The following is a 69903-nucleotide window of genomic DNA, read 5'->3' as shown; positions in this document are numbered from 1 at the left end:
ATTTTCAATCTTGACTTATTAAAACATTCTACAAATATATATAAAAATAGTTTTAAAAAATCATTAAAAAAAAATCACAACTCTGGCACCCCTAACACACAAATCTTATTTCATAAGCGTGCTGGCAAAATTTTATACCTTGGAAGTCAAACGACGGCGCTAGCCTGGGGTCTGGCGGCCTGCCCCTTTCGTTTCATAACCCCGCCGCTAATAACTTCATGTCGTTAGGACTCCATCTTTTATATAGCAAGCTCAGATGGTTCTAAAAACTTTAATTTTAATTAGTTGTAGAAATTACTCATGTTGCTTAAAGCTTTTTAAACACTAAAATTAAATAAATAGTATTGAAACTATTTCATTTCTATTAAAATATTTATTTTTTCAAATAACATATAAAAAAAATTAAATAAATAATTTGTGATATGCTCAATTGCTCATTGCCTCCACCAGACAAAACACCGAGCAAAAAGAGTGCAAAGCAAGCTGATCCGGTGGAGCCCACGTCCATTTTTCTAAACAACAACCCAGAGTCGTTATAAGCGAGCCTTTTCATTTTGCAGCAAGCCGGTGACAGACAGGCACTTAAATACCCCCACGTGTTAACATTTGATGCTCCAAATTTCTAAAAAGCACAGAAAATTTCATGGCTGGCGGGTAAGTTTATCTCCAGGAACATTCCATCGTACTCTTCTTCCCTTCCCGCAAAAAACGCTCTTAGCTGCCAAGGCTGGGATGCCCCTTCCGTTTTAAAGAGAATAAAAGAAACAACACATACACACCACACTCACGTCTTTCTATTCCCAGTTAGCTCCCCCCCTCTCTTTCAAAACGACTTGGCTTTTTATTTAAAACGCCATTGTCGATACCTCTGATCCTCTCTTAAACTTCTTCTCTCTTTCTTTTGTTTTCAGAGTGAAATCCTCCCTGTCAATAAAAAATGTTTTACTCACACCAGCTTCTAGCTCGCAAAGCACCTCTTGGCCAGATATGGTGATCTCCTCTTCACCTTTTTTTTGGAATTCTATAAGCTGCTTGCTTCGCTTTTTAGTTATTAAGATTTTAATTCTGTTTTGTTCTATGCATTTGTCTCTATTTATTTTTTGAAGTGATTAGTTATATTATGATACTCAGGAACGCAATGTTTCTGCTGATTATCTTTTCTTTTTTTTTTACATAATTACCCTGTTTTTTTCTGGAAAAACAAGGAATGTATTCATTGTGAATATAGATTACTTATATTGAAAGGATTTTCGGTTCATTTTTTGAACTGAGCGACTGGACGCGGTTTATTTTAAGCAAATATGGAGTGTAGTATTTGCATGATATTCTCTGTCTCTGTTAACTAAAGTGGATTTATACGATAATCTGCGTTTCCTCTGTTTGACGAAGGATGGCTGCAACCATGCATGCGAAGATCAACCGAAAGAAGCTCAATAAGCTCAACATCATCCGTATCTGGTTATTTTTCTTTTAAACCATCTCTATTTTCTTTTCCTGTTTCCAAATCAGCTCAAACCGATTTAGCGGACTTCATTTTTCTTCTCATTTTTGCCTGTTTCTACAGTGAAGAGATTTTGAATCCCTCAGTGCCTATGGCTCTTAGACTCTCTGGAATTCTCATGGGTACTCGTCTTGTCTCTCATTTAAGAGTGTTTTCTTTTTCTTTCAAGTTAGGAGTTCTAACTTCTATCTGTTTTTAATCAAAGTTTAAGTTCGTAACAGAGACATTTCTCTTCCTCTCTTGTTTTCTTTTTCCCTCTCAGGTGGAGTTGTTATTGTCTTTGAACGAAAAGTGAAGCTCCTCTATGGTGAATCTCCTTTCATTCTTTTATTGACCAGTACTTGAATTTCGATTTCATAATCTTATTGATAACGCTTCTTTATACTCTGGTTTTCTTCACAGATGATGTAACCCGCCTGCTGGTACATACATTGAAAACATATAATTCAACAAAAAAAATCTAAATTCCGTATTGTTTTTCCCTTTCAATTTCCGAGCCATGATCAACTATTATTTCATGACGCGTCGCTCGTTTCTTGATTTGATTTTCGTCAGGTTGAAATAAACGAAGCATGGAAAGTGAAGGTAGCCCCAGACCCCACTGTCCTTCCTAAGGGAAAATCACAGGCCAGGTCCGTCACTGTAAATTCTTATCCGAGCTCTAAATCAGCGTTTTTTAGCACATGTTTGGGTGGAGTGGCGTATTTTAGCATGGATAAAACCTGGCACCTTTTTTAAAAAAACTTCATGCGCGTTCAAATTTACGGGGACGACCTCCGCACATTGTAGCACCGGTGACAGTTCACACCTCACAGTGATAACGATACTTCATGAATTTTGAGAGTGAGTTTTGGGTGCTAAAGCAAGGGTAGTAAAAGTCGAAGTACATGGATTTTGTTTTGTTTACTTTGTGATGCTGTGTGTCTATGATTGAAGGAAAGAGGCAGTGACTTTACCAGAGAACCAAGAAACAGATGTGGGAGAAATTGAGCAATCCCTTAATTACTCCAATGCTGCAACCACCACCATGGGTTTTCAACAAACAGCTTACTTCACCATGGTAAATTGTTCATTTTATTCTTCTAATTCTTCTTCTTCTTTTTTATAGGATGGTACATTGTTTTACTTTAGTCACTCTTAAAACGACATAAAACAACTCCATTATTATTCATTAACGCTACATCAATGAGTTATATGAAGTTATGTCTTGGGGCATTTTTTGTGGTCAACTACTCTGTGTTTACCTGGTGGCAAATTAGCGCACAGAAACGTTGTGGACTGTCTATCTGGTAGGTTTTATTGTGCATGAGCAAATGGTGACCTTATTTTGTTTGATGGGAAGGTGTTTGATAAACGAGCCCAATTAAGCATTAAGTCGCAGAAGGTCTTTCAACCCACACAAATTCGAATTAGTTGCCTTATCTTTTATGTGGTAAATTTATGTTTAGTCCATTGTCTAAGCTGTTGGGTTGCAGTAATGGATTTTGCTTCAGATGCCTTGTGCATGTTACAAAATACATTACTGTGGATGTATAGCAATTAGTATTGATTATACTAATATTATGTCATTGTGGTAGATTTCATAATACAGCTTTTATGGTGCTGCACTAGCTTGCATGTCAAATGTATAAATTTCTAATCTTACATTCGGTGAAATTGAAGTCAAATTTACAATTATGCATGATCTAACCTAAGTCATTGCACGTGATTTAACAAGGAATCAAAGCATATCAATGGTAATAGAACTACATGCACTCACTGGGGAAAAAAAAGTTTGTTACAATGAATACCTGCTAAAACAGGGTATGCAGCTGATCACTTTTTGACCTCTGTATGTTGTTCAGCGGCTTGACAATGTGGATGAACCGTTTGTTAACAGTGATACCAGGGAGGGAGATGCATCCCATCACTTACATCAAGGTTTCCATTTATTACTTGCCGGATTCTCCTCCATCCAAGCTTTAGTTATGAGTTTTCTGGCATGCTGATATTGTTCCCTTAAGTTAACTCAAGATGCCTTTTCAGCTGATGCCGACAACATCACGCTATTTGAACGTTTTGATTCATACCAGGCTGATGGTGATGCGTACAATCGCTTTGAAAGGTGAATTCAATCATGATGCAATATCGGTTCTGGTTTGCATAATTATTTTATGCTTTTCATATAGGGCTTTGCCGCTGCCTGTGCATAATGTGGTTCATTCTAGTAAAATTGTATGCATGGAAGTTAAAATTCTCTCCTTGTGGTTGACAAGGGATTTCCCTTACTTTAATCTTATTGGGTTTTCATTATATTCTCATATGCTGATCTTGGACGATGGTGTGGCAGATTTGATATTGAAGGGGATGAGGAGACACAGGTGAACTTCGCTTCAGCAGACCATATGGATATCCCAACTACTCTCATACCCTCCCCACATGAACAAGACGAAGCTCAAAGAGGTCAGCAATATAAAATGCATGTTAGACAACTGCTGCTTGTTTTTTGATTAATTACTTTTATTGAATGATTTTGAAGTTGATATAGTGTATACTTCCACCTTGATTGACATTTGTCCTTTGACATCTATATATTCCAATAGAAGGTTATGCGACCAGCACTTTGAATTGATATATACATCCCACCAAATCGAGCTATTTTCCTCTTTCTCCTTTTGCCAACCCTTCTCCTTCTATGACTGAACCTGGTTATTATTAAGCTGCACATCATTTTATGTTTGTGTTGCTTACTTTTTCAAGCTCAAGTCCTTTGAGTTGATTTGTCAATATGCTTGGTGAGGATAGTATCAACCGTCTCAATCTCCTTGCCCATTGACATCAGTATGCAAATCGTAGGAAAACACAAAAATGATAGAAGCAAGAGGATGCTCTTGAATGACACCTTATTAGAAGTATTATGTCTTGCTAAGTTGCAGACTGAATTGGAAATGAAACAGCACCTCATTTTATTTTATGTTCTATTGTTTTTGACTTAATAAATTTCTTTATGAAGCTTGTAACTGGCTTGATGTCATCGTTTCATTAACCCACAAACATCATGTCTAAACAAAGATATCTACATGTACTTCAGAGAGAGGAAGATCTATCAAAAGGATGGCTCTCTAATTTCCTTGCCTCCCTTTTTCTTTCTACCTCTTTAATCCAGAAGCCTATATATATATGACTTAGTTATTTTCTGGGTAGAAGCCAATCATTAAACAATTGAATTATTTCAGATATGGAAGTTGACATGCTGGATGGTCAATCATCAAATACCCAATTAAAGTTATGGTTTATTAAGATGCTATACTGTTGTTGTCTTCTTTCTAAGTTTCGTCTTTGATTTGAGAGAATGCCTTGGTCCTTGTCACGGGTGTGCCAGTATATGTAACATTTGTAAATTATTTTTGATTTACATGCATGGCTCCTTCCAATGAGATCCTACCTAATCTAAGTCAACTGGTTGCATGACTAGCCCCATTAACTTCATTTATTTGTAAATTTTTAGCTATTTAATGCTTAAAAGTTTACGGAGACTACTTATACTGATAAAGAGCATTCAGCAAAGAAACTATCAACCTGGGTACACATGCTAATGTTAAGGTCTTCCTGCAGCTGAAGAAAACCGAGACCATCATCCAGAATTCCAAGTCAATCAACAATCTAATGAATGCAAGGGAGCCAGACAGGTAATTAATTGTAACATCTCCTGAGCTGATAATATCATTTTATAATAAAAGAACAATACAAGTACAACAAACATTCAGAGTATGGATGCAACAGGATCAGCAGAAGCAAAGGCCAATTAAAAGGAAAACAAGAAGACAAGCAACAACTACCGTTGATTATGAACAAACCATTATTCCAGGTCATGTATACCAGTCATGGATTCAAAATGCTTCTGACATTGTCTCAAGGAGAGGAAGAAAAAGGAAGGTCAGGTCTCGATTTCCAATATGATTCGCATTTCGGTGAAGGTTCACCAACTAAGCTTGTGCGAGGAAAACTTTGTGACTTGCCATCATACGAATTACGTAGTTTAAGAATTGCTAATTGCAATGGGTGCGTGAGTGCTCTATGATACCTGTAATCGTTAAATTTTAAAAAACCTTGAAATTGTTATCCTTTTGAAATGGAGAGCAAAAGGGAAGGAAAAAAAATTATCTTGATGTTCTATCGATAAGTTCCCTGTTCTGCTTGTTTTTTCAGGCACACATGGGTATTATGTCCACTACAAAAATATCTAACCTCATGGAGCTCCCACCTACTGTTCTTATTGATGATAAAGGAAATAGAGAATTCTATTATCCAGCTCCCCTTCTGGAACTTTGGACCAAAAGTACCCGACCTCCTCATGACTCCCCTTCTGGTGAGATTTAAACATTGTAACTTTTAAGATTGTTCTCCTAAGAAGATTTTCCTAACAATGATTAGAGATTCGTTTTGTACTTGTGTAAGAAGAAAGGACTTCTGCACCACTGCCACCAGAACCATCAAAATCGTCACCACCAGGCAGAGTAAATTATCAAGATCCAGTTGGATATGTAAGCCCAGCAGCAGTGGCTTGGTTCTTTTTTTTTTTTTCTTTTTCAGTAGAAACACTGTAGCTTTTCTATGTTGATTGTTTGGAGTGTAGACCATTGATGATGTTCATAGTGGAGTTGGCTCTCAGTCACTGGGCACTTCGATAGAGAAGATGAGAACAAACGTTGTGAATGATGAGGTATCCATGGATATCCTCATGGAAGAACTAAAAGCCAACCTGAGGAACAATGGTGTGAGGATGACTGAAGCCACTATGGCAACACCTAGGAATTCTGGTATGCTGCGTCTATCTCCTCTGCTTCACATGTTTCACTTGTCTAGATAACGACTACGGTAATTAGAGGATTATGATTACACTTCTCATAGTTCTTTTCTTGATCTGAATTACAGGAGATGGAGTGGGGTCCATTCCAAGCTCTGGATCAGGACATGGCATTCCACCACATTATTTGGAAGTCAATTTAGGACGGTTAGTGGAACCCATATAAATTTAGCTGAAGTGATGAATGACTGTGTAGGAACGTTTCATTGGGATCACTGTGGAGTTAGCTTTTAAGAGTTAAGACTCATTATGCTCTTCAGATAAAAGAGAAATGATGCATTTGGTATTTGATGTACTAACTATCGACAGATCAAGTAAGAAAGGACGTCATTCCTCGTCCAGACACAGTGGCAGTAGTCTTGAGACAGTAGTTGAAGAGGATCCTTGGCGGTTTGCTGATCCAAATTTTGAGCTATCAAGGCTGTCTGAGAATGGCCCAACACCTGATCAAGGTAAATGGCATGGCGATTCATGTTTTTGGCTGCAGTGCTTTGGCTATTTGGCTATTTGGTTTTACCTTTTCCAATCAAAGAACCTAAATCCTAATCCCCCCTGTTAAATTTTCCACAGAACTGTTGGTTGAAACTGGACCTACACAAACCCAACATCTGATTGTTGGTCAGCCTGTTGACAAGATAGCTGATTCTATCCGAATGTATTGCTCTTATCTGGCCTTTTGTTGAATTTATTTAGTTCTTGCGTTTGTCATGTGATCATTAAACTCATTAACCATACTTAAATGTGCACAGGCAAATGAAAACGCATTTTGAAACGCCAGGAGCCCCTCAAGTAGAATCCCTGAACAACCTGGCTGCCGGGATGAACACAAAAGCAGCAGCTATGCTGTTCTATCAAACTTGTGGTATCTTCTTTCTGGTGTCATCAGCAGCAATTACTCTTTAATTTTTAAAATCAATTGCTAGCTTGACATGATTCCAACTAACTGAAACCGTGATTTTTTTTTTCTTGACCTGATTTGATTGAAACTTGGATAAATTGTATGCAGTTCTCGCGTCACGTGATTTCCTAAGAGTTGAACAAAAGGTGCCTTATGGGGATATTCTCATCTCTAAAGGAGCCAAGATGCATTAATAGGTCATCATCTTGTATGTGTACCTTTTTTTTTCCTCTTCCGACATTTTTAGGATTATGGTTTCACAAATAACTCACAATGTTTGTTTTATGCAGCTTACTGTTTTATCGGAGAGCAGGAGTTCACATTCCTGTGAGATTCGCCAACTGGTAAGATAGTATAAATAGCGAAGGAATCTCCTCTCTTCTCAGGACAGTTTTTATAGTATTAAACTGTTCTGGACTCTAATGTAATCAGGATTTTACTCTTCTTCCTTGCATTATAAACATGTTGTATGCATGTTTTTCCCAATATTTTATAACTACTGAGTTTAGATCGGCGATTGGGGTTCCCTGTGCTCTTTTCCTCACAATGGATCAAAAACTATATTTCTCCCATGCACACGGAGATTTAAGACATTTTTAGAAAGACTGCAGGGAACCAAAATTACTTGTGGAAAAGCGAACAAGGTTCTCTTCCCAATAATCTGTCTTTGGCCTGCTAACGTTAAATTAAGAACGTTGTTATGAATTCAGTAAGAACGCTACTGTGTTCCTGAAATTAAGGACTGCTTAGTGTTGTATTAATTTCTTTCAAAACTCCGTTTGAAATACAAACACAGACGGCCACTTAGCAGCTAATTAGAAATGTCAAATGTGGTTCAATGAGTGCACTCTAAATGTTACCACGAGCTTTTCTCATTATTTATGTTTTCTGGAAGCATGGCCGAATCCCGTAGGCAAAAGCAATAAATGCTTGATTAATCTTATATTAAAAATATTGTTGAAAAGTAAAATGAGAAATACGGATATGAATTTTTTTTTTATATTAAAAATATTGTTGAAAAGTAAAATGACAAATACGGATATGAATTTTTTTTTTTTTTGTCTATTGGTGTGTGGATATAAAAAAATATTAACAAAAATTTTAAAAAAATAAAAAGAACCTTCTTTTTTTTTCGCCCGTCCTATTAAAAACAAAAGATGGATATATATAGTTTCTCGAGTAAAAAAATAGGTATGCATATATTTATATATATGTATAGCTACATATGAATAATTGTTTGGTGAAATAAATGAACTTGCTATATAAGACGCAATTAATTAAAAAACCAAGAGGGTTTTGTACTATAGGGTAAAAATTAATAGCCAATTGGGATAGAATATTCTGTTTCTGTTTCTTTAACAAACAATCCCTTGTTATTAGAGGTTGAAGATAGGAAGCAGAGACTTAATTTTACCAAAAACTTGTAATTTGCCTGTACCATGACTTTCAACAAGATCTAACAGAAATTAATTTCATTTTTTATATTTTCTTTTATTCGTGAATAGGGTTTCTCGTGATTTTTATTTTCTTGAAGCAGGGCTGGTGTGAAATGTATGATTTTAGGACTTGTCTACGTTGTCATGAAATTAATTAAAGGCAGGAAAACATATGCTGCACATCAGCCATGGCAACGTCGACGTATCCTAAAATTAATTTCATGACAACGGAGGCATATCCTAAAATTAAACATTGCCCATCAGCCATGATTCAACGTAGGGATGTTTCGCTGGTGTAGCTTCGGTTGCCCATTTATGGATGATTCATGAGCGGATGACATGGGCAAACAGAGGAAAAAAACTCCCCCTGCTTCATATTTTATCCATTTAGATTGAATTATATATATATATATTAATAATCATATTAAAACTGCTATACTTTCATTGATTTAGAAAAACGAAAATCATATCAACTATAATATGCATGACCTAAATTAAATCCATGAAGTGTGGAGTGACATACAGAATCCTAGAGTACTTAAGCTTTCCATCTTAATTCTTAAAAAAAAATTGTAAGAAATGACATTCGAGAATTATGTATGATTTATGCGGGTGAAATTTATTAACAAACACAAAAAGACATGGTTTTTTCACTAGTAGACACCATCGTAGAAACTTTTATAGTTTATTATGGATTGTTGCAATAATTTTTTATTATTTTAATTATCAAACTCTTTTTCTACAATTTCATTCCTGTGTGATCATATTAATGATTAATTTTTTTTATTTGTTAGGGAAAGATAAGATTTAAATAAAAGGGATTAAAGTAAAAAATAAAATGAAAAAAATAGATAGTAATTTGAAAATTAGCTTGAAAAGTTTACTCTGATCCTTCTATATTTTTTAATTGATAACTTTTTGTTCTTTGAGTTTTTGAAAACTTAATTTTGATTCAAAATTTTAATTCTTAATTTAAAAAATAAAATTATTGTATTTCAATTAAATAAAGAAAACATTATTGATTGAAATAGATTTTGACTACAAAAAATTCAATTGCTGTGTATCAAATTTCATTCAATAAAAGAAGTTGAACTAGAGTGTTTTTTAGCTTTTCTAATGTTTGAGAGGATAGATCTCAGCTTAAGAATTTTTTTATTTTAGATTGATTTTGAATTGTGAGATCATTTTGAATGATTTTTCAACATTATAAATCAGTTTATAAAGATATTTAAAGTATTTTTAACAAAACATTTTTGATAAAAATAAAAATTGTGTTGAGAAATATTTTTTTTGACAAAAAAAATAAATATCAATGCTCCAACTTTCCAACAAATCTCTGGTCGCTGATTTCTAAAGGCATTTTCAGCCGCTTGAATTACAAAATTGATCCTTTATCATTTAAAGGTTTTTTTTTTTTATTTGACCATAGAAAGATTTGTTTTTCCTTGTCGCATAAGCTTATCTTCTTTTTTTTAAGAATATTTTTTGACACAAAAGTCATGCAGACCTTGTTATTTAATTAAATGAGATAATTTTATAAATAAAAAAGTTATCAAATTAAGTAGGGTGTATGATTAGATGAGTTAAATTAGGTGAGTTTTTTTAGTTATTTTTTAATTAAATATATATTTTATTTCAAATTATATTTTTTAATATTGACTTGAATGGAAATTATGTATCATAATTTATTTTAATTTATTTTTTATTTAAATTTTAATAATTGAATTTACGAGCTTAGCTAAAAAATTAAATTAATGTGTATCGCTTCAATATGTTATTCTTGAATATTTTAAAAAAAATATTATTTAATAAATAATTATCTTGATTTTTTTTTAAATATCTTCTAATATGAGTTGGATTTTTGAATTTATAATATGAAAATTATTCTTTTAAAAAATATATTAATAATGTATAGAAATTACTTTTTAAATTTTTTAAAAATAAAAAAATATTATTAATATATATTTTAACATAAAAAAATTATTTTAAAAACACTGACAGTCACAATCATATTGCAAAACATACTTTTATAAAATTGAAATGAATTGAACTAAAACAAACCAGATAAACCTTATTTATTTTGAACTTATTTATTTAATAGAGCAAGAATCAAAAGTATAAATACAAACTTATGCTAAACCTAAATCATTATTTCTTTTCAGCCGCCCCTTGCTCGCCGTCTCTCTCTCTCTGATACTAGAAGGCAGGAAGCATTTGCAAAGGCACAAGGTGAACAGGATACTGATTCTAAGACAATGACTGCATATTCAAAGCAAAAGATGGATCGTGGGATAAACATGACAAGCGTGGATGCAATTTTTTTGCCACTGCATCCACTGCCGCCACCTCCCCCAAGCCTTCCTATTGGCAATGTCATTGCAAATCCAATTGGGCATGACACTCATGAAAAGAGTTACTCAACCTCTTAATCCTAAGATCCCCAACACTCATGCTGAAAGTTGAACTGCGTTGCCTGCTTTTTCTATATTGATTCATGAATTCCATGGTCTTTTTAGCCTTATGGTCTCGAGGAGTGTACGGGAAACTGGTGAAGTTTTTGGCACCATCTGTGCAGACAATGGATTTCCTGGTTTTCAAGAAGAAAGACCGACCCGACCCGGTTCGATTTGAACCGGTTTTCGGCTCTGTTAGGGTCAAAATTTCTGAAAATTAAAAACTCCGGTTCGGTTAGCTTAAACCGGGCCGTGAGCACCGCCACGTATTGGTGGGGTTTCAGTGGTGAGACGGGCAAATATGGGAACAACGGGCAGAAAAACACAGACAGTAACATTGAAATTGGTTGCGGTCATGACAACTCAGACTCTGTAAATGATTATTTTTTTTAAATAAGAGCACCATAGCAATCAAGTGGATAGCGAATAGACGTCAACAATTATTATTTAAACACTAAAAAATTATTCAAGATTCAGTAGAGGTACAGGTACTCCATGTGTCATCCCATAATTTTATTTTTTTATGTCTAGCGCATGCATGTGATATACTACGTATCAGAGGAATACAACTTTGAAGATACTGTATAATTCTTAATGAAGAAAACTTGATGGGTTATTTATGCTAGATTTTATTTATTTTTTACCTTGAAGCCTTCGATATTTTTTTTACTGGGTAATCCTTGAGTAGCCAACCGATTTAATTTAGTTTATTTTTATATATATTTGTACGAAAAATAAAACTTATCAATAGATAGAGGACGACTTTCATAAAAAAAAAAAACAATTAATGCTATGTCTTTAAATTAGTAAATCTACATGCTAATAAAGTTAGTGGGGGTAAAAGATTTAAAATCCCTACCATTACTCTGTGAAACGAGCGGATTTACCAACGTTCACACAAAATTTCATGTAGAAACAAAAAGGGGCATTAAAGAACATACCATATTAATTTCTTGTAATTCCATGACAGAAAAGCACTTATATAGTCACGTCTTCAATAACACATAATCACAATATCTCCGTCATCGTTTTCTCAATAGCCTCCAGCAAACCCTTCCTCGCTCGCATACTTCCACTCCCTAAAACCTTCCTTACTCTTCTCTTCCATTCATGTGGCTCAACTGGTTAAGATCGCCCTCAAGATTTCCCTCCTCCCCGAGATCGCAACCTCCATCACCAAGATTCTGTTGCTCTTCCTTCAAGGATATCCAAACCCTCGTCACTGAAGAACCCGAGCCCATTTCCCCCAAATCGCCCTCCCTTTTCCACCGGGTCCGGATCTCCACTTCAGTCCTCCGTTCATGGGCCCACCGCCATGCACACCCGTCGACCAAGCACTCTATTTCACTGCCAACCCACCTGGACCAACACATCATTCTATACTTTACTAGCCTCCGCATTGTCCGCAGAACCTTTGAGGATTGCAGGACCGTCAGATCCATCCTCCGTGGGTTTCGTGTCCAGATAGACGAACGTGATTTATCGATGGACGGTATGTATTTAGACGAGTTACAAGAGATTATTGGGTCAAAAGGAGTTACTTTACCAATTGTTTTCATCGGAGGAAAATACATTGGCGGGGTCAAGGAAATTACCGAATTACATGAGAGTGGAGATTTGAAGAAGCTGATTGGTGGGTTACCGCTTTCTGTCACCAATGCCTGTGATACATGTGGAGGGCTCAGATTTGTTCTCTGCGAACAGTGTAGTGGGAGCCACAAGATCTACACCGCCAAGTGTGGGTTCAAAAACTGCACTGCTTGCAATGTTAACGGTCTGATTAGATGCCCCACTTGCGTTTCTTCGCTACGGAGGCGCAGGTCATCATCGTATGAGCCTAGAAAGTCAAACTAAAATTACAGAGGACAGTGTTGTTTATTTATGGGAAATCCCGTGTGTATTTTAATGGCTTACATTTATTTTGTGGGATTTGTTTCTTTAGATGTTTCGGAGTCCCAGCAATTCTTTTTTTTTTTTCTTTTTATCTTACCGCCAAGGTTTATTTGATAGGTTCAGACAACCAAAAAAAAAACATATGTTGTTATGTGGAATGTGTATTGAGTTTATAGTTCAGATCAAGGGTCAGCCAAAATTTACTTAATGAGTGTTGTATTCAGCAGTCAATCAGGGGTAAGTTGCATATTTTAATGTCGTATCGAGTTTTATCATCCTTTTCCTGAAAACTTCGACAGTTCTAAATAAAATCACTTTTAATCAATAGCTTGTCTAAATGTTAGAGATTCATTCATTCAGTTGCATTCTTCATGAATTTGTGCTTAAAAAAGACCCTTTTCATTTCATCCCATCACTTTTCCAAGGCATTCATTGAGTGGATTTATTATTCCTCGATTGCTTTAGGCATGGAGATAACAATCTAAAAAACCGATGCTAAAAGGATAAGATATATTATAATTTATTATTTAGGGTTCCAAAGTAAGAGGTGGAGGGAAAAGTACGTAAATAAATGTTATAATATATCTTAGCAAGAAGTGCACCGAGTCAAAGCGAAACCCCCCTTCCCCACCAAAACCTCAGAGGGTTTATGTTTTGCCTAGAAAAGGAGGTTTTAGAACCTTTTTATTGCAGAAGCTGTGTCAAATATAGATAAAAAGGATGAAAGATACCGAGTATTTATGCTTTTATGAACTGTCACTACAATTGTCCAATCAAATATCTATTAAATTTATGAAAAATTAGGATTAATTCTCTTGGTTTCAACTTCGTGTCTGGGAAAAGAGAGGAATGGAAATCTTAGAAAGGAAAATGATTTTCCTCCATGTGTTTTGAAGGAGTAAACTTGGTAAAAAGTTGCAATCTGTACATCCCTCTTTATTGTCTTTCCACGTATAATCTTTCCTCTCGGAATCCATAAATGCCCATTTACAGCATCGAGAAGCTTGACCACCTAGAATAACTGACAACGTGTGTGTGTGTGTGTTCACCATCACAAGGCACGTTTTCCGCCAAACAAAATGATAGGTAGAACGTACCAACTTCTATATCTCGGTTGTGCCCAGTATTAGCATGCATGTATTGAGGTTTTTCTCAGTGTAGCAGACCAGAAATTGGTGGTTAATTTGCAAAACATTGACGAATTTATAGTTCGATATGTAATAAAAGAGAAATTTTAGTTTTTTCCATTAATGTCCTTCTTCTCCTCAAGAAATTTTAGGTCCAGAGAAGAGACTCGTTATAGATCTATTCACGTATCAAAAATCTAGAGTGCATGTGAAATGGAAGCTGGGGGCTTCAATGCTCTCAAGGGTTCACGTGTATTGTTATGACTAGGCATTTTAAAAGTCATATCAGATATCAAGACTGGTGCCATGTGCTCTTTAGTTTTTTGTTTCCAATTTTTCCTTTTCCTTTTCTCTTGTGAATAAGAGTACTTAAAATCATATCAATATTTTCAATTAATTATAAAAAAACACATTCCGGAAAATGCCAAACAAATTTGGATAAAATTTAAATAGGTAACTATTATTTTAGGATAAAATTTAAATAGGTAACTATTATTTTATGTTTGTTTTTGTGTTTCAAAAACGTTTTTGGAAATAGAGGACGACTTTCATTAACTTCAAATTAATATATTTTTTATGTTTTTAAATTATTTTGATGTGTTGATGTTAAAATTAATTTTTAAAAAATAAAAAAATTATTAACCTTCATTTTTCTTATTTAAAAAACAATTGCAATCACAGTAAACTTAAAAGCTTCCTTTTTCTTCTCTCTTCTTTCCCTTTTTTTTCTCTTAAAGCCCATCAATAATTTTCAATTATATATATAGTTTTTCCCTTATTGATATATATATTTAAGACTGTCAATAATTATAATAATTAATTAATACTTATAGGGAGAGCATGGGAGGAATCATATATATATCACCAGTACTGTTTCCAAACCAAATCCTATTTTTTCGTTAAAACTATTTATGTTTTGATATCTTACAACTAATATAGCGGAATGTTTTAATTTCTTTCTTTCTAGGGGGCTTAAGGCACGATGGAGCGTTCTTCATTGATTGGATGCATGATAGAAAATATTAAACAATTGAATTTGTTAATTATGTTGTTCTCGCAAGAGGCTGCGTCTGGTTTAGACTTCAGAGGGCGTTCTTGATTGGTTGCGGGTTATGGCTCGATGACGAGTTAGTAAAAACTTCCGAGTTAAATGGGCGCTATGCATGATAAAAATATCTATGATAAACAAGAAGAAACTGTGCATTGCAGATCTGGCCTCCCATGACATTTATCTATTCCTTGGAGTCTAAGTTCTACTTATTCCCACAGCTGCACTCCTTTCTCAACCGGGCGGACGCAAGAAATTTTGTTGGGGGTAAATTAATAATAAAAAAAAAAAAGATTTCTAGAGGGTCAAAATTAAGTTCAAAGTTAAAAATTAAAATTATTCAAGGAGAGATGGAAAAAAAAAACAAAAAACTTTGCAGGCGCCGGGGCCTGCCAGCTCCCGGGCCTCCGCCCTTGTTTCTCAACACTCATGAACATTACGTTAAACTTCCTTGGCATTAAATATAATTGTTTTTTAATTATTTTGATGTGTTAATATTAAAAATAGATTTTAAAAAATAATATATATATATATAGATATAGATATAGATATATATTATTTTAATAATTTTTCAAATTAAAAATACTTTAAAAAATAATTTTTATAGAAAACAATCCCTAAATCCAAGGAAAATAATGCTCAACAAGGACGTGCATTTGTCGAATGGGCTTTGCTAAATCAAACTCTTTAAAAACCAGCATGTGCACAAAAAAGGTCCGGATTTCTCTCCTCCCCTTTCTCTTGAAGGCTTAAACCTCAAGCCATGGTTCTCGAGATTCTCCACAAAATCCCCTAGCCCTGGCCCGTCTCCTCCTCGTTCCTTCGCCTTTCCCCAACTCAAAATAAACAATCTCTTACAATGTTGCAAGTTTTTCTCCATCAAATTAGCAAGCTTATTTTGTTTATCTACGTTAGCACATTTAACTAACAAGCTGTGTCTTTGTATCTACCCCGCAACACAATCCAGTAAATAGGTCGTTTAAATGGCATTATTCTTCGTAAAATAGTGTTTTTATGGCTAATTAATATGGATCGTATTGGCACAAAAAGCTATGGTGTCTTAGTGCTTGCACTTTGGTGATCAGATATTAAGTTCTGATGATTTAGTCACTAGCAGTTTCTTAAATCAACCTTCTCGTTTTTCCACTATCCAATTTGCAGAGAACAAGCTCTCCAACTCTTCAGCTCGTTTTAAATTGATAAGCCTTTAGCTATGTGTTTCGTGAAAAACTAGACAGTTTCTTCGTTTTACAAGTACTCTCCAATTTTTTGTTGTGATCAAATGCTTAATCATGAAATTAAATGCTCAAATTAATATTAACATATTTCGACAAACTAAAGGTGTGGTTAGAGCACTGAGTTATATTTCAGTATTAAAGGACTATGAAATAATTTCATGGCTCTTCGTTTCCTCTGTTTTGGTTTTTTTGGCTCTTCTGCAGAACCCTCTTTTAGTTTCTTATTTGCCTATTCCAGGCGTTATCTTTTATCTCATGCTTACAAGGAAGAAAGCGACTACGAAGTAATTGTAAGAAATTAAAGAGGTTCGAGGACTGACATTAGCAACTCAACTAAAAATAGTTGAAAGACCACTCTAATATAATATAAAAATGACAGGGACATATAGTAAATACTGCCATTAATTAGTAAATAACACGCCATCCACTCCATTAATTAGTAAATAGTTCTAGAACGATTTTGTGAGCGATTAAAAAAGGAAAGAAAGGAAAGAAAGAATGGTTTTCCGAGAAATATCTGGTGTCGTGTTAGATACTGTACAATGAAAGCACCGAGCAAATCATTGACCTCAAGAGATAAAGCTTTGTGTGGCTGCTGACCTCAAACCAGCAACCCGAAGCACCTCCAAACAGAAGTCCTTATTGACTTGCAATTCTTACACTGTTTCTCAACCATCTATGGAACACTGTGATGTCTGGTTCATAAAAATGACATTGCGCGCAGGGGAAAATTAAGACATGAATATGAGAGGAAACTTAATTTCAGCCAGGGTTTCTAACTTCTGACTAGTTCAACAAGGAAGACATTAACAAAAAAAATAATTAAGTTAATATATAATTCGTATCTTTTGATTTCTTAATTTGTCCGTTGCTAGGTAGGTCTTTTCCTAACACCAACCGTGAAGGAATCTGTTGGCTTTTCGGTTTATCTGTCTGGACGAAAAGAAAACCAGTCATCTCACTTCCTAGACTGATTAGATAATTTCTACTATGGTTACTAGCATACTGTTCCTGAATAAGGAACGAAAAAACATGGTAAGATCCAAGTCACTACCTAGGCTAACTTCTGTCCAAGTTACATTTGTCTGCTGAAAGGATAAAGATCAGAAGAAGAAGAAGAAGAAGAAATCAAGATGAATATTCATCTAATAAAACCAGTTTGACACTCAAACTGTAATCAACATATCTGCAGACCTTACTTAATATTAGCTCATGCCTTGGGAGTAAGGGCATGACTGGTTCCAAGTGAATGACTATGACATCTATCTGCCATGACTCGCAGTCGTTTAATAGATTATTCAATTTCTTTTTAATCTTCTCTCTTCATCAGTCTCAAACCTCGAACGTAATGGTTTTGGTATGAAGTCCAATGCCAACAGATTGCGGGTGAGGCAGGTAGATTATTCAATGTTACAGCTTCATCTATAAATTTACTGATCATCTATAAATTTAAAGTCTCGGAGGAATGCCCCATGGCTTTACCTACCAAGTAAACTACACAATTTACTGTAATTATTGAGCCTGTATTTCTTGTGCCTTGCAACAATTGCAGGACAGCTCAAACTGTACTTCTCTGATACATGCATGTTTTTACAGATATTAGAACACTGGCATCTATAAACGCTTATACTTATTACAATATCAAATAAATCTGAATTTAAAGATCACTTCCCATTACTTTATTTAAATTAATTTATTGGTTTAATCTGTATTGACTTAACTTCAAATGAGAACAAACACGCAACTTAACTTCATACGGCTTTAATTCTTTATCCGACGAGCCAATTTTCAAGATTAAATTCAACTTACAGGTTTTAATTAGGTCTTATATTCCGATCGATAACTATTTTGCGTATTTAATTTCTTCGACTGCACAACATTTAGGTTGATTACAGATTCTATGTGATTTTGATTTTTCCTAATTATTCCTTGTGCCAGATGAGACGAACGAGGGTGCTTTTATATCTTGGATTGTAAGTGATCTGGGGTCAATTCATCATTCAATACAGATTATACTTCAGTCTTTTTAAGTAATTTATATATTTTTTTAGAAGATCAAACCGTTCTCTATTCTAGTTTTAGACAAATCTTTATACCTGAATTAGAATCCTATTCGAAATGAATTTATTTCTCTTAATCTTTAAATTCAAAATGATAACTTAAATTACAAGTCCTCCAGTACTAACTCGACCCATCACCTCAGGACGGTGACCACATATCATTCATTGACACGGTCATGACTCGAGACTGCTAAATACCCATAGACGACCCCCGTGTTTTTTTAGTTCAAAATGTGGATCAAGCTGGTTGGAATTATTGGATTTGACGTGCGCTTTGGTTAAGGAAAGGGACCACATTGCGTTCTTTCTCCATATACAGACATCATTTCCCTTTCGTTGCCTGATCAGGGCTTCCCTTTCAATCTAAGTAAAACCAAACAGTTTATTTAATCATGTTTTTCCAACACAAGCATGGAAGATCGGAGGTGGATGTATAGCACCGGTGTACTTCTGAACAGTACTGAACCGGAACATGAACCATATGCATGCTCGATGTTCCAAGCAAAAAGATGATGTTATCCCTGATAAATCATGTTAAAGAGCAAGCTGCCAGCAATTAGAAAACAAAATGAAGAACACAAGCGAGATAAGATTTTCCAGCCTATATAAAATGAGTGGTAATTAAAACCCACACGCTGGTTCGTTATTTTTATCATCTTTGTAAAATACAAATCTTGAATTCGCATTACACGCGCTAAGACTCAGTCTTCTGCTTCCTGGCCACCCAAGCACAGGATAAAGTGGCTTTATGAGGTTTAAATTATTTTTTATTTAAAAAATATATTAAAATCATATTTTTTAATATCAACCCATCAAAATAATCTAAAAATAATACCTAATATAATCATTATTATTTGAAAGATTATACGATACAAAGGTCCGGTAGGTGTGGCTTATCACTATATAAGATCTTAAAATCACAGTACCGATTAACGTTTGCAATTTACGTTTGTAATTATAAATATATAAAAAACACGAGGTCTGGCATGTTTGGTAGTCAATTTGCTATCACAAGCAACATACTTTTCAAAACAGCTAGCAATTTCCTTTATAATATTGATGAACACGTAGTAAGAAGTAAGAACTGCTTTTTCACGCTAAGAAAGTGCAAATGTCTAATCAGGCTTCTAAAAGGGAGGATAAATCACCTGCAAGTATTAACGATTGTAATCAGGATTACTGCAAATTGGAAAAGTACTCTAAACTCTTGATTAAAACCCTACAGAAGGCAACAATAATGCCATGTGGGTGTAATGGTGAGACCACTTCTCTTGAAATTATGGAGCAAATCAATCATATATTTATTTAATTATATCATGATTGCTTGTATTATTATTATTAATATTTTGTTAATCCTAGCTTGCGACACTGGAAGGTGGGCCGGGATATTCTATTTTCACAAGTAATGTTTCTGGTGGAAGACGGAAGGAGTCATCTGAAAGCGACTTAATTGAAGGTGCCAAACTTTAGGAAAATACGTGGCAACTGACTGAGTTGCTCATAAAAGCAATTTTTATTTATTTTCTTAATTTTTCTTTTGTTAGTGCTTATAAAGAGGCACACCCTTTCACTATGCAGTCTTATACCTGCTTATTTTATTCTTTAATGGTTAGGATATATCTTTCGATTAAGGGTAAGCAAAGCTGCCGAGTTAAAGAATAAATCTTTTATTTTTAATAAACCTAAATGCATAATTATTATATTTAAAAACTAAAATTAATATTTTAAAAAAACCCTCGGGGTGACTGCTGTAGGCCTATCCATGCAAGTATTTAAGTTTGTATTTTTTTTTTATTAATAAAGTGTTTTAAATCTTTTTAAAATTTATTTTATTTTAGATGAATTTATTTTATAATTTTAGATCATTTTAATATTTTAATATTAAAAAAATTATTTTAATATATTTTAAATTAAAATTTAAAAAAAATAACCGCTGCTATAGTTCTAAATATTAAATAAAATAAAATAAATTCATTTTTTGGGGTAAATAATTCCTTAAACAAATTTTTTTCTTTCTTCCCCTGGCTGGGAAAAAGTTTTCCATTACTTGATCTCGATCGAGTATTTCGAGTAAAACAGCTTAATTCTTCAACTCATTACTTATTATAATTATTTAAGCTTTAATCCATCACCTATTAAATTTCTTTAAGTTAAGATGCTAAAGAAAATTTTTACATTTAGCATTGCATGGTTTTGAATACCTATGAATTTTTTAAAAAAATAATAATTATGGAAATAGAAGATCTTTTCAGTATTCATCGAATTTATCCAACAAAAAAAAAAAACTGATCATTACCCATAACTACATGGAAAACGTTGAAAATGAGATTATGACTATGAAACAAGAAAACGCCGCTAATTAATCAGTATAATAGTATCATTAAGTTTGCCTCGACCTCGAGATAACATCAGCCTCGACTTTAATAGAGACGTCAAGGAACCAACCACAGCTCCCACCGAATCCGATAACATGGCTTGTTCAGCTCTTTACTGTATAAATTTACAGTAAATGAAGAATGCTTTTTAGTTTTAGTTTTATTTTTTTAATTAATATGAGTTTTAGTTATATTATTTTCAATTATTTTTTTGTTTAATTTATTTTTAAAATTTTAAATTTATTTTATTTAATTATCATATTTTTTATTTTTATGATACAAATATTAGGTTTAATAAGTTAATTTATTTTGATGTATTAATCCAATTAACTTAAATTATTTTAATTTTTTTTTCAATTGTATCTTATAATATTAATTTGATTAAAAATTAAATTTTATTTTTTTATTTATTTTTTATTAGATTATTCTGATCTCATGAGAGGATTTTATTGTATCCCTTCACCTAGAGCATTATTTCAAGTTTTTCTTTATTTTTTCTTTATTTATTTTAATTAATTATATTTTTTATTTAATTATTATATTTTTATAACACTAACCAGATTTATATTCAAAGTTTTTGAATTTAGTGATATAATTAAATCCACTTAAAACTAAGTCAAATAAATTTAATATTATTATTAATATTAAAAATATTATTATTTATATTATAAATATTATTATTAATACTATAAATATTACTTTTACATCATTTAATCTAATAAAATTTAAGATTTTTGTGTCTAATTTTATAGATAGATTCAATATTTTTGAATCTTAATTTTTTATATATATTTTTCATGCTCAAAATAAATAATCCACGGCATAGTGCGGCGACAACCTAGGAATCACTATCCTTCAATATCATTTTACTATTCTTCTAAAATATTCCAATTAATGTCCAGGCGGTCGGCCGCATGATCACTTGGACAGCAATTAATTAGGAAAGTGACCGAGTTTCCCGGTCACCTTTATTTACCCCTTCTTCCTACCGATCAAAAAGTCGATACAATTGACGGCACCAGACTGGAAGGACTCAAAAATTAACAGTAAAGCCTCATTATTTCATGGAAAGTACTGGATATTATTTTTCAGAACGTGTGGTTTATCGATATAAAAGTTCATCAATAAAAAATGTTTTAATTAAAAAAATTTGATTTATTTTTATAAAAATATTATCATTTTATTTTAGATAAAAAATATGAGAAATTCAAAATATCTTATTATTTTTTAATTATATCAAATTTAATTTTTAATTTTTTAATTTTTTAATATATGTATTTAATTTTTTTAATTTTATTTCTGAAAACTTAATTTAATTTGGTTTTTATACTAATTTTAAATTTTATTTTTGAAATTTTTTATTTTCTCTTATTTTTTCTAATTAAAATTTTTTATCTATTAAGTTTGATATTCATTCTTTTAATAGCATTTTATTTTTTAAAATAATTTCTGAAATTATTTATTTTTTATTATTATTATTTTTAATTTTTTTATTTGTTAGATTTAATTTATTTATTTTTATTTTTTTTATTAAATTTTTTTTTAATTTTATTTTTATTTAACTCTTTTGATAAGGTTCTCGTTTTTCTAATAAATTCAGATTTTTTAATAAGAATTAATAAATTATTTTTTAACTTTTTTTAATTAAATACTAAAAAAATATTTTTTAACTTGTTTTTTTTATAATAACACCAAGCATAAAAACAAATTATTTTTCAGGAATTAAATAAATAATGTATTTTACAGCAGTAAAAAAGAAGTCCAGTACCAGAAATTTAAAAGAAAAAGCGAAGACGCGTTTTCAAAAATCAAAAGCGTCTACAAGGGGTCTAAACATGTCTAAAAAATCCAAGCACGCACACGAGAGAGAACATAGTTTTTGAATGTTATCTACTTCTTCCTTTCCTTGTTTCTCTACTTGTTTACAATTCAATACAGCTGGTGTTTGGGCACTGTTGTTCTCATGGAGATCAATAACTGGAAAATCAGTCGGTTTGGAGTTCTAATCTTGTTTTTGGTATATCAAAACTTGATTCTCTGCTTTTCGCTTAATGATGAAGGTAAGTAAGTGTGTCTATGCTTGTGTTGTTCGTTTCTGGGTTAAGTTCTCGAGAAAGTTAGTAGTGGAACAAGTGATGAAAAGAGCAGATGATGATGATGCAGGTATGGCGTTGTTGAAGTTGAGAGAGGGAATTGTGAGTGATCCATACGGTGCGTTGAAGAGCTGGAAAATGGATTTTGGAGTGATTAATCCCTGTTCCTGGTTCGGTGTTGAGTGCTCTTCTGATGGCAAAGTTGTAGTTTTGTAAGTTTTTCTTCTTCTTCCCTCATCTTGTTTTTAAGAGATTTTGACTTTTCTGTTATGTTCTGTTTGGTTTCTGGGAGATTTAGGGAAATGAAGGAGTTTGAAAGAAGCTGTAAACTTAAGGCTTCGTAATTTACTAACTTTAGTAGTATTTTTGTTTTGAGAATTCAAGCTTACTTTAAAATTTTGGATGTTAAAATTTGTGATCTGGTCAACTTTGTTATTATTAGTTATGTAATTAATCAAGTAAGTCAATGAGGAAGTAGTGGTTCTTTGTAATTCTTTTCGAAAAACATGTTAGAACAAAGTAATTCTCTTTAAATTCCTTGCGATACTTCTAAATATTTTGTGTGATTTGCTGTAAAGATGACTTTTTGCTGTTGTATTTACATACAAATGTTCTCTTCGGCAGTTGGTATTGATTGCATGTGGTCATCATCTCAGTAGGATTATTTTTAAGTTCTTGTTCTAAAGGTGAGTTTGTCATATAACTCGCAGGAACTTGAAAGATCTTTGTCTTGAAGGAACACTGGCACCTGAAATCACAAACCTTGTCCACATAAAGTCTATGTGAGTATTCATTAGGCGACTGATATTTAGAGCCCTTCCTTCTGTTTTATGCTCTAAATTTTAATCTCTAGCATTGTCTCTTAATGTTTAATTGCAGTATTTTACGAAACAACTCATTTTCTGGGATCATCCCCGAAGGGGTCGGAGAGCTGAAGGCGTTGGAAGTGCTAGATTTTGGGTACAATAACTTCAGTGGGCCCCTTCCACCTGATCTTGGCAGTAATCCCTCACTGGCAATCCTGTGAGTGTCAAACTATTTTTATGGTCAACGAAGTTATCTTCTGCTTCTGTCAGTATAGTAACTTATTTTCTACCTATATCCAGTCTACTGGACAACAATGAGCGACTCAGAAGCTTATCATCTGAAATTCAACATCTGGAGACGCTTTCTGAATTTCAAGTAGACGAGAACGAGTTATCTAATGCAGCTAAAGGTTCATCCCGCAACAAAAGATCCATTACATGGTATGTCACTATGATCACTTGATGATACTCTCTTGTGGGTGATATCACTCTGGATGTCTGGGGCAAAATCCAGGAGATGGGTCCTTATGAGGTTGTTGTATGGGCTCTTTAGACCATGGGGTGACATTTCCCTAGTGTCTTTGACATTGAAAGGACCTCTGAATTGTTATACCTTTAGAATTTTTCTTGAGTTTATCTTGTGTTTCTTGATCTTCTTTGTACATAATGTTTTAAGTGATCCATGCTTTTATAATATAATGCCTTTTTTTTTCATTTTTTGATAGGAATCTTGTGCGTATAGAAAATGCAGTTCACAGACGACAGCTGCACAAAAAACCAAAGAACAAACATGTGACTTCTCGTCTTCCTTCTAGGACTTTCCCCCCACCACCCCCAAAAGAGTCAACTGCACCATCTACAAGGGATCCATCTGCACCACCTATAAGGAAGCCAACTGGAAATTTCTCTTCTTTAAATGGTTCTACTCCACCTTCCATTTCAGCTCCAGCTCTTTCTGACTCAAGTGCTCCCAGAACATCATCTGAATATTCCCAATCTAAAAAACATCATGGTGCAATCATAACTGGAACTATAGGGGGCACCCTAGTTATTCTCATTTCAATCCTCGGTATATACATCTGCAAAACTAACAAGGCTTCTGTCAAACCTTGGGCCACAGGATTGAGTGGACAACTTCAGAAAGCATTTGTAACTGGTAAGTCTTTCTTCTTGGTAAAATAATCAGGAAGCATTTGTAGGGACTCCATTTCCAAATTGGAAAGAAGTATTCTTGTTCCTACATCTATTCAGTAATATAACATCTGAAAACCTGAACCGGATAATAAGTAATGATATTGAGTTTGACTTAGTTGAGTTAATTTGGTGTTAATCTTGCATGCTTTTGTGATCATTACCATCATATTTCTGTATTTGATGTCATAAATGTTCAACTCTTGACCACCTACATGTGCAACTACAGACAGTGGGTCCACATCCTTTTGTTCCTCTGTTTCCTCATCCCCTTCAGTGTTTTATATTTCCATGTTCATGTTTTAACCTTGTCGTTGCACTAATATGATTTAGATTTACATTTCAGGTGTGCCAAAGCTTAAGAGATCTGAGCTTGAAGCGGGCTGTGAAGATTTTAGTAATGTAATCGGTTCTTCACCAATTGGCACACTATACAAAGGGACGTTATCTAGTGGAGTTGAAATAGCTGTGCTAGCTGTGGCATCTGTTGCAATAACATCTGCCAAGGATTGGTCAAAGAATCTAGAAGTTCAGTTTAGACAGAAGGTAATCTACGATTAACTCCCATTGAACAATACATGCTTATGGTGTGATCTGGCATTTCCTAATTGTTTTCTCGTTTTATGCTTCAGATCGAGACATTATCAAAAGTGAACCACAAGAATTTTGTTAACCTTATTGGGTACTGTGAGGAGGAGGAGCCTTTCACAAGAATGATGGTATTTGAATATGCTCCAAATGGGACGCTCTTTGAGCATTTACACAGTGAGTGAGAATCATTTGTTATTGGCATCCTTGTTGCAGAACACATACCAAAAATAAGATCTTTGTTGTTGAGATTCATTAAATAAAAACATAAAAATCATCATTCTAAGTGTGTTTGGTAAGGCAATTGAAAGTGTTTTTTCAAAGTGTGTTTCATCTGAAAATGCATAAAATTAATTTTTTAAATGCTATGATTTTGACTTTCTCATATCAAAACTAAAAAAAAAAAAAACAATAATTTTGGTGCCTTTTCAGACAAAAAGCACTTTGTAAAATCACTTTAATAAGCACCTAAACCGCAATGCTAAATGGAGCCTAATCAACTTGTAGAGTTAATGCAAAAACTTTATGAAGTATATTTTTAAAACAAATGATGTTTGCGAGTATTGCCTCATTAATATTCATATTAAAACTATTGATTTTTTTTTTCTGATATCTAGTATCCTGAATCGAATCTTTCATATGTAAATGATCCATTAACCTCCAATCTTGAGAAGATAGAGAGTGTAAAGAAAATGAATGTTGATTAAACGGAGTGCAACTTTAGGGGTTTCTTTTTCCCTTGTATGGGTTTCATCACTTTGTGAATAAGAGATATGCTTTGCTGCACCAAGGTTTTGGAAGTTTTATGCGCTTAGTATCTTGAGTTGGCCGGCAGGTCAGGCATTTGAAAATCATAATCCATCTTTAGTTCTCGCCCCTAGAAAAGAAAATTTTCTCCCCATTTGCTTTGTGTTTGGTTTTGTTGTAGATTGTAAATCTTATTATTAAGTTTCATGCTGCAGTTAAAGAATCTGAACACTTGGATTGGGGGATGCGGCTGAGAATCGCAATGGGCATGGCTTACTGCCTTGAGCATATGCACCAGCTGAATCCACCAATAGCTCACAGCAACCTGACCTCTTCGGTGATCTCTCTAACTGAGGACTATGCATCCAAAATCTCAGACTTCACCTTCTCAAATGACATAATTGCAAATGAGATGGAACTATCTGGCAAGAAGCTCCCAGATATGCCTTTGGCGCTCCCAGAAAGTAATGTTTACAATTTTGGTGTCTTGTTATTTGAAATGGTTACTGGTAGGCTACCATACTCGGTGGACAATGTCTCACTTGAAGACTGGGCATCAGACTATTTGAGAGGGTACCAACCCCTCAGGGAAAAGGTGGATCCAACTCTGGACTCGTTCGAAGAGGAAAAGCTGGAGAGAATTGGTGAAGTAATAAAATCTTGTGTGCACCCGGATCCAAAACAAAGACCAACAATGAGAGAAGTTACTGGAAGGTTAAGAGAGATAACTACATTAACACCAGATGCAGCAATCCCAAAACTTTCTCCCCTGTGGTGGGCAGAGCTTGAAATTTTGTCCACAGAAGCCAGCTAAAATATGATCGGACTGTAAGTATGAGCTCAGTTTCTCATTGTTTTTAGTTAAAGAGGCACAAAACCAGTTGCCTGTAGGTTTTTCCCCACTTGTACCTATCATATGTAAGGGAGATCAGTTACTTGTATATACCCGAGGTGGTGTGTCTCTCTCCCCCTGTTCTATACATATATATGTAATTTCTTTCTTTTTTAGGTTGGAAATTGGCTGGGAAATGAGCCATAGAAGCACAACCACACGTCAATCAGTTAATATTCCATTTGTTCTTTACTTGCTCCTCCTCTCCTCTCTCTATCTTTGACTTGTTGAATTCTGATGGTGATGGACTTCAGCTGAAGATAAGAGGCATAGAGCAAGCAGTGCCAGATTAGTTCTTTTTTCCTTTAACCACAGTATGACGATTCAAAGTATCCGTCTAAATAAACATACTGTATTTGTGATGACTCTGGCTGCCAAAATAAAATGTAAAGATCAGCGATTGCCCCTGTCACAGCTGCGTCTGGGGCTGCGGTCAATGCTCAACACGGTGGCTTTCTCTCATCCCAGTGGATTTTGATTACTTTTCCAAAAATGCATGGAAGTGGCTGCCCTTTTTAATTCTCCTGCTTCTAAACAAGGTGAAAGACCTAAACATGTAAGATGTTCATAAATATAGTAATATGTTTTTAAATTTTTTTTATCATAAATCTAATATAAAAATTTCCTTAATGATGGTTTTTACTTTGAATAAAATAAAATAAATATTTTGTAATTAGATTGTCATGAATACAAAATATTAAAAGATCTATTATAAATTAAATTGTAGTTTTGATTTTTTATGAAAAACAGTTGTAGCTTTGATTTTTTTTATTTTTTTATGAAAAAAATCATTTTCATTCTCAATAATTGAATGCATTTTTTTACTTTCTATTGAAAAAAAAATGAAAATAATTTTATAGCGGTACACTCACCATTGTCTTTCAAAACTCAATCGTGCTATACATGGAAGAAAAGTTAAAATTGTTTTAGTATTGTAATAACAATTGAATTGATTTTCAAAGTGTTTCTTATTTAAAAATTTATTAAAATAATGTTTTTATTTTTTAAATTTTATTTTTTATATTATTACATCAAAATGATTTGAAAACACATAAAAAAATAATTTGAAGTAAAGAAAAAAATAAAAAAATTATTTTTTAAAAAATGCAAAAACAAATAATAAAAAATTATCATCTCTTATTATTAAAACTGCAACCAGGATATACTACTTTGGTTTTCTGCATTACAAAGGGAGGGAAAAAAACAAGAAAGAAGGGTATGTTCTTGACATTCTCGAAATACCAGTATACAGATCTTTATGGATCAAAAGGAATTAGCACAACCATAAACAGTAGGCCCAAGTCCACAGCGCTTTTGAACATATTTTACGGGAAAAAAACCTAAAATCTGTTTGAAAATCTGCAGGCCGAAGAATTCTCCACAATCATTGTGGTGGTGGGCACATGCGAGGGTTCAATTATTCCCACCTGTGAATCTTGGGCTCCATTCTTTCAAGCAAATAGGGGCAAAAATCATGCATCTTCTTGCTTTTCAGAACAAATAAGATACTGCATAAATCTCTCTCATGCGACCAAAAAAAAAAAAAATGGAAGGCGTATTTCTTTCTTCGTGTTATTTTTTATTCAGGAAGGAAGGTAGTCTTCACGTTAACAAGCTTTAAAGGATCGAAGTTAGTAGTTGACATGCCGTAATTTAGTAGTCCCCACGTCTATCAAAATCTTCAAACAGAAATATGATGATGGACAACAAATTTCCAGTGCTTATAAATATACTTGCATATTCATATCTACCCTCACACAATTACAAATCACTTTTGCTCTCTGCTTAAGCTGCAACAACCTCCACAGAGAATATGGCAAGCAACCAGCTTACAATTGTCATCTGCTCTCTCTTGCTGCTCCCATTAGCCTTCCTTTCAACAGCTGCCTATGATGAAACCACTCCAACCAAGCCGGTAGAGAAGAAAGTCGATGTGGTGGTTGAAGGCATGGTCTATTGCCAAAGCTGCAAGTATTCTGGATCATGGTCTTTGACAGAGGCCGAGCCAATCCCTTCAGCTAAAGTCAGTGTAATTTGCAAAAATTTCAAGAAAGAAGTCACTTACTACAAGGCATATGAAACCAATGCATATGGTTACTTCTACGCACAACTTGATGACTTCAAGATGAGCAACAATATTTTGGACCATCCCCTCCACGGTTGCCATGTAAAACTCGTTTCATCTGCTCTTGCAAACTGCAGCCTCCTCTCCAATGTTAACTATGGACTTTATGGTGCTCCACTTCGATTCGAGAACAAGGTGTTGCGAGGAAGTAATTACGAAGCTGTGATCTATGCTGCAGGTCCCTTGGCTTTCCAACCAGCTCAATGCGCTCCTGAAACTCATGTCTGATATTACTGCTCTTTCACTATCTTTTAGCTCGTGACCAATCTTCATCTCGGTTTTTATTCTTGTTTTGTTCCCTCCCCTGTTGATTTCAACTATAATCTAGGAATGGTGGCTATCTGTTCCATTTATTCAACGACTTTGTTTCCTTTGCATGAAGTGCTACTTCTTAACTATCACAATGTTGTTGTAAGCTATTTCTTTTTCTTGGCTGTATTTGTGAAAGTATTATAATGGCATAGATCACGCCACGATGCAGATGAAGATGATCAATCGTCATTTTGGTTTTGATTTTTGTTTCAATCCCTCTTCTGTTGATTTTAGCAGTTTTATCCGGCAATGGTGGCGATTTGTTGTATTTCTTCAATAAATTGAATTCCCTGGCATAAAGAGTTGCATTTTATCTATTACAAAGTCGTTGTTTAAATATTTCTTTCTCTAGGGCCCAGGCTGTATTTGCAGACATCACGAGGACTCTGATTGACAGATCACAGCACAATGCAGATGAAGATAATCAGCTGCAACTGGAGATTGGAATAAAGATAGTACAGGCAAACGCTAAACCACATTCGAAGATTTTGATATGAAGCATAATCAAAGAGATCAAATTTTAACGAATTCAAGCACATGGCAAATGTTGTGGTAAATCACAACACATTAAATAAGCTACAGATTGAAATCTTATGTGCCATTAATAATAACTGTTCCTAAAAGTCCAATGGCATTCCAAACATTTTATTTATGTCATCCATGGCCGCTTTTGTAAAAGCTGTTGGCTCAAACAAATCAGTGTTGCTTACTCTGGAGGGCTTGGATGGTGGCTGACCTCGTTGATGTTCCAGATCATCATCAGGAAGTATTGAAAATCCGCAAATGTCTTGTTTCATAACTGGTGTTTTATCCTGCTGTGGTCTCTTGGTTCTTACAAAATCCATTGGTTTCCCAAACATGTTGTTGATATCATCCATAGCCTCCTTCAAATTGACTGTAGGATCTACTAATCCGTGGTGGCAAACATTCTCCACCGCCGCCGCATCTAAGATGGTAGATCTGACAAACCTGTGAACAACTGTATCCTCTCTATGCTTTATTCGAGGCAAGCTCTCATCATCCATATAATCAGAGTTTCCACTCGGAAGATCCTTCGGACTTGGGAAGACAAAGGCATTTAAAGGTAAAGCAGATGACCAAGAACCTTCTGTCAGATTTCGAGTCTTACTCTCCTTTAATTTATTCTTCAGAGTTCTGTCACCATTTTCACCGCTTTCTTCATCATCAATGAATATTTGAAATGGTTCTTGATGAATCAAGGGGATTTGAGCTCTACCATGCACCTTCAGGGAAATACTCTTTTCTTTTTTTTGATGCAATGATTTGGTTCCATTGTCCAAATTTTCATCAATAAAGACATCAAATTCACTGTTCAAACTATGCTCTTCTCTTGGTCGACTTCTGTGTGAGCTACTTATTGGAGCAATCTCTAAAGGCTCGCGAAACATGCTATTGATGGCATTCATGGCCTCCTTCATATTTACTGTAGGGTCCAGGAGTCCATGATGGCAGGCATCTTCTGCTTCTTGTTTCCCAACTATTGCAGTGTCTACAAACTTTACCACAACAGTGTCATCTCTGTGACACATCTTGGATTCATCTGACTCTCGTGTATCCTCTTGCAGCTTAGATGCATCTCTCTGTCCAATCTTTTTCACATCCTCCTTCTTCGTGGACAGATCACTACCCAAGCCAAATTCACATGAATTTCCTGAAAATCCAACATGATTAGATTCCTTCATTGGCTTTACATCCTGAGAACTCCCATCCGGTATCTTTTTAGGTCTATCCTCGATTCTGTATACATTCTCATCGTTCTCTTCTGTCTTCCTGGCAGGTAGAGGTCTTTTACCACTCCTTCCTGTCTGGTGCTGCAAGACCTCTGTGAAAAGTTAGATGACAGAAGACCTCCACGAATAATGAAGGCAAGTCAACATCTAAAACAAAGTGAGCACCACCTGGATGTCCTTTTTCTTGTGTCTCTCCATGCGATGAAGGAACTGCTCATATGATTTCTGCAATTCATCAACAGGCTCGGCGAGGCTGTTCAGAAGTTGTTTCAGATGGAGGATATTGCTTAGTTCTATTTTCAAAAGAAAAAATCATATAACACCCAAAACCATCAAAGGGCTATGTAACATAATGAAATACAAAAGTTATTATTTTATTAGATGAGGTATTTGGCAAGTTGCAATTCTTTTTGTGATGCAATAAAGCTAGTAATTAGCAGCCATAATTTGTTCTTTGCATGGTAGAGGTAGATGGCCAAATAATGAATACGGTTTTCATTATGACATGAGTTCAGAGTAAGCTTATATTGATAGGAAGGGGAGAACAAAAAAAAAACAGAACAAAATATAGCTTCTAGCACTCCCTCAGGAACCAAGAGGTGAAGCCAATCACATGGACAAAATGCAAATACTCAGTAAACTGACTGCATTTTGTAGTCCATTTAGAAAGAAAAAAAATATATATGAGAGTGCTCAATCAAGCCAGCTGCTTCAAATGAAAGGTGAAAGTGGCTAAGAAACCCAGTTGAAAGGGCAAGAGGCTTTCAGCTAAGCTCGTAATCCACTATTTTCTCAGAAACCTTGACATGCTCAACCTTTAGCCAACAGGTAAGAGTAGTCCCACCTGAAAACTACATTGCCGCGCAAAAAAAAAAAACATGCCCGCTGTCTAGATGCAGAACTGGGAAGTCACTAAACTGCTAATTGGCCTCATACTTCCAAAGGGTTGCGTTACAAAATCCATGTACCACTCATTCAGATGTGTTGTAAGCATTTACTGATAATGTGAAGTAGAACTAAACATCAAAGGTCCTCTTCCATTCAAATATTGAGATATATTTTGAAATGTAGTTAACTTACTTGTGAACCCCTAAACGGTACATGTTCTCAGCCTCTTCAAATTTCTTCGTCTTCTCATAATACAGAGCATATGCCTGGTAGAATAACGACCGCTTTGTTCCTATGCGATTCATTTCCATGGTGCTCAACAGCGCTCTTGGATCATTCACATAATCCATCTACTCAATCCCATTCAAAATAAACAAATAACCAAAATTACAATGATAAAATACAGCCAGTCTTTCTTAACATTTAATACACTTTTATTTTCTCCGATTTCATTTCTTTTCCGTTTGCCCATTTTACTCAAACACCAAAAAAAACAGAGAAATCAAGCAAGAAAATAAACAGCCCAGGTTCAAAAATCAGAGTTATCTAATAAACCAATCCAAAACCCAATAAATTAGACAAAAACATAAAAAAAGGGAAAGAGACGGGTTCTGAAATTCACCAGCTGTAACCAAACACGAAGGTAGCGCAAGTCATTTCTGTAACGCCTATCTGACTCAAAACTCTGTGTGCATTTTTGCAAGAAACGAGGCAGCTTTTGTTTCAGTGTATCCGGAAGCAGACACTCCTTCAGTTTCTTAATTCCCCTGTTTAAGAACAGATAATGAAGTTTGGTTAACAAAAGCAGCGGCAATATTATTATTAAAACAAGCAAAGAAGAGAAAAGAGAAAGATTAGGAGTACCGGAGCCAAGGGACAAGAGGGTCATTGCCAGTGTAAGATTTGATGTCCGATATCAAAGAAGAGAAGAGATCATTGTGTTTGTGGGTTATTGACTTCTTTGTTTCCATTTGGAAATACAAGAGTTGATTAGTTGCTTTGTTTTGTAGATATCACACCAAGTTAAGTTGAAAAAAAGCAACCGGAGAGAAGAAGACGGAGGAGCGGAGGATTGTGGTTTCTGAATTTTTTTTTTATGAAACTACTATATCACAGTATAGACCTATAACCTGTCACTTGTTCATGGCTGAACTTGAACGGGTTCGATATGGGTCTGGGTCAGGCTAGACTTATTTTTAGAAGTCCAAAGCCCGGGCCGACCATGTTATTCAGGCTGGTTCATAAGCCCGGACACTGCCCGTGATACTGTAGCCATGCAAAAACCACGATCAAGAGCACCAAACAAAAGCAATCGCGAATCTACATTGTTATCAATTTTCTTATCAAGTTCATGCATCACTAAGACCTTCCCCGTCAATTCCTTCAAATCATTGAAAAACTAGAGCTTGTTCACCTACGATTGGGATTTTTCACTGAATTAGAACATCGATCGATATTATATATCCCATTTTGCATGTGCAAGATCCTCTAATGGATCGTATATTTGTTTAAACTTTTTCGAGTACTCACCCTCCATTTTATGGACAGGAAAGGAGAAAGAAAACGGTGATCGGTCGCTGAGGGCGTGATTTGAGAGAAAAAGTTCAAACAACCGATCCCATAGAAAATAATATTAAAAAAAAGTTAAAAAACAATTCAAATATATTTAAGTTAATTTATCAAATTTATAATTTAATTATAAAATTTGAAATAATTTTAAGAAAAATCAAATTAAATCAAATTATAAAATTAATTTAGTATTAAATAAAAAATAAAAAAAAATGATTGAAGAACCTATAAAGCAGAGTTAACTCAACCTAATTATTTAAACTTGTAATTTAGATCATGAGATTAAGATTGTTTAATGAAAATAAATCTGAAAAAAAAAAAAAGTCAGATTCATAATCAACTAGATGATAAGAGATAAAAATAAAAAATCAATAAAAAAATTAAAACAAAACAAGCAACAACCAAAAAAGCAAAAACAATAACCTGAAATTATAAATAAAATGTTGATAGGTGAAATTAAAAAAATAATTAAAAAATAATTTAAATAAAAAAAGCAATAAAAAACAAGAACAAAATTTGACCTCATTAAACCAAATGTTAAACGGTAAATTAAAATTAAAAAAACTTAAAATAAAGAAAAATATCAATCAAAATAACGATAATTAAATTTAAAACAAAAATAAAATGTCAAAACACCTTTTAGTTTTTGAATCTTAAAGAGATAGTAGAGAAAAGATGAAGAAAGAGAAATAAAAGAAAAGCACATCATCACCTTATCATGATTGATCATGGTAAGTGACCTTATACATTATTTGTTTGTGATGGATAACTCATGTATGCTGGTGCGTGTAATACACATGTCAATTACTTTACCTTGTTTGTTTACCATCATCCATTGTATTTATTTTAATTTCAATTCTAATTTTTTAACTCTTAGTTGTTTAAGATAAACATGATTTTATTTTATTTTTTAAAATCAAACACTAAAATCTCGTCATGAGATTGCAAGAACTCCATGTCCAGGCATTTAAGATAAAAATACTAAATCAAATCTCAAATAAAATTAATGTAAAATGATCAAACTAAAAAATATATCAAGTGACAAAAAAACTTCAGTTGACCGTCCAAATCAATTCCTAATGCTATTTTTAAAAAAAAGGACTTGGTATTTATTTAAGCTCCAAATTCGATCCCAAAGCTCTAATTCTTGTAAATTAATAAAATTAAATTTTATTTTGTCAAACTCAGCAAAAAAATATTCCCATGACACTAGAAACACACAATCATACAAACAAATCACCACAATCAATCCTAAAAAAATATAACATTAAAAAATTAAATTAAAAAAATTAAGGTATCAAAATGAAAAAAATATAACAGAATAACGCAAAAATATTAATTGTAACTAAAACAGCTCGGGCAGTGAAAAGGCTTAGTTTTTTTATTTTTTTTCTTTTTCTTTGTTTTTTTAATGAATATTTTTTTTTATTTAGTTTGTTAATGTTAATTTTTTTTTTCTATTTAGTTATCAAGCTTTCATGATATAGATTCTGAGTTTGAAGGGTTAGTCCAAATTTTTTTTTGTTTTTTACTTAATTTTTTTATTTAATTTAGTTTGTAGATATTAATTTTTTTTCTATTTAGTTATCAAATTTTCATGACACGGATTTCAAGTTTGAGCTAACTTGTAAAATGTTTTTTTTCCTATTCAGTTATCAATCTTTTATGATACGAATTTCAGATTTGACAGGTTAACTAAGTTAATTTTTTTTTTCTTTTTTTTTTCATGTAGGTTTTTTTTATTTGATTTTTTTGTTAAATTAATCTCTCTCTTTTTTTATTGTAATTATTTTTTTAAATTTAGTTTGTTAATATTAAATTTTTTTCTATTTAGTTATTTAACTTTCATAACATGGATCTTAGGTTTGACAGGTTAACCCAAATAATTTAGATGTTTTTCTTCATTAGTTTTTTCCTTTCTGTAGGATTTTTTTCATTTGTTTTTTTCTTTTTAATTAATTTTTTATTTAATTTTATTCATTAATATTCAAATTTTTTCTATTTAGTTATTACATTCTCATGGCACGAATCCTGGGTTTGATGAATTAACCTAGTTGATTTAGATTTGTTTTTATTAATTTTGTCTTTTAATCTCATATTTTAATATTATAACTAACCCATAGTGAAAAGGTTAAGTGTTTTTCTTTTTGTTTTTTTAATGAATATTTTTTTGTTTAATTTAGCTTGTTGATTTTAATTTTTTTATTTAGTTATAAAACTTTCATGAAACAAATTTCGGGTTTGATGAGTCAACCCAATTTTTTTTTTCTGGTTTTTCTTTTTAATTAATTTTTTAGTTTAATTAATTTTATTAATATTAAATTTTTTTTTATTTGGTTATTAGACTTTCATGACACGAATTCTGAGTTTAAAAAGTTAACCGAGTTAAATTTAGCTTAACTTGTAAAAGTTTTTATCCTATTTAATTATCAAGCTTTCATGATACAAATCACAAATTTAACGAGTTAACCTGATTTAAAGGTTTAACCCATTTAATTCGGATTTTTTTTTCATTAGTTTTTTTCTTTGTTTTTCTCCTTTTTTTTTGTTTAGTAGTTTTTTTTGGCTTTTTAATTATTTTTTTAAATTTAGCTTGTTAATATTAAATTTTTATCTATTTAGTTATCAAACCCTCATGGTACAAATTCCAGGTTTAATGGGTTAGTTTAGTTTGATAAGTTAACCCAATTAATTTAAATCTTTTTCCTTTTTACTTCACTTTTTTTCTTCCTTTGTTTTTTATTTTTAATTAATATTTTTTTCTTTTAATTTTGTTCATTGATGTTAATTTTTTTTCTATTTAGTTATCATGCTCTTATGACACAAATTCCAGGTTTGACGGATTAATCTAGCTGATTGAATTTTTTTTCTTTTTCTTAATTAATTTTTTACTTTTACTTTTATTTTTTAATATTGTAATTAACTATAACTAAAAGGATCAACCTTTTATTGCAGACCGCACAAGGCAGTTCATGGTAAAAAGGTTGGTGTCTTTAGTTTTTTTGTGTGTTTTTGTTTTTTTTTAATTAATTTTTTTGTTTAACTTAGTTTGTTAATATTAAGTTTTTTTCTCTATTTAGTTATTGAATTTTCATGACATGAATTCCATATTTGACGGGCTAACCTGGTTTGATATGTTAGCCCAATTAATTCAGATTTTTTTCTTTTTATAGTTTTTTTTCTTTGTTTTTTCTTTTTAATTATTATTTTTTGTTTAATTTAGTTCATCAATGTTAATTTTTTTTTATTTAGTTGTCACACTCTCATGACATGAATTCCAAGTTTAATGGGTTAACATGATTTGACGGGTTAACCCAGTTGATTCGGATTTTTTTTCTTTTTCTTCATTTGTTTTTTCCTTCCAATTTTATCTTTTGATATTGTAACCATAACTAAAATATATCAACCTTTCACTATGAACTTACACACTTTCACTATAGATCGTATTGTGTAAATCTATAGTGAAATGCAGATACCTTTTAGTTAGAGGTTTTTTTTATTGCTTTTTACTTTGTTTTTTTTTTCCAGCTAATCTTTTTTTATTTAATTTAGTTTGTTAATATTATTTTTTTCTATTTAGTTATCACACTCTTGTGACACGGATCCTAACTTTGATGGATTGACCTAGTTTAGCGGCTTAATCCAGTTGATTCATATATTTTTTTTCTTGATTAGTTTTTTTTCTTTTAGTGTCATTCTTTAATATCAATTTGGTTGGAATAGTGCTTTGCCTTTTCTTTTCTTTTCCCTTTTAATTATTTTATTTTTTAATTTTATTTTTTAATATTAATTTTTTTTCTATTTAGTTATTACACTTTCATACCACAATTTTATAGTTGGACTCATATTCAGGGTTCTTAAATTTAGTGTTGTGGCTAAACCCAAGGCTCTTGAACTTGGCGATACAGCCATATCCATTTAAACTTGAGTAATACAAGTTTGATATTATTATTAATATTAAAAATATTATTATTTTTATTATAATTATTATTGCTAATATAATAATTAATAAAATTGAAAAAAATATTATTAGTTATAGGGTTTTTTTCTTTTTTCTTTTTAAATAATTTTCTTATTTAATTTAGTTTATTATCATTAATTTTTTTATTTAGTTATCATACTCTCATGATATAGATATCAACTTTGACATGTTAATCTAGTTTGACGGGTTAAACTGATTGATTTATATTTTTTTTAAGTAGTTTTTTCTTTTAATATCAATTTGATTAAAAATTAAATTTTATGATTTATTTTGTTTGCCATTAATTAGATTATGTAATTTTATGAGGGGATTTTATTATACCTCCCATTGCAAAACACTATTTATTAGAGTAAATCTTAGTTTTATTGTTTTTTTCTTTTTAATTATTTTTTAAATTTTATTCTGTAATATTAATTTTATTTTTAATTATCATATTTTTTAATACGACTTCGTAGCCAGACCTATATTTAAGGCTATGAGTTTAATGTTCCAGTCAAATTCATTTAAATTTGAATAATGCAAGTTTGATATTATTATTAATATTATAAATATAACTTTTAAGTTAAATGTTATAGACAAATCCAATACTCTTAAATATAACTTAATAAGAAGATCTAATATTTTTAAATTTTAATATATTTTATATAAAAAAATTGACCCCACGTATAACAGGTTAAGTTTCTAGTGCAACAATAAAATCCCTCACATGACACGGTGAAACACTGCATGATGCCCTTTATTTATTTAAAATTTTAAATTTAATAAAGATGATATGGGATGGATATCATATTGAGCGCCAAAAATGATATTTGGAGGCATGTGCTGCGGTCTCTTGCCTCTAAGCGTTTTACGAAACAGGAGCAAATTGATCATGCAGGACCAGTGTCTAAAAAGCTACAGAGGATTAAAAACTTAAAAGCCAATAACTCAAAGTCAAACAAGACAAATATTTTCGGGTATTTGATTACTTATACGATGGTATTAGAGGCTTACATAGTTATTAACTTTAGAACTCATGAAATTAATTGTGGTGCGCGCAAGCTGACCCGAACACCCACATTAATTTAAAAAAAAAAAAACAAATATTTAACCACACAATAGTTAGCCAGTAATAAAAGTTTGGATAAAAAAAATTATTTTAGTTTAAAGTTTGAATTTAATAGTTGCTGCTCAAAATTTATATCATTTTTAATTTTAAAAGTTGTAAAATTAATTAAAATATTAATTTTAAAATTTATAAAATTAATTAAGATATATTTAAGTTGGTCTAAATACGCCCGCGTGTGTATATATATACATATATAAAAAAACAAAAACAATGATTTATCTTATTTCTCTAATTCCAGTTCAACCCTTTTCAGGTATTCCTCTAATTTCTAAATACAATCTGAATTTCAACTACACCAAGTGTTAATAACGCAGAAGGCAGTTCAGGGAGCTTGACGACAACTGTTCTCGGGGCGCATCAAAAACGTGTTTCTGATTTTTTCTTAATGATTTTAATATATTAATATAAAATTTTTATTTTATTAAATATTTTTAAAAAATATCTAACCTACTGGATAAAACACACACTAGGACACGAGGGCATACAGCAAAGCCATCTATAAACATTAAATTGTTTTTTTTTAAAAAAACTTTTTTATCTAATTTTAATATGTTAAAATAAAAAAATAATATTATTTCTATATTTTTAATTAAAAAATACTTAAAAAAAAGCGGTACGCCATAGAACCAAACGCAAGTCACCTTCACCTCACTCTTAAATCTTCTCCACCTAAACCCTCGCTCTCCCTCCCTCCTCGCCTCACCCAATTCTCTCTCACCATGGCAGAACCAGAATCCGACATTTCCGACCCGGTCGTACAAAACCCTAACAATGAAGACGAAGAAGACCTCTACGAACAAAGCGACGAGGACGAGGACGAGGACGAGGACGAGGACCTCGAATCCCAAAAGGCGAAGCTCCGAAATCGATTCCAGAATTTCTTTCGCCGAATACAACACGAATCGGTCCCAATTCGTGTTCATGATGTTGTAATCAAAGGAAACACGAAAACTAAAGACGCTTTGATTGAAGCAGAAACGGCGTCGCTTAAAGATGCGTCTACCTTTAAAGAGTTGTTTGCGGCTTCAAGCGATGTGAATTTTAGGTTACAAGCACTTGAGATATTTGATTCGGTGAAGATCACGCTTGATTCGGGCCCGCCGGAGTTGCCTGGGACTGCTAACGTGATTGTCGATGTTGTGGAAACTAAAAGCCCTCTATTGGGTGAAATTGGGGTTTTCAACAAAGGCGAGGTATACATCTTGAATGTTTTCTTTTTCTAGTTGGAATTGGCGGTGTTTGGGTAATTGAATAATGTTATAATGTGCGTCTTTGTAGCTTCGATTTCTAGTGGTTGATTTTGTTCTAGTGATTGTGAGTGATTTTGATAGAAATGTGGGAAAATTGGTGCTTGTTTAATTGATGACTGAATAACGATGCGCGTCTGTTAAACGGGAAATGGTAACAGTGGCAGGGAGAAATTGCATTGGTGTAGTTGGTTTTGTTTAATATGGTGCTATAATTGGTCACTGTCTAGTGTCTACCATCTAGGTACAAATAAAACGGCATTTTTATACTTTGTTTCAATTTTTTGATTTGCGATTAATGATTTGGTGCTGTGTTTAGTTGCTGAAAAACAGGGGAAATAGAAAGATTTTAATGGCTTAACTGGTTTGTGTCATTACATATTCGTATTAGTGACTAGGTGCATGGAACTGAACATGTCTAGTGTAAGGTGCTTGATGCGGGCTCATAATGGCATGCTTATGTTTAATGTTATAATTCGTATCAGTGGGGCTTTAGATAGCTGAATATTCTGCATTTGCATAATTATAAAATCTCTACTGAGTTTGATTCACGTTTTTACACTATAGGTTCATTTCTCAAGATTTATTGGAAACTAAGGGGTTCCTGAAATTGTAAGTTTTTTTTTGTAGGCTTCATCATCAACATTGGAGGGTACACTCAAGTTCAAAAACATATTTGGTTATGGGGATCTTTGGGATGGCACTCTGGCATATGATTGTGACCACAAGGCAGAGGTAAGTGCTGGTGTGTTTTTGCCTAGATTCAAAGGACTTGTGACCCCGGTAACAGCGCGACTATTCCTGCAATCTCAAGACTGCCTAAAGTTTTCTTCTTTCAAAGAGCGATCACTAGGGCTATCTCTTGGCTTATTCTCAACCAGGAACCATGATGTGGTGTACAATCTTGCCTGGCGTACATTGACAGATCCATCACGAACAGCTTCAAGTTCAGTGAGGGGGCAGCTTGGTCATGGTTTACTTTCATCTTTGAAGTACACATTTAAGATTGACAGGAGAAATTCACCTCTGAGGCCAACTCGTGGATTTGCTTTTGTTTCTACTACCCAAATTGGTGGCCTTGCACCTGATAGTCGCAGCTTACAATTTTTGCGCCAGGTTTGATACTCATTTCATGTTTGATCTTCTGATTTTCCTAGTAGCTGTTTTATTCAGTTCTTTCAAGCATTTTTCTTTCCTGGCAATGCTGCCACTTTTTGGCTGTATGCAAGCTTGTTTTGACTGCCTTCTTTGCTCATGTCTCCACCTCTCTCCATATGTCATTTGTTTTTATGTAGCTTAGCTTTGTCAGTTTTCTTTTACCATAAAAACTAAATGTCTCTGGTGTTTTGAATCTCAATGCTGTGGGATTAGATCATACTGAAATGTACCCTTGTTTTTCTCTCAGGCCAGCCATTTAGATTCTGGAAAAGCTCTGTTGGTCACCTTTTATTCCTCACAGTTATTGATGGCTTGTAATTTTTATTATGTGTTAATAACACATTACAACTTTTCTCCCTGCATCTCTGAAACTTTCCCATCCATGATTTTGGCATAGAAAATGATGGCCATCTGCTGTATTTTAATTCAAGCTATGTTTTTGAGGTGTTCTTTTGGCTGTGTGTTGGGGCTCACTTTGCCTTTTTCCAGGAAAAGCAAACAAATTTTTTACTTCAATTTTTGTCATGCTAACAGATCTAAGAACCAGGCTTTAGTTTTTCCCCAGGTCAACTCAAACTCCATTAATGATAATCAGTAATTGTCTTGCTGCTAGCTTTGTGGGGGATACAGTACATGGATGGTGGAGTCAACTATTCTGCACTGAAATATTTTAGTCCTTTAGTCTAGTAGGCAACAACTAGAATGCTTAATGTTGATCCCTTTCACTGGCTAACATTGTCCCCACTTGGACAACTCTATGCCTACTTGTACAAGCATGGAAGTTGGAAGCACCAAAACTGCATAACTTCTAAATGACAAGCTACATGCCATGCCCACTTTTACCCATTCTTTCCTTTTTCGTTAAGAAAACAATGACAAACAAAGTTCCTTGGCCACTTTTTGTTAGATTTGTAAGGAAAACATATTCGACTACCGGCTTCTTTGTTGAAGAAAAAAGAACTAATCATATTGTTGCTCTCATTCCCATCCTAAAATTTTCTGTTTCCATCAGTGGCTGCCAATACAGGTTTTATCTAGAGAGCAAATACACTATATATACTAATTGTTCAGATGTGGTTGACCATAAAAAACAGGGAAGTATATACCGACAAAAAGTCAAAAGAATTTAAAAAGAAAATTTTGAATTTTCGTTTGTTGTGCTGAGTATGAAGATTTTCTGGGTTTGGAAACCTTTCTTGTGTACCTTTCTAGAATACTAATCTCAAATAATTTAATTGGGGAACAAAATAAATGTTCACACAGAAGCTAGCATTTCGATTTGTTTGTCCTAAACTTGAAATCTAACATGTCATTCTCAACATTTTAAATTCATGCACAAGGCTCTGCTCCTCAATCTTTGTTTGTTAAGTGGTTAATTAAGCATAGATTAGTTGTTGCATGTTACTTGGGCATAATTCACACCTCTTGTTTGTTGAGCTGTATTTGTTCGATAATGAGCTATTTTTCATTAATAAATTTAATTTTAAGTATGGTTAAGAGCTTCAGGTTTTCAACTGGTCTTCTCTGTTTACATCATATATGTATATGTGGTTGTATTTGCTATGGTTTCTATTTTAAAACAAATTGGTCTGCTTTATGCTACTATGTTGATTATACTTAGCTATTGGATACCTCATTAGAATATGAGATGCCTTTTGTTTTTGTTCCATCTCCATTACTTGCACTTTTAAATCTTGTGTGCTTTCCATTCTTTTCTTACTTAAAACAGGAGCTTGATCTTCGTTGTGCCATACCTCTTGGATTTTACCATTCTGCACTGAACCTGGGAATATCTGCTGGTGTTGTTTTTCCCTGGGGATCTGGATTTTCAAGCATGCCTTCACCACTGCCAGAAAGGTTCTTCCTTGGAGGCAACTTATCTCCAGTTTGCACTTTGGGTGGTCCAACATCATTATGGGGGTTTAGGACTAAAGGTCTTGGCCCTACTGAGCCTCGAAGACAATTGCAAAAAAACCCAGGTGATGAGAATGCTGATTCTGGAAGGGATTATCTCGGAGGAGATCTTGCTGTTGCTGCTTTTGCAGATTTTTCTTTTGATTTTCCATCAAAGTGGTTAAGTGCAAAAGGAATCCACGGACACCTTTTTGCTTCTGCTGGGAATGTCGACAAACTAACAGAAAATTCATATCGGAATTTTTCTTTGCAAAAGTTCACCCAATCATTCCGTAGCTCCGTAGGAGTTGGAGTTGTTATTCCTACAAATCTCTTCCGAATGGAGGTGAGTAATTTTTTTACTTCTTCATTTTGTACCTAAGCAGCAGAGGACATTTTGGGCTTTAAATTGTAGCTGTTGAGCACAATCCTATTGAAACAGTGGGAAAGTCAACATCAAAAAATTTGAATGTCATGAAAATGTGAGCTATTTCGTCAAAACATTGACCAAAGAACTTAAAGAGCAGTGGAAGGGTTTCTCTCAATGAAATATTTATTCTTGTTATACCAAATAAATGGAATGTACTATTATAATTTGTGCCACTTACATGCTGTTTAGTAACATGAAATGGATGATGGGAATGAAACCATTTTGAAGTTATTTGGTTGAAAGGAATCAATGGGGGATGGAAATGAAGAGTGGGAATGGAAATGAAAACTTATTTATTTATTTTCTTATTCTCATGGAGGAGGTGGGAATGAAAACTTCATAGTGATATCTCCTGTTTTAATCTGTTTTTTTATTCTTTTATTTATTTCTACAAGACCTCAGTCGGGCATTTCATCTCTAATGAATTTGAATTTATTTCCAGCTGAATTATTGCAACATCTTGAAGAAATTTGGCGAGGACCGTGGCAAGTCAGGATTCCGTGTCAGCTTTTCTTCTCCATCATAGAATACAGAAAGTCCTCCATGCCAGGTGGTAGAGTTTCCTTTTCTTTTCTCCATTTGTTTTTGGCCTTGCGAAGAAAATCACACGTTAGACAGCCTTCAGCCTTCATTTTTTTGTTTCAAATGTAATTTTGATGGTGGAAAGTCGGCCCGGAAATTTATGGTGCACAAAAAGAGGGAAATAATATGATAACACAAAACATTGACGTCGGCATATTTTATAAGGTATTCCATGAAACCATTGAGTGGCAGAGTATTTAGATCGTTATCCATGCCTTTTGTTGATTGCCTGTCACGACTCGGGAATCAGATAATCTTTTTTTGTGCTTGAACTGCAGGATTATTCATTTTAATATGGTCTTTGAATTTGCTGAAACTGTGAAATGTGCTTAAGGAGGGTGCATATCTCGGTAATGGTGGCTGTTTTAGCTAGGAGACCTATGAACCTATAAGGAGGGCAGATAGGACGAGTAGTCGTCATGTGTGCTAGACCTGATCTTGTTGCTAGAGGACCTAAGCTCATTATTTTCTTGAAGGGCTTGTAATATGAAGCAGGAAATTTTGATGAAAGAAATTCCAATAAAGGGGAAGTAGATTGATACAAAATATAAAACATGCGGGTAGCAGGCCCAGCCTGAGATGGTAGGCTTCCAGGGAAATAGTAGACCTGGCAAGGCTAAATTGAATGGCCCAGAAATTCACGAGGTACCGTGCTCAGACAGCAGCCTGACTTTGTAAGAGGATGGACTGTGTCCTTTTAAGCTGGGCTTTCTTTTTGTTGGCCCAATTAGCGACTAGTTTCCCACCTTTTCACAATAAGCTGTGTTTTAATGATCCTCAATCCCAGAACTTTCAAGTGAATTAGTTCAACACTCGATTCTTGAGTATTTGAGAAGCTGAAGGAAGACGAAATCATCACTTAATATGGAGTCCAATAGCAGCTTGAGGGAAGGTACATCTATATATATGGCCGATGCTTTTAATCTCCTGCCTCTTTCCTTTATTTTTTTCTCCGCAAAGGTGACGAATTCATGCATGGGCCATTGAGGTTACAGTCAATCGAAGATGATAATTAGTGAATGGGGAGTTATAGATTCTCTTGGGGTTGATATGAAATGGTTCTACTGTAGACATAGCGATGCTTGCAACGTTTCGCTTGTCAAAATTAACTTAGATGATTTTGGCAGTCAATTATTGTTTAAAAAAGGCAGTCAATTGGCGCCAGGCCATGGTGAATCTCTTGCTGGCACATTCATTTCGCACGGTCCCCTCTTTAAGGACTTGAAATCTAATTTTTCTGTCAAAAAGGGACTACATGAGGTTACAAGGTCATTGCACTAGAGCCAGCAGTTTCGCCGTCAATCAAATCCATGTAGAGGAAGCCAGCTCTATATAGGATCTGCTAAGTCAAGAAGCAAGACCTAATCTGAAGAGACCATCGGGAAAATTAATGATCCTCACTGGATTCCAAACTATACTTTCAATTGTTGTGTGGAAAAGAAAAGAACTGCGAATCACTCTCGGCATCTCCATCTCTCTCTCTCTCCCCTTCTGTTTTTGGTCTTCTTTTATGAATGGGGCCTGTCTAGCTATAAAAAATTATAAATTAACTAAATCAAACTAGTTAGTAACAGCCTAATTGACTAATAAAAAAAGTAATTTCACTCCTTTTCCTGCAGTAACAAATTAATGGCCCGACAATGGATGTTAACATGGTGCTTGAAGAAGTGCTAGTTCTTTCAACTTTAAAAAAAGAAGAGAGAAGTGCTAGTTCAACGTTGCAAATTGCTACCACGAGATTCATGCAACTAGCCTATATTACTAGGGAAATACGAATGACGGTAATTTGTCACGGCCGTCGCTGTGGTGGGGAAAAAAAAATGCTTGAAAGGAGACAAAACATGCCTATGAGATCAATTAGCATATTCTGCATATTGCAAAATTAATGTTCGATATTATAAATTTCCTTTCAGTCCATGCATACGTTTCCTATGTGAAGGCAACTCAATCAATTAATTAACTAGCGTTTTCTTCTGCTTAATCTAACACACAATGTTAATTAGTAAGCATATCCCATTTCACAACTTCAGGAACTTCCATCTAAACTTGACCAGTTGTTTGATTGTGACCACCTTTATGAATCGGATGGTATTCATAATTAAGCTGATCATGGATCAATTATTTGACTAGTGATGGTATTGATGCTTGTGAAATAAGGCTTTCCATATATACCAAAAACTTAATACAATGAGGGAACAGTAGTTGTTATGCTCTTGTTTGAACGTGAAGCTTTCATTGGTGAAAAACCTGAAAGGGCAGCAGGTGTCGAATATGGTCGCCATATCACATGCATCATGTTGGCAATATTGCATCATGCATGGACTCTACATGATGATGATGATGATGTGTTAAAGACAGTTGTGTGTTGCATATGCAGCCAGGAAAAAGACAGACATCCTCGTTCTCAAAGGATGGTAGATCCGCATTAATAGGTTCACGTATTCTCATGCACAATAGAAAAGTAGATTAAAGAAACAGTGGGCAAATAGAAGAAAAACAAAGGTCCTGTTGCGAGTTGACTTCACAGGTTAGGTGTTCGATGCCGAAGCTCCCAGTCCCAGTCCCAGTCCCAGACCCAAAATAATTCTAGCTTTATTTTAATAGTTCTCACAGGGAAACCAGCCTATACGATTGCTAATGATTTAGAAATGATCTGCACACACACATATATTTCGAAACAGCATCTGTTAATTAATTATCCTTTTTTTTTTTATTGGATGCTAGCTAGCAGGAGCATTGATCTCTTAGAATTTCTTATCAAGTACATTTCATTTCATCTGATATGTTGTGTTGTGATTCCAAACTCTCCTAGGAAGAAGTGAACAAAAACATGGAGACACCTAATTTCTTTCGAACTAATAAGTAATTGCTAGGCATTTATTATTCGGAGGTAACGGCATGCCTTTAAGTAAGACTTAGATGAGACTAAAGTTAACTATGTATTAATTATGCAACAGACCGCAGCCTGCAAGTAACTCTCGCTGCAGGTTGAACATATCAGACAATCTGGTTGAATTGATTTTTTTTTCTTTTTATATTTATATAAACAATTGATCAAGTTCATCCTTGAATAAACTCATTTTAGCTTTGTTTTTAATTTTCTTAGATCAAAGTTGAATTGACTCATTAAATCTGGCAACAGATTTTATCAAACGTGCACCAGCCCAACGAATGAGATCCGAGCCCAACCATTGTAATTAAAACTATATATAGATGGATTAATTTTAAGGTTTTTTTTTTTTTTCATTCAAAGACATTCTTAGTTACTCCCCCACGCCTAATAAATTTAATTTTGACACCAGCCAGCTATATCAAAAGATGACTTTGCCAAAAGAAACCACTGGCTCTTGGGCGGTGGTTTCTCTCAAGACCCTCGTGATGCTGGGTATTTTTTTTTTTTTTAGCAAAAAGAAAGTAGAAAAATCTTAAGTTAGGTTAATTATTTGTCATGTAAAGATTTCATTACATATACACGTAGCCTCTAAATGTAGTTAGAGTACACGAGGATGGAATATTAGGTTTCCGGCAGAATTAATACTATGTGCTACTTTTCCTTTCATGTCAAAACCTGAAATTAAATGGTTCGTGTGGGTGAAATCAAGTGCAATTTTCTTGAACATCGACTCACTTGTTAAACGATGATGATCTTTTGACATGAACTATAAAAAATCATGAAACTATCGCGGCCTATAACCACCTAAAAACAAATTATATATATATATAAGATATCATGTTTTTATTTATTAAATTTAGTATATCCAAGGGTTCAAATGTTGTAGATATTGTTCTCATTAATTATTTTACAATTCATAAGATATAGTGCTATGCCCTCCTCTAATCCAGCCTTTATATAATAATAATAATAATAATAATAATAATAATAATAATAATAATAATAATAATAATAATAATAATAATAATAATAATAATACTAATAATAATAATAATAATAAAAGAAGATATAAACAATATGAAACTATAATAAAACTTCAGCTATCAACATAAAATTTAAAATTTTGAATTGATAATTTTTTTTAATGTTGTAATATAGCATTTTTTACTAAGTGGACAAAAATTCTCGTCAAATTAAAATTAAATTTACATATAAAAAAATGTAAATTAATCTATGCAAATTTCAATCCTAATAAGTGTAAGAATTTATTGCTAGCTTTTAGTTTCCATCAAATAATTGTTAAAGATACGTTACGTTATATAATTCTTTTTTAATTTTTCCTCTTTAATTGACTGTGAAAACCCACAAGTTTAGGACAAACAACACATAGGCCGAGTAATTATTGTATCCATACATTTTTGTTTTTTAGAGAAGTTGTGGTTTTTACACCCACATGCATGCTGTTGATCACAATTATATTTTAAGTGGGATGAAAGTGAGAGAACTTAAACAAAATTAAATTAAATTGAAAAGTCATATATATATACTCAATCATTAAATTAAATAACGGAGGAAAACTCGGGATCTTGAGACACTGCTAGCTTGTCATAAAGCCCTGTGTATCTATCTAAATTTGAAAATGAGTTTTTGTTTTTGTTTTGTATATTAATTTTCTGGTTGAATGGACTATTCGACAGGACCCTCCGATGGAATTTGTTGACCGCATCAAAATGCTGCCGAAGTCTAAATTTTTCTGGTTGAGTGGACTATGCAGTTTGATTAAATTACAAGATCGATCGTTTTTCAAATGAAATTCAAGAACTAGATTGGTATGGAAGCCAGACATCACAATAATCAAATCGATTCTTTTGTTAGAAAAGAAAATCCTTTCTTTTCTCAATAATCAAATCGAAGTTGAAGGTTGAGGACGTAATTATTGGAGCTTGGAACTCTTGACACTAGTAATTAATTTTACTTTTGTGCACAGAATTATTCTACTCTCTTTTCATCATTAATTTTCTTAAGCCAATGTTGCTCGCCCTGGTCAATTATTTCTGGACTCGCGCAGAATATTCGTCTATATATAATTTGAGAGGGAGGCCCCTCCGAGACGGAAAATATGCTAAGCAATTCCCATCAATTGGATTTGACAAGGAAACCATGAAGTACAAGAACCGAGCAACAAATTGTTTTATACAATCTCTAATACCAATACTGACAACTGTCATCTTTATAAATTCAAATACGGTAATGTATTAATTGCTATTAATTTGATCTAATATAAATTTGAAGTTAAATTAAAGTTAATTAGTCACTGCCTTAAACCGGGATGAGGTATCCATTCTCCTTCCTTTTAAGAAACTACGATATCAGGTACACTGGTACAGTAGTTTTCCTATTCTACAAATACTTGTATTAAATTCATATAATCACGCGCGGACCCGAATCTTATACCCCATTATTTATTAATTAAAATACTAAAATGAAATATTTCCTTACAAAATTAAGTTGAAGAAAAATGATAAGTCTATCAATTTTAAAACATTATAAAAAAAATTATATATAATTAATTAATTAAATTCAACTTATGCATGCGAAGACGCGCAGCTAATTTTGAATAAAGATGGGAGTCAAGGCAGTAGTTAATAGTTATAATATCCTTTTAGACTTGCTAGCTCTAGTCTATTTGGGTCTTTATTTAGTTCATTTCCTCACTAATATATATGCATCCCGCAGTTTTATAATGTTTTTTCAATTTTCAAATGCTGGCCCATGCCAAAACCAGCCGTAAGGTCAAGATGGAGCACATCCAATGGAGTTGTTCTTCTTAGTCAGCGACTGACCATCGCTCAAGTTTCTTGTAATTAAATGGTGTTCCGAGCTTTGTCTAGCTAGTTATCTTCTTAATCTAAATATTATCTTTGGGCATTTAACTTTCATAATCATGATCTTGGAACAATTTTCCTAAACCAACTCCCAGGCCGAATTCCATATCTGACATTCTATATGTTTCAAGAGAGGCAAAGTCTATGGCTGACAACCTTGCTTAACAAGGGGTGAATAGAGTGTGAGTTTCAGGCTTGGATTTGAAACTGGTATGGCTCCTCTCCACAATTTGCTTCTTCTAGGGTATTATTGTTCATGACTACTGTTGTGCATTAGGTTATGGAAATGGCAATTGCTAGGAGATTGAAATGAGAAGGCCTAGCTATCTGTTTGTTTTAATTGTATGCTGGATTTATAAAACTCACAACCCTTTGGGATGCTTGTCCAGCCTTTAACAGGCTTTATTTTGCTTGTAAAAATAATAATAAAAAATCCATATCTGACATGGGTTCTTGATATTTGCTAATAATTGAAAATAAATTATATCTTAACTTTTATAGAGGACGATTCTCCGATCAAATTATAACTAAACCCGGTATGGTGATTCAATTGGCTTTTTTTCTTTCCGGCGTACAAATTAGCACATCGCACTTGCATATCTGAGAAAACTCATCACCAATTGGTTCTCAGTGTTATTTTTCTCTTTTTAGTCCTCTTATGACTCTTATACAAGCTAGCTCTCTTATGCGCTTGCCTCGGATTTCTGGTAGTGTTCTTTAGGGCCTTCTTACTCTGCTCTGTCAGATCAAGGGAAGGAATGAGAAGAATCGCCTTTTCCAACTCACTCTTATCCTATTAGTAGAACTGCTAGTCTTCTAAGCCTGCTAAAAGTGTTCAAATAACACGAACATTCTCTTGTCCAGGTGCCCCGTCAATTAGAGCAGTCGAGTTTGGCGTGGTTTTCGTTAGGTGTGGATTCTTATAATTAATTTGGAGTAATATGTCAAGATTAAAATCATAATTAACAAGAGAATTAGGGCGTAGCAAATGTACTCCTACACTCACAAAGACCCAAGAGAAATCGAAGAGTTGTTGACATGGGTGCCAGGGTAAGGAGTCTTCGATAAAGAAAGACAAAACCCGTGATTCTCGACGCAAAGCCAGTACGGGGGGCATACATTTTTCCAAGTTAAGTTGTGTGTGATGACTGATGAGTGACAGCCAGCGAAGTTTGATAGGGATATCCTCCATTGATTGATGAGCTATGGTATTCTTTTTTGCACACATGCGCATAATGTTCAGCAATTTTTCTTGCCTTAATTTCTCTCCTATATATCATTAATTTGTAGCAAACGCAGCATGCCTTCCTCGATCTACGAGTCACAGGCTGACCATATGAGCATAACTTTTTCTTTGAGAATTAATGCCATAAAGAAAACCTTTCAAATAAGTTCATAGAAATTCCATTACATTATGCATCATTAGAGGTCCCAATTATATAGAAACATGAGTTTGAAGAATAGAAAAAAAGAAAAAGCTACTTCTATGTATCATATTATGCTGTCCAAATTCACCGAGCCTCGGCAATTAATGAACCATGCTAATAAATAAACTATGACTCAATTATTTATATATAGAGTGTGTGTGTGTGTGTGTGTGTATAAATTTACTTATTATATTTTTTAACTTGTGATTCTCAGAGGCATTGTTCAATTATTTTTTATAGTATTTTTTAAAAGAGTTATTCAAGCTGATCATGAGTATATACTCTCTTTTTTTAATCAAAATTTGATAAATACCGAATATTTTGAAGAAGAATTATAAATACAAGCTATTGTACATGCTAAATGCCATTCTCCACGCACACGTATTCAATTATCTATCATTCATTCATCTACATGCATACATACATGGTATAATAAATGCATGACAAACTACATTATATATGCATGTATGTCATAAATAAGTATAAAAAGTAGACAAGCTATTAGCAAGACAGTTCAAAGAGTCAGCTAGAGCTACATATTCAAGGGCTAGGGTTTTGAATTCCAAGTCTTGTAAATATTAATTATTATTACCGATGCTTATCTGATTTTATTCCTAAAGTGTGTGTGTGTGTGTCTATATATATATATATATATATATCCATTTCCTCTGCCCTCAGGTAAGAAAGATATTGAAACTGAAACATCAAAAGTCATTTTATAAGACGACACTAAAATTCCTAATCACTGTTTCTTGATCATTCACATAGAATTGATAAGGAAGACAGCTAAGCTACGAAAGATGAAGGGAAGTGATAGTTTTGAAGGCTCTAAGTCAAGCTATTCTGACGAAAAAGTTGGACAAGATGAAGGTGATGAGGAGGAGGTGGATGGAATTAATTTTAAATCAAAAAATGAAGGACAGAGCACAAGCAACAGCTCAATTGAAGAAAATAAAAAGAAGGCAGCTAATGGATCCTTTCGGCAATATATTCGTTCTAAGATGCCAAGGCTCCGATGGACGCCGGATCTTCATCTTTGCTTTGTTCATGCTGTTGAAAGACTAGGAGGACAAGACAGTTAGTACTTGGTTACAACTCTAGTCATCTTCTTTTTTCTATTTGGTTTTTTTCGTTAAATGATTTAATTTGTTCTTGTTCATTGATAACGGGAGAATTCTAAGAGGAATTTGCTTCTGATGGGTGGCATTAACTGTATTGATCTGTGCAGGAGCAACACCAAAGCTTGTTCTTCAGATGATGAATATTAAAGACCTTAACATTGCTCATGTGAAAAGCCATCTTCAGGTATTTTCATCTATGGTATTACACAAGTAACAGTGTTTATTGATGTATTTAGCCTGATTTCCCTAATTAATTTTGCGCATGTATTGTTTGGTTAGATGTACAGAAGCAAGAGGAGTGAGGATCCCGGTCAAGGTAAATTATTCATTGATCCTTTTCTTTTTATCAAAGAAGTAAGCTTTCCTGTGCAAATAGAGAGAGAATTAGGGTTTCTCTAGGGGGATGTACTCTCCCTGACTTAGGAGATATTCTTGATAGGCCAAGGGCTTTTATTCGAAGGCGGGGATAACCCTATCTGCAACCTTAGGCAACTTGCCATGCCACAAGATTTCAATCAAAGATCTCCTTTCAATTTAAGGTATGGAAATCTTAACTCCTTATACTCCTACTCCAATAATTAACCAATTTGAGATTCTAATAATTGGTATATCCTAACTATGATCTCTTTCTCTCTCTCCCTCTTTCTCCCGCCTTCAAGATATGGAGATGCTTCTTGGATAGGTCATGACCACATGATGTGCAGTGCTTATATGGGAGGAACTGCACTCAATAGAGTCAAACATGGACTGTATGGCTCAGAAATTGGATGTAACAATCACAATTCACTTAATTATGGTTCGAGTGTCCACATTCCTTCTCTGAATGGGAAAGTTACAGGTAGAACTCATCAATCTCTTGAAGCGGTCCAGTTGTTCCAAGTATCCCAACAGAATGAAAGTACACCCAGCTCAATGGAGTCCGATTTCATAACCAAGTTGCAAGAGAGATCAGGAATATTAGATCAAGTGGATTTTTTGAACACCTCTAGTTGCGCTGACAGAAATTGGAGAACAATTCAAGAAATGCAAAAGGGTTTAAAGAGAAAGACTTTGGATCCAGATTGCAACTTGGATTTGAACTTGTCACTGAAACTAGCAACAAAAGATGATGATGAACTTGAAAAGTTTGTGGAAGGTTGTGAAGTTGATGGTACTTTGTCTCTTTCGTTGTCTTCATCTTCATCCTCATCCTCAAAGCTTGGCGGATCGATGGAAGGAGATGGAAGTGGGAAACATGCAAGGATGGCAAGTACTCTAGATCTGACTTTATGAATGAGACAATTCTAAGTGAGATCTTGAGGTACTTACTTTTGCAGTAACAACATGCTTAAAGATAATTTCCTTACCTGCATACAAGGTAATAGTATTCATTATTTGATCTTTTGTTGTTGTTTTTTTGTTAATTTGCTTTGTATGCAAAATCACAAGCTAGTTGTAGGCTCTAGTTGGTGTTACCAATGAATAGATGAGTATTTTTAGCATTACAAAGCATGCACATTGGGTTCTGGGAATTGTTTTCTGATCAGTGAATATATGTATGTATGTATGTATGTATAGGTCTCCAATAATTTAGCAACTCTTGCTAGCTACCTTTCAAACAAAATAAAAATAAAAATGACATTGAACTACTCAAATCATATGAATGGAAATCGTTTAATTATGTTATCTTTACATATCTATAGCTATGTTAAACTCTTTCTCTGTATTCTTGTAAGCCTACAAGTATAGTGGATAGAGTAAAAAGTAGTTTTTTTAGTTACGTTAATCCAGGGGACATGCATTTACACTCTGTTTATTTAGGGGCTCTGACGAGTAACATTTAGGGGCTTAATATCTCCACTTTCCACTTTCTTAATTTGTAAAGCCAATTAATTTTCAACAAGAGCCACAAACAAAGCGAAAATCGCGCTTACCCATTGTAAAGTAAAGAAAAAAAAAAGACCCTATCTAGTGATTTTACTTCTTTTTAATTTTCTAAACATAAATGTTTGCCAAATCCTTCTTATAATTTAGGAAGTGAGATAGATAGATTCGTGTGTGTGTGTGTGTGTGTAATCTAAATGATACTGAATTAGGAGAAAATTAATTCCAGAGGGAGCTGGGGATGATTTTCCATTGGAATATAGATCAGCGCTTTTCGCGCTGTGTTGATGAAAATATCTGATCAGTTCCTATACTGGAAAACCAATAACGACTAATGATGCATGGAGATTCGAGAGACAGAAGAGTTAAAAGACAAACCTCTCTCTCACATGCAAGTAAACATAAACCATAAACAGTAGGGCAGCATGCACGAGTCTGCGTCTACTCAGCAAGTAACATAACAAGTTTCCAATTATTCGTTTTTGGTTTTTCAGATATTCATAAATGCAGGAATTGTTGAGTCTGAAGACAATCTTAACATTTCACAAGATCAAGCTTGAGGCAAGATGGTCTTCTACTAATTAAGAAATAACATTGAAATCTTAATACGAAGGAGAAACAATGTTTTGCCATTCAATGCTTTTCCTTAGCTTTTTCATGAGTAGCCTTTCTTCAACAGTAAGTAAGCAAGATTAGTTTCATGATAATTGCTGTTTTTGTGCAGAAAATAAGTGTAGAACGAATACGGATAGTATAAAGAATGGAATAGAAAATCTATAAGAAAACTAAATTCTGGATATTGAAAGATAAGGATTCGCTGTTATCATCATGCATGCGCCCGCGACACCCCCCCCCCAATCCCCCCCGGTATTTAATGCTTGAACGTGTTTTCCTTTGAAGAGAATTTGGATTTTCTTTTTTTGGGATTTGATTCTGGGTATCAAGTTGATTGATTGGATTTTTTTCCTCGTGACAGAAAGTCAAGGATAATGTGATTAAACGGGTGTAAAAGAGTAAAGAGTGTCAGATTTAAATGTGGTTTGCTTTGAAATTTTCGAATTTACGTTCAGGAATAATAATTTCATTCCACAACCTTAAACTCGTGTCCCAGATTCAATACGCAGCCCGATGAGGGGTTCGCCATAAAATTGAGTTGTCTCATAGTCATATGAAAAAACAAACTCTTGTGTGTGTGTGTGTGCATATATCTTCATCGCAATCCAGTTTTATATCAGGCTCGGCTTTGCTTAAACCACTTGGATTTTTCTTGTAACCGCGTGGAAAAAAAACACTTAAATTTTTCTTTGCAAATTTGTGAGCACTCTCTATCTTTTCAAGCACGATCTAGCGCAAAGACATGCATAGAGTTCTCTTTTTTATGACCTCGAACCGGAAAGGGACCTAGTAATTGTTTACTTAATGATGATGCAACATGACAACATTAATTCGAATCCCGGAATACGTACACACACGCACACAAGAATTCTCAGCAAGTTAGCGTGGTATAATTTTGAAAGCAAAATAGTTACATTAAATATAATCCAAATTAAAGAGAGGGATTGCTTTAGATGGTGGAAGGTGGAGGTCTTTACAAAGGTAGGCGAGTATGAAAGACACAATATATGCTGCTATATTTATGATTGGGCAACGCTTTCGTTTTAATTGTTTTTTTTTTTAAATCATACGGGACTGAAGAAAAGGATTAATCAATTATTGGTCGAAGACCTCGAAGAAAAGAAAATTATAGCCAACGCCTAACAAGATTCCAAAGCACTATCTGTCAAGATATATGATGGTAATTAAGAATATAAAACGCATGTGCTAGCTGCTTCAAATTATAAGAAGACAAGCCGAGGAGCCCGCACTTGCCGCGGGACAATGTTCATTGTCTTCCGAGTTTTTTTTTAGCACGCATCAAGGTTTTTTTTTTAAAAAAAATGATATACTATATGCCATATGCCTCAAGAAAAGAACTGGAAAATTGAATAGCAAAGAAAGTAATATATAGTTGCAGATTCAGGTTTTGCACAATTTGAGAAATGAAAAAAAAATCCGGATTGCTGCAAGATTTTCACGACACAGCAACGCCATAACCGAGAAGAAAAAAATTACAATTTATTATTAATCATTTACATAACAATACAAACAGAGACATTGGAAAAAAAATAAAAAATCACAAAAGGAAATGCTTGTGTTTTAGACATGAAGTGGTTTGGATCTAGCAATTAATTTAAAATCAAGAAAAGTCTAGACAATCCTCTCTATATATGCAGAGCACGATTATTTGATAACTAATAAGTATTAATCAACAGCATAATAAAATATTTGATATTGTGATAATTATTGTTTAGTAATTTAAGGATTTGAAAAACGAAATCACACTGGCAATTTAAAAAATGTGATGACATTACTGAAATCCTCAAGGAGAAGTGGCAAGAATGCTGCCCGCCAGGGCTAGAAAAGAAGAAAAGGCTTCCTAACATGATACTACCGATTATTTAATAATTATAATTTCCTTATGGCCAATTAAAACGAGACCGACCAGCCTCACTTAAAGCTAAATAAGAAACTAAAATTAAAACCTTACCGAATGCTGCTTCGTTGTGAACCCTGAAGTGATCTGAAATTGTACTTTTTCGAGGAAGGCTCGGAGAAAATATTCCTATCTGAAAGCAGTAGACTTGGGCCCGCGGGAACTGATGACTTTGCAGTAACTATCAAGTCAAATTCGGGCCTGTATGGCAGTAAACAATACTTTGCCCAAATCTAGGTGAGGTCCATCCAGGCCCGTGTAGGCCGGCGACAATCCATTGTAAGTAAGATAACGAAAAGGGCGGAAAGAACTATATGCTTCAAACTATTGAAGAACACTCCAAACGTTGTCTAATTCAGAAAACAGGCATTGAAAGTGACAGTTTTCAAAAAGTAACGATTATTTCTCACGATGCTTAACTGGGTTCTTAATCATGTCCATCATGGGATTATAGATGTCCATATACGCAATGCTTGACGCTTGCACGTTGAAGCATGAGTTTGCTGGGTAAGAAACTGCCTTCTGCCAATTGCATCGGCAAGCACCCATTCGATGGCAGACCCACCACCGTCAACCTACGCTCTCCCGCATTGGATAACCTTTGTGGTTTTCATGATTACAATAAAGATATTAAGCAATCGTAAAAATATGAAACATGCCTCAAAAGCCACGCTTCAAATTTAAACTTAACATGCAAATTAAAATTCAGAATCCAAAATCCGTTTGGATAAAATTGATCCTTTTTGTTTTTTGCAGTTGATCACATATGAGCATTCAAACCATCCTGGGATTCATACATGTGTTGCGTCTGTGCACACTTACATATGATATGCTTTTGTATATTAAAATAGACTGCATTTATACAATTCGATGTTTTACAAGACCGTTATTCTCGACTTGCTGCATACTACTTTCTGAGGTCATTTTGTCACAAGATGCCAGCTTCTGTCCAAGTAGGTGTCCATGTTATGTAGTTTTTAGTCTACTAGGAAAGCAGGAGTCGTGTTTGCTTTTGTACTGTAGAAAAACTTCGAACTTCGGAGATCATACAGTTTATCTTGGTCAATTTGCTCTGGCACACGGTTCCCAAACATGCACATCGCTTTTTGGTTTGTCCAGATTTAGGTGACATAGGTGTAGGGAAACTATAATGAAACTCATGATGTCCTGTTGATTTTTACGTGAAAATCAGCTTGTACTGCTTTATTGAGGCATTTAATAATCAAGCTGCACCGATATGCTTTTTATTTGACACCGGTCTGCAAGTCCGTTTAGAAACATATATAATGGATGGAGGTAGCTGGCACTGGAATTACAAGATAAATGTCGCTCATATTTAGTTGGAGTTGGTAGAGATGTAAAAGTTGACAGTCGTTCGCAATATGAATCATGGTTCACAAATGAACTGGAAAGCTCACCTTTGTAGTATTTACTGGTTAGACACAAGCTAAACCATTTACTCATAGGATCCTTTTTGCAGTAATGCTTTGAATTAGAGCCTTGTAAAGCCTGCACCGTATCGGCTAGCTCTTGTAACTTTCTTCATTATAAATACACACTTTTTTCCCTTCTGTGATATAATAATGTACATCCAGTGTAGAAACAATGTAAGAATTCAAGCAATAAAAGTACTATTTCCATAGTTATAAAACATGGTAAAGCCCAATAAATCAACTCGATGACCCATCAGCCCGAGCCTGAGCCGGGTTTTACCTCGAACCAATTTTTTCTACCAATATACTGTCATTTTATTTTTTTATTTTTCAAAAATTATAGCTTGGGTTAACCCGTTGACTTAGGGGTCAACACTCGGGTCAACCTGGACCTTATGCCAGGTGAACCCCGGGGTTGGATCTTATAATTGTGCATATCTCTCTTTTTACCTTCTTTTCTTTCCATGAGAAAATGTATTGAATTGGTTTATAGTTAATTATTTTTGGAGTTCCCACCCGAGGGTTATGCCCTTTTCTATTCCAGATTGAATTATATTTGATTCTAACATCAGCTACTGTAGGTAAATCGCAAGCCTTTCTGGTATATATAACGAGAGAACCAAAGAAAACATTAAAAAAAAAAAAAAGCGCCGTGGGTGCTGCTGAGACAAAGCTATGGGGAGGATTGAAGTGATCGCAGCGAAGAATTGATATAAAAGATTGAAACGTTCTTCGTTGCAAGTATATTGGTTATTAACTCATTGTGAACTGACCAGTACCAATTGTTTTGAGTGCATCTTTGGAGTTTACTTTCGCTTGTTCAAGCTGCCTGAAAACTAATTTTTACTACAGCTTTCAATTCAACTCTTTAATTAGATTTGCTGCTGCTCTGGTTTCTGAGTTTCATCAATTTGAAAATTGAGCAACTTAACCTGCTATTTCTTTTTATATCCTTACACAAAATGCACCAACTCTAAAAATTGTAACAGCTCGGGATTAGTACATTTGATTTTATGGCAGGTTGTTTCTGAGCCAGTGTCATGAGGATGAAAGCTATGAAGGTTGAAGGAAATCGGCATGTTTCGCATTGAAACTTCCCTATTTATTCTTTTTGGTGCAAGGTAGCTCGTGTGAAGGACGATTTACAAACATGTAGTGCAAGTTCTTTCAAATGAAGCTTTGAGAGTAAACTACAGTAACAAGTGAACACGAGTATAATTGTATGATTTCCAGAAATTTACACTCTTATTGTATGTTCTCTTTCACTTTTTAAACAACCGGATTGTGGGATTGGGAACAGCACCTATTCAGTAATCTGAGCAATGCATCAGCTTTTCTTCTGGCTTTTAGAGAACCATCTGAGGACAAGCTTTGAAGGGAAGGAATACTTCTCGGATTTATTAACAGACACCTTGCAAACTCCTCTCCTCCATCTTTGCACAGCCCCAGCAACAGAGTTATCGAGCTCTCCTTCCCTTTGGTGGATCCAAATCTCAAGATATCTATAACCATAGGTATAAGAATTCTGCTCTGTCTTATCTCCTCCAGTCCTTCAGAGCAACCCGAAAGCAAAACCAGCAATGTCAAGGCATCATCTGTTATGCCTGCCTTGTCATCCATCAATAATTCAATGAGCAAAGGAACTGCCCCAGCAAAAACAACACTTGCCTTGTTAGCATTATAGACGGATAGATTGAATAGTGCACTTACAGCATCCTTTTTTCCAGTTGCTGTGCCTTCTCTAAGAAGCCCAACCAAGGCTGAGAATGCTCTAGGACGGGTGCCTATTGTCACCTTACAATCGCTTATGATCGATAGGCTAAAGATTGTTGCCGCTGCATTTTCTCTTGCCTCCGTAGTTTTCCCTGATTCAAGAACATTTATTATGCTGTCAATTGAACCAGCAGCCATAATTAATATCTTGTTGTTGTCGAATATGGAAAGGTTAAGCAAGGCAGTGACTGCATTTTCTTGAATTCTTGGATCAGTGGAACTCAGTAATGTCACCAGAAAGGGTATGGCTCCTGCCTCAGCAATTATCCTGCGGTTATCCATTCCAGTCTTTGCTAATAATCTCAGCTCATAAGCCGCCTGCCGTTGAATTTCTGGGGATCCCATTGCTAGCTTACCGACCAAAAACTCAGCTGTCATTTTGACTGCATCCATGGCAGCTTTTGTAGGAGAAAAGTGTCCAGTAGCTTTCTCACTTAATTTGCTCTTGCTGCTGCTTCTCTCAAATTTTGAGTAAGACGAAGTTGAATTCTCTATTAACGGGACATTGTTATCTTGGCACCACTGATGCACCAGACCCTTCAGTGCATAATTAGGTATCAGGGCCCGGTGAATTAGTCTTTTCCCGCTCTTAGGACACGTATGATGCCCTGAGTTGATCCACTGAGCAATTGAATTGCGATCGTAAGTGTGCCCAGATGCAACTATCACAGGGTCTTTCATCAAGTCAAGGGAAATAGGGCACCGGAATTCATCTGGTATATTTGAAAGTATTGACTGAGAAGATGAAGAAACATCTTGATTTCTATTCAAGGACGCAGACAGCTGCTTGAAGTTTTCCTTGATCTCCTCTCTATGTCTGTCAATAAAAATCACGGACTTGGAATATGTTAGCAGAGAGATGAGATTGTTTATATTGGAAACCACAATCAATCCTCCCGTGCCTGCCTGCTTCTCCGCTTCAGCCTCAAGCTTCGAAATTTCTTCTTCATAATCCAATGGACTTCTCAAACCAATGCAGCTGAAAACTTCTTTCACTTTGACAAAATCAACGAATCCCTTGTTCCTGCTGTTCTTCTGATTGTTGCTGGCCATTATTTGTAGGAGCTCCTCTCTTCTTAGAAGTTCTTGAGGGTCAACAAGCAAATCAACCCTCTTTGCTTGCTTGTGAAGAAGTTCAACTTGCTCTCTTGTGTCGGTGCTTAAATTAAGCAAATTTAAAGGAAGAATATCAAGTGCCCCGCCCATCTCCTTCACTAGCGCATGGAATTGATTAGATAAAAACTCTGTCTGTATAAGAGCCCAAAGAGAGCTACCACCCTTGCACCGTTGAATCAAAAGCTTGACTCTTTGGATCACAGAAAAGAGCTCGGTGAGACACAGGAGGGAAGATGGAGGAAGTGGGCTATTTGTTTCCCTTATATCTTCAAACAAAAAAGAAAGAAACTTGATCCTCCTTATCATGGTTGAAATGTTCCTAAACTGTAAAAAAGGATGCTTTTCCACTGATGCAACTTCACTGGATATATGAATCAACGATTTCATCAAAGACCCAGTTGGCATTAAACCTGAGGAGATCATGATAGGAGGAAGAACTGCATCCATGGCCTCTTACACTCTTTGAGTTGAACAGTTCTTGTTCATTTTTATTATCAAGTCGAAGCTCTTAGTTGCGAGTTAGATCACTTGGAGGAGCTGTCTTCCCTCTGATTTTCAGCTACCACGAAAATATTAGATTATTTGCATGCATTTTTTACTGTGTCCTTTTTGTACAGTCAACATAAGAGACAACAGGAAGGATAGTGGAAGAGGAACGGGGACTTGTTGGGATGCTGCCACTTGGAAGAAGCACAGGGCTCAGCGGGTTGGTTGATATTCCCCAGCCATTTTTATATATATTCAAAATGAGTTGCATTGAACAAGCCTCCTTGGTCGCTTGCAAATACGTGTGTCCAAATTTAGTGTGTCTGATGAGGTAGCTAATTTGAGGCTAGGGGGCAACTACACTGACTTAATTACAGATTTTTAAGCACTGCAACTTGGCCCTTTGTAAACTGGCCACACAATGGATTCTTTTTCTTATAATCATTTTATTTCGCTCTTGATTGCCTCAGAATAAGTTCACCTGGAGGAAGTAATATAACGATATTTAACTAATGTATAATTAGAACAATGCTTCAAAAATTATGTGCTGCGAATACTTTTTTTTTATTGGAAAAAAAAAGACAAGAAAAATCAACGGAGGATGCTTGTGTTGATCTTATCAATATACTTCGGAGATCCCGTCTTAAATTTTATACCCACAAAAAAAAAAAAACCGGGGCGTGATATAAAAAAAAATAAAATTCTGGTGAGTGCCAGGTCAGTTAATAGAGAAGTAACAACTAACTAGGGTATCCCACGGTAGACAAAAACCAATGGACTGGGTAAAGAAAAACACGTGGGCTTTAGCTAGAGGTAGCACAAATTAAATAAGAGCCTTTAGCCCCCACAGCCCCCATTGTCTGGACTGGGCCAGCACTGGTCATGGAGAGCATCACGTTTATTTTTGTATTTTAAAAATATTTTTATATATTTTTAAATTAATATTTTTTAATATTTTTATGTTAATATTAAAAAATAAAATATTTATTATTTTAATATATTTTCAAATAAAAATTACTTTAAAAATAATTTTTATTAATTAGATAAAAAATCCCTTTGATAACTAGTAGCTAATAACCAGCAGGGGGCTTGTTTCTTATTTCCTTATCTCAGATTCAGAGAAGATATAATGAATCTTTCACATGACCATGCACTTGAATCACTTGACATTTTATGGATGGTGTCTCAGAGTTTATTTGGTATTATGATTATTTTTCTGATTGTAGTTTTAAAAAAACAATTTAATAAAAAGTGTTTTTTGTGAGATTCATTTTAATTTTTGATATATTTGATTAAAACTGTGATCGAAATTGTGATCGAAAAAAAACAGTTTTTGTGTTTGGTTAATATGCTTTTTGTATGAGGTTTGATTGTAAAATTACCCAAAAGGACACACACACATAACAAACTATTTGCAATTCTATAGCGTACAAATCCCATACGTGAAGACCTCTGCGATCCTTAAATAGCTGAGCGAGGTACAATATCAGGTAAAAAGTCATTTGAAATGGAATTGGAATTGCGGTCATACTCAGAAAAAATCTCATTATCTTGTGATCTCCTTTTAATATAGTTATATAGTGTCATTGATACAACTAAACATCCACATATTTAATACACACACACACACATATTTATCTCTAACAAAAATTACCTCTAATTATAACCACTCAATAAAAAAGCTTTATACAAATAAATTATAATAGCATAAGCAATATATGTTTTGTTGCTATTATTACATAAAAACTTGTCTGAATTTTCATCAACCAATAAAAACCAAGCACGTTTAATTTGTATTTATACTTGTTTTTAAAGAGCATCGTTTTCAATCACGGATAAAAATCTATAAATTTCCAAAACCAGTCGCCACCAAGTAGAGCACCAAATCCTCTCTTCCCTTTAGTTCCTCATTTGCCTCTTTTTCGTTTTTTTTCTCCCTCAACCTAAAAACAACACAAGATTAGGATGTAATTACCAGTGCAACGAAGCATCTCACGATAGTTGTCCTAGAACTTTGAGGAGAGAGCATAACTGCTGTTGATTAAAAGATGCCTACTGGATAATGGGCAAAAAAAGATGTTTGCCTCCTCAACATCGACAGGCTAAAAGAAAAAATGGAGGAAACTTTTGGAAAGTATCCAATGGAATTAAAGGACCTATTGCACATGGTGAACTCAGACTACTTGAATTGTTTGGAAAAGATCTTGGATGAGGATAAAGTGTTCAACAGAATCGTTGTCGAGATCAAAGAAATCAAAATAAATTAGGATCAGAGGGGAAGATGGGCTCTCCAATAGAAAAGTTTTGCAATGTTAATTAAAATTATATAGTGTTGACGAGAGAGAGGAGAACACGGCAACAAAAGGCAATTGTTTTTTACTTTTCAAAAACTGAGGTCTAACCTCAATTTTGAAAGGGGGCTCATGTGAAAAAAATATGATCAGTAATAATCAAATATTTTAAAATAATTTTTGATGTCAACCACAGTCGCAGCAGCAGGCCCAAACACCTTCTTAATGTTTGACCATAGGTTAAAAATACTCTTGCTATTAATAGTTAAAAAAAAATCAAATAAAAAATAATCAAAATATCTGAATAGCTAAACTTAGATGTTTGAAGTGATTGGCTCATGCTCCAAATTGCATAACTTATAGCGAAGTATCTTCCTTATTTTATATAAAGATACTTAAAAATGTAATTACAATTGTTTTTTATTAGAAAAATATATTAAAATAATATTTTTTTTTATTTTTTAAAAATTATTTTTAATATCAACATGTCAAAATGATCTAGAAATAAAAAAATAAATTTAAATAACATATAAGCAAAGAGTTGGAACACCTTTTTTTATTTTTATTTTTTGGTTGAGGTGGTGAACACGATCACCCCGCTGCAAGTGTTGGTGCTCCTAAAAGTCATGTCAAAAACGTGCAAGTGCTTTATCACAATGCAATTATTTATTTATAACTGGAGGGGAGGAGGCGGGGGAGACTTTTTCCATAGCGTCCCCCACACAACACATCGATACCCAAAGAAAAGTGGACCTCTACTACCTGTGATCAGTACAATTCGGGCCGGCCCATTATCCCTCTTTATCAAACTTGTCCCATCCTCCGACTTAGCTCGTGTAAAGCACTGCCCATTGATCTTGTGGCCTGTCCGTGATTTTGGCTGTGAAAGAGTCGCGAGGTGGAGCGTGAAACACAATGCTACACACACTTTTTCTTAGATGAGTTTGGGGTTCCTTTTTAAATTATTTTTTTATTAAAAATATATTAAAATAATATTTTTTTATATTTTAAAATTTTTATTTATATCAGCTTATTAAAATAATAAAAATATATTAATTTAAAGTAAAAAATAAAATAAAATAAAAAATTTCTAAAATATTTTTAAAATATAAAAATAAATAATATGAAAATCTGACTGGCATTAAAAAAGTGCACCTTTTGTAGGGGAATGGGAGCTTTATCACATGCTCCTTTTCAACTCCCTACCACAAAATTATTGACGTGACATTTATGTAACTCATACCTTCCTTGACGTGCTAGAAAAAGATGAAACATAAAACGAAAATTATTAGTTCATAATTCCATTACTCTGGAAATTTAATGAAAGTTATTGTGCCCCTCGAGCACTGCCAGTAATAATTTGTAATGTGCCTCAGCATGGATAAACCTGCCCAATTTGCTCCTAAATTTAGTCGAGCCAATAAGTAGATTTTTTTTTATTAATATGAGTGTTTAACTAATTTATATGCATCAAGATTAATTCTAAAATTTAATGATTATATAAATTTTTAGTAATTACCATATAAACAATCAAAAACTTAAACATAAAACTATAAGGAGAAAAAACTTTTTAATTTTAAATTCTTATCATTTAACTACCATAGTTGTCTTGTCTGTAAGTAGATTCTTGCATTACCTGGATGAGGAATGCGTCTCGCGCAAGAAGTTTTGGTTACCGGCTACTGTCTAGATCCATTCATTTAACAAATTCTGAATCAAAAACTGTATCAAAATCTTATTGCCTTTTTGTGAGAGCACAGGTAGCCATATTAGGTTTTTTCCTGAAATATGAAAGGGGAAAAAGCTTTATATCGAGGAACAACCCGGCATGGTCTATGGTTCTGTCTCTGTGGTGATATTTTCCCTCGGCTCCTAGACACACACACACACACTTTAGGAATAAAATCAGATTAGGATTTGCATGATCTGCATGCTTATGCTTCTTTCTTGATCCTGATCAACTTTCATAGGGCCAACTTTCTTGATGGGTGTTTACCTTTTCCGGTGAAGTTGCTCTGGTTCAATCAAATTCAATGAAATATCCCATCCTTGTTGATGAACCATCATGTCTTATCGGGAACTACCACAAGAAATATAATGCTGCCCCCACGTTATCTTATTCAGGCCCCAATTTGCTTGCCTGTGAAATGTGGTTAAAAAATAACATTATAATTACTAGTAATACTAAAAATGGTGGGGTTTTCACTATAGCCCCTCGCATTGTTTTTTTTATATACATATTTTCTTTATCTTTTTTTTTTCAATTCCAATCAAAACAAAAGGATAGGTATAAAAAGGGTAAAACATGGAAGAATAGCATGTCTAATCTGGAATTCATGGGACAAAAAAAAATTCTAGTCCTTTTATTTTTCTCCATCTTTCATTAGAGTCCCTTGACTTTTTTAAATATTTTATTTTGATTTAAAAATTTATTTATTTTATTGTTTCTCCTCATCCAGAGAGAGAGAAAAGAGAAACTCATTGAGAAATTGAGAAGAAAAGAGAAAAAAAACATTGATTGACCATGTTTCAACAATTAAAAAAAATTAATATCAATATCAAAAACTTTTATTTAAAAAAATAAGTTTTATTAAGGTATTCTTTGAACCTTCACCATGGTTGAAAGAGAAAAATTCCTCTAATTTGATTTTATATTTTTAGATTTGATTTCTTATGCTTGTTAATTGTTTTATTGAGGTTTTAAGGATTTTTTTTTTGTAAAAATAGGATTGAAAATAAAAATTTTAATAAAAAAACACATGCTTAATTTTCTAACCACCTCTCTGGTTGTCGAAACTAGATAGATAAATAATGTATTATTTATGTTATTTATTTAAAAAAATAGGGGCAAACTCTTTATCTAAATCAAGAGAAAAAGAAAAACTTCAAAAAAAGGATCTCTTCTTTAAGGCTTTCGCGCAATAACTTTTATTTTATTGGGTCAGATGCCTGGGTATGTGATATTCAATTTTAATTTAAATTATTTAAAATAAGTGTTTTTTAATTATCATTTAATTTTTTCTTGGTTTTTAAATAAGATTGTAATAATTATATATATATATATATATATTAATTAATAGGGCTTCTTTTTTTGCAAACCTAAATAATTTTTTCCTTTATTTTTATTCAATAACTTCCCTTTACATGTCTATTTTTGTTATTCTCTAATTGAATGAATAATTAATTTCAAGAAATAAAATTATTAGAACTAATCAAGTTTGATTAAATATCCTAGTCTAAATCTATCTTTTAAAATTTTAGTTTAGTCTTTAGTTGGCAATTTTTTTTATTAATACATATAATTCTTAATTTGTTCAATTAAATATGCATATTAGTTTTACTATTTGTATTAAAAAAAACTCTTTATAAATATACTTGAATATTTGTTTTTTTAACATTATTTTATCCTATCCATAATAAAATACGAGTCAACTTACATGTCCAAGTTGATTCTTAAAATTTTACTTGTAAATAAAAAAATATTAATAATGCTTGCTTGTTCATTTTTTTGAAGTTCTAAAAAAAAGAACAATTACTTCAACCTGCGTCAAAACACGTGCAGTTTTGTGGTATCATCCCATGCTAGTGACTAGAAAGAAAATATTTGGGGTTGCAAGGCATGTATTCGAACATGTGACCTACGACAATTGTACTGACAGGCTAAAAACCCAACCTACAGTTAGGATTACCTACCTGCAGAACCGTTACATTAACCCTATGCGCGAGCCTATTTATACAAGGTAGATAGGAAGGAAAGGACATTGCAGAAGTAGACGTGATATGAAGACATGAGAAATCAGGAGCCTCGTGCAAGCTCTTCATGTGCAGCATGTAAGTTCTTGAAAAGAAGATGCACTCCCAATTGCATATTTGCTCCTTATTTTCGCTCAGATGAACCTAAAAAGTTTGCCAGAGTACACAAGGTTTTTGGTGCAAGCAATGTGAGCAAGATACTGATTGAAGTGCCCGAAGAGCAACGTGAAGACACGGTGAATTCTCTAGCTTATGAGGCTGAGGCAAGGCTTACAGATCCTGTCTACGGTTGCATTGGTGCTATAGCTCTGTTGCAAAGAAAAATGGTCGAGCTACAAGTTGATCTTGCCATTGCTAGAGCTCGTCTAGCTCGGTATGCTGCCAATTCTCCTCCTATCTTGAATGATCATGGTAGCATGATACCACCCTTGGCTGAATTCCCTGCTTGTGGTGGTTTGGTTGACAGTTTTAGCCAGAGTTCATCAGATACCATGAATGATTTCAGCCAATTCCCTTTTATATTTTAATAGATTATCCCGTTTTTCGCTCTCCTATTGTTCTTGTATTGTAAATTTGAAGAACTTGCGTTTCAGGTTATGTTCCCAATCAAGAATTAAGATTTCTTTGAATTGTTGGGACCGTGGATGTTAATTGAACTGAAAATGTACTGCTTAATTAGTTTCTGCTATTTCAGAAAAAACAACCAAATCGAATCATGAATAACATCCCCGTATGCCCTGGCTTTCCTGCTGTCATCGTTTCTCCGTCGGACTGGATAGCACGGACCATTGAACATGATCAGACTCGATAGCAGAGACTATTGAGCAATCCTCGGCATATGATCAGACTAGATAGCAGAGACTATTGAGCCGTCGTAGTGACTAGAATTTCCATCAAGAGCCAACAGTGTCGCGCATTAAAACATCAAAACTGGCATCATGGAAAGCCTCCTGTAATCAGCCAGACCGGGCATTGGCTAATGATGCAACCAACCCCACAACATGCCCATCCACTTTAGTTGGTGCAATGCGAATCCAAAGCTTAACGTTGAGGCTTCGAAGGCAAGAGAGTTCATACACACTAACAGCACTTCCCCTCTGCCAGAATTGGGAGGACCCCACCCAGCTTCCAAAAGCTTTCTAGTTTTCCGATTTTTAATAAGAAAAAAATAAAAAAATGCATGCATTTATTTTTTTCATCAATGATTACAATTATTTTTCATAAAAATATCAAAACTATAATTTATAATATTCATCTTAATATTTTATATTCTGGTGATTATAGAAAATTAATTTTATTTCATTGAAATTAAAAATTATCATAGAAAAATTACATTTTGTTAGTTTAAAAATGTAAATTTTTATATGGAACCTACAATAAAAACTAAATTTATCTCACCGGCTAAATATAAAAATGTAAAAAAAATTAATATTTTAGATTTCCAAAAAATACATGTATATAAAAAAAATTGTATTGTTCGTTTTTTTTATTTAAAAGACATGTAAGAAAAATACTATAAAAAACTCCTAAAATGTGTTTTCCAAACTAAGTATAAATTGAAAAAAATAAAATACTATTTAAAAAAATTTATGAAAAACTATTACATCTGAACAAGAATTTTTTCCTACTTATTTCAAAAAAATAAAGTAGCACTTTGTGTTTAGAAGGTCCATAAATAACTTCACAGAACAATTTGATCATATAAGTGGGCATGCAGGTTTGTAAACAACCTATTCACATAGGCCACAGCCAAAGCTTCCACAGAAATTCAATTTCCACATCATTCATAAAATCTAACCAAGTTTGATAATAGTAAAGATATGAACAGTAATATATAATCATTAATTGCCCTTTTTATCCTCTGGTGTCCCATAAACATCATTTGCACGAGAGACAAGCTCAATCAGCACGGAGTGCCTTTGCTGAGATACAAGCTGATCATGTATTCATCACTGAATGGAGAATACGATGCTTAAGAATGTAAGCAACTGACACAGGTTACAGTTCGGAAGATTACAACGTACAGAAAATCTTCAGCATAACAACTTATGATGCATGCAGAATAATGTTACAGCCATGAATACGGCAGAGG

General features: G+C 33.8%; 10 protein-coding genes across 13 annotated transcripts in view; 7 read left to right on the top strand and 3 right to left on the bottom strand.

Annotated features, from left to right (window-relative positions):
* The first annotated feature begins 937 nt into the window (after positions 1-937).
* On the top strand, positions 938-7839 carry SYN1 (Rad21/Rec8-like family protein). 2 transcript variants are annotated; one of them, XM_011003758.1, is made up of 21 exons: positions 938-990; positions 1390-1458; positions 1565-1623; positions 1764-1808; positions 1904-1923; positions 2057-2133; positions 2438-2561; positions 3346-3421; positions 3527-3605; positions 3831-3943; positions 5096-5169; positions 5264-5416; positions 5690-5849; positions 5939-6024; positions 6117-6300; positions 6416-6494; positions 6657-6799; positions 6918-7002; positions 7097-7209; positions 7354-7442; positions 7536-7839. In XM_011003758.1, the coding sequence occupies exons 1-20, from the start codon at positions 938-940 to the stop codon at positions 7437-7439; spliced, it is 1878 nt and encodes a 625-aa protein (XP_011002060.1). In that variant the 3' UTR covers positions 7440-7442; positions 7536-7839. The 2 variants fall into 2 exon arrangements, with proteins under 2 accessions (XP_011002060.1, XP_011001992.1); XM_011003690.1 differs by having other exon boundaries at positions 7354-7453.
* A 4104-nt stretch (positions 7840-11943) lies between these two features.
* On the top strand, positions 11944-13092 carry LOC105108988 (uncharacterized protein At3g28850-like). Its single transcript, XM_011003573.1, has one exon. It carries the CDS (start codon positions 12245-12247, stop codon positions 12986-12988), a length of 744 nt encoding a protein of 247 aa, XP_011001875.1. The 5' UTR covers positions 11944-12244; the 3' UTR covers positions 12989-13092.
* A 9575-nt stretch (positions 13093-22667) lies between these two features.
* On the top strand, positions 22668-27384 carry LOC105108862 (Protein kinase family protein). Of its 2 annotated transcripts, none has more exons than XM_011003456.1 (9): positions 22668-22935; positions 23039-23180; positions 23679-23750; positions 23848-23991; positions 24075-24215; positions 24500-24930; positions 25312-25511; positions 25598-25730; positions 26516-27384. In XM_011003456.1, the coding sequence occupies exons 1-9, from the start codon at positions 22839-22841 to the stop codon at positions 27112-27114; spliced, it is 1959 nt and encodes a 652-aa protein (XP_011001758.1). In that variant the 5' UTR covers positions 22668-22838; the 3' UTR covers positions 27115-27384. The 2 variants fall into 2 exon arrangements, with proteins under 2 accessions (XP_011001758.1, XP_011001683.1); XM_011003381.1 differs by having other exon boundaries at positions 23024-23180.
* Positions 27385-28767: 1383 nt separating this feature from the next.
* LOC105108781 (uncharacterized) lies at positions 28768-29839 on the top strand. The gene has a single exon (XM_011003268.1). It carries the CDS (start codon positions 29006-29008, stop codon positions 29543-29545), a length of 540 nt encoding a protein of 179 aa, XP_011001570.1. The 5' UTR covers positions 28768-29005; the 3' UTR covers positions 29546-29839.
* A 259-nt stretch (positions 29840-30098) lies between these two features.
* LOC105108704 (uncharacterized) lies at positions 30099-33459 on the bottom strand. Its single transcript, XM_011003154.1, has 5 exons — positions 33133-33459; positions 32891-33035; positions 32461-32618; positions 31549-31633; positions 30099-31461 (listed from the first exon to the last, which is right to left on the bottom strand). Exons 1-5 carry the CDS (start codon positions 33237-33239, stop codon positions 30247-30249), a joined length of 1710 nt encoding a protein of 569 aa, XP_011001456.1. The 5' UTR covers positions 33240-33459; the 3' UTR covers positions 30099-30246.
* A 6097-nt stretch (positions 33460-39556) lies between these two features.
* Positions 39557-44509, top strand: LOC105108630 (Outer membrane OMP85 family protein). The gene is made up of 4 exons (XM_011003046.1): positions 39557-40120; positions 40805-41290; positions 43062-43571; positions 44098-44509. Exons 1-4 carry the CDS (start codon positions 39647-39649, stop codon positions 44179-44181), a joined length of 1554 nt encoding a protein of 517 aa, XP_011001348.1. The 5' UTR covers positions 39557-39646; the 3' UTR covers positions 44182-44509.
* A 7450-nt stretch (positions 44510-51959) lies between these two features.
* LOC105108499 (uncharacterized) lies at positions 51960-54139 on the top strand. 2 transcript variants are annotated; one of them, XM_011002861.1, is made up of 6 exons: positions 51960-52061; positions 52126-52519; positions 52671-52747; positions 52843-52879; positions 53003-53102; positions 53223-54139. In XM_011002861.1, exons 2-6 carry the CDS (start codon positions 52243-52245, stop codon positions 53833-53835), a joined length of 1104 nt encoding a protein of 367 aa, XP_011001163.1. In that variant the 5' UTR covers positions 51960-52061; positions 52126-52242; the 3' UTR covers positions 53836-54139. The 2 variants fall into 2 exon arrangements, with proteins under 2 accessions (XP_011001163.1, XP_011001232.1); XM_011002930.1 differs by lacking the exon at positions 51960-52061 and adding an exon at positions 52097-52120 and having other exon boundaries at positions 52211-52519.
* Positions 54140-59479: 5340 nt separating this feature from the next.
* Positions 59480-61728, bottom strand: LOC105108414 (U-box domain-containing protein 17-like). The gene has a single exon (XM_011002752.1). It carries the CDS (start codon positions 61726-61728, stop codon positions 59662-59664), a length of 2067 nt encoding a protein of 688 aa, XP_011001054.1. The 3' UTR covers positions 59480-59661.
* A 6075-nt stretch (positions 61729-67803) lies between these two features.
* LOC105108332 (LOB domain-containing protein 21-like) lies at positions 67804-68440 on the top strand. Its single transcript, XM_011002642.1, has one exon. The coding sequence runs from the start codon at positions 67847-67849 to the stop codon at positions 68336-68338; it is 492 nt and encodes a 163-aa protein (XP_011000944.1). The 5' UTR covers positions 67804-67846; the 3' UTR covers positions 68339-68440.
* A 1267-nt stretch (positions 68441-69707) lies between these two features.
* The window catches only part of LOC105108259 (sequence-specific DNA binding transcription factor), a 3035-nt gene continuing 2839 nt past the window's right edge, over positions 69708-69903 (bottom strand). Inside the window, exon 1 of the mRNA XM_011002532.1 lies at positions 69708-69903. This exon is cut by the window's right edge and continues 2839 nt beyond it. The gene's annotated coding sequence lies outside the window, so the exon portion shown is untranslated.

Source organism: Populus euphratica, unplaced genomic scaffold (assembly GCF_000495115.2).
Source record: "Populus euphratica unplaced genomic scaffold, PopEup_1.0 scaffold1.1, whole genome shotgun sequence".
NCBI lineage: Eukaryota > Viridiplantae > Streptophyta > Magnoliopsida > Malpighiales > Salicaceae > Populus > Populus euphratica.
This window is presented reverse-complemented; position numbering and strand designations above follow the sequence as displayed.

Coding starts and splice junctions, on each gene's coding strand:
- LOC105108499 (XM_011002861.1), top strand. CDS start 52,243: ATGAAGGGAAGTGATAGTTTTGAAGGCTCTAAGTCAAGCTATTCTGAC. Junction 52,520..52,670: donor AAGACTAGGAGGACAAGACA/GTTAGTACTTGG, acceptor TGATCTGTGCAG/GAGCAACACCAAAGCTTGTT. Junction 52,748..52,842: donor ATGTGAAAAGCCATCTTCAG/GTATTTTCATCT, acceptor TTGTTTGGTTAG/ATGTACAGAAGCAAGAGGAG.
- LOC105108414 (XM_011002752.1), bottom strand. CDS start 61,728: ATGGATGCAGTTCTTCCTCCTATCATGATCTCCTCAGGTTTAATGCCA.
- SYN1 (XM_011003758.1), top strand. CDS start 938: ATGTTTTACTCACACCAGCTTCTAGCTCGCAAAGCACCTCTTGGCCAG. Junction 1,809..1,903: donor AAAAGTGAAGCTCCTCTATG/GTGAATCTCCTT, acceptor TTTTCTTCACAG/ATGATGTAACCCGCCTGCTG. Junction 6,800..6,917: donor TGGCCCAACACCTGATCAAG/GTAAATGGCATG, acceptor AATTTTCCACAG/AACTGTTGGTTGAAACTGGA.
- LOC105108332 (XM_011002642.1), top strand. CDS start 67,847: ATGAGAAATCAGGAGCCTCGTGCAAGCTCTTCATGTGCAGCATGTAAG.
- LOC105108630 (XM_011003046.1), top strand. CDS start 39,647: ATGGCAGAACCAGAATCCGACATTTCCGACCCGGTCGTACAAAACCCT. Junction 41,291..43,061: donor GCTTACAATTTTTGCGCCAG/GTTTGATACTCA, acceptor TACTTAAAACAG/GAGCTTGATCTTCGTTGTGC. Junction 43,572..44,097: donor CAAATCTCTTCCGAATGGAG/GTGAGTAATTTT, acceptor ATTTATTTCCAG/CTGAATTATTGCAACATCTT.
- LOC105108988 (XM_011003573.1), top strand. CDS start 12,245: ATGTGGCTCAACTGGTTAAGATCGCCCTCAAGATTTCCCTCCTCCCCG.
- LOC105108704 (XM_011003154.1), bottom strand. CDS start 33,239: ATGGAAACAAAGAAGTCAATAACCCACAAACACAATGATCTCTTCTCT. Junction 32,619..32,890: donor TTCGTGTTTGGTTACAGCTG/GTGAATTTCAGA, acceptor GGGATTGAGTAG/ATGGATTATGTGAATGATCC. Junction 31,634..32,460: donor TACCGTTTAGGGGTTCACAA/GTAAGTTAACTA, acceptor ACTTCTGAACAG/CCTCGCCGAGCCTGTTGATG.
- LOC105108781 (XM_011003268.1), top strand. CDS start 29,006: ATGGCAAGCAACCAGCTTACAATTGTCATCTGCTCTCTCTTGCTGCTC.
- LOC105108862 (XM_011003381.1), top strand. CDS start 22,839: ATGGAGATCAATAACTGGAAAATCAGTCGGTTTGGAGTTCTAATCTTG. Junction 23,992..24,074: donor AATCCCTCACTGGCAATCCT/GTGAGTGTCAAA, acceptor ACCTATATCCAG/TCTACTGGACAACAATGAGC. Junction 25,512..25,597: donor AAGTTCAGTTTAGACAGAAG/GTAATCTACGAT, acceptor TTTATGCTTCAG/ATCGAGACATTATCAAAAGT.